Here is a 72,089-nt window from a genome sequence, read left to right on the forward strand (position 1 = left end):
AACTGATGTCACGAGGGCCTGTAAAAACTAGAAAAAAGAAAACTGGATGTTGGCCCTTTAATCTTCTTTTTTTTTCGCTTGTAATAAACGAGCAGCTAACTAGATAGATATCCAGTTGTTTTATCTCGTTAAATAAAGAAGGATCTTTTAAGGCTAAAGGATAAATTAATATTTCGGTATGTTTGACATTCATTGATGTGAGCAGTTTTATTGTAAAAAATGATAAATATATAAATTTGTTGTTTAAATTTTCTATCTGTTAAATATTCTCATCAGGATTCTATCCTCCTAATTTTTTTCCTGAAAAATATGATTCACAAACATCTAACCTAGGAAAGAAAGGAATGTATCTGTTTTTATTTTAAATTTATTTTTGCACTCCATCTTTTTTTCATTTTGTTTATTTGTTTATTCTATTATTTCTTTTCTATTATTTAACATCATTTGATTTTATTTACTTGCTCTATTACTTTTTAAAACTTTTTCTCCTAATAATTTCATTTTTAAATTTAAACCAAATGTTCTGTTTCCCATAATGTTGGATCTGTATGTCCGTTAGAGCATGTCAAATTACCAATCAAAGAATTACTTTGCATGTACTGATAAAAATAACTTTTTAATTAACACCGATTTAAACAAAAATACATTTGATGTACGTTCAGTGAGAGGAAATGTTGCATATTTTGAAACGTTAAAAAATACTTTGTTTAAAACGATGTTTCTGAGATATTTTATAGTTTTTCATCTGAATTTGAATAAATGTATAAATAATTAATTTCACATAATTGAAATGAGTTCATTAAAGTGAAAAATATTTCACTTGACTCTGAGATCCAAAGATATAGCAAAGACTTTGTGAGGACTCATTTCCATCAGTGCTTTGAAAGAAAATTTTACAAAATTTCAAAGAAAAGGTTTTAGTTTAGTGTTTAATTTGATTAATTGTTATCTGATTTGATCAATAAATTATTCAATAATATATGGAGAAGTAGAAAAGATGGGATTAGGATGATGATAATAATAATTGATCCTTTGTTCACAATTTGATTCTTGTAGTAAATTATTTGTCTTTCCATTTATTATAAAATGACCTAATCTTGTATTGTACCTAGTTGGATAAATTTCTATTTTATATAGTTTTGCTATTTTAAAATAATAATGCAAAAATGCCCTCTTGCAGGGGAAGGTGATTCTGATCTTAGAGAAAAATGACTATCTTAATAAAAACTTTTTTTAGAAATATATATATGACAGAACATTAATTAATTAAACAGTGTTAAATACGTTTTTCGGAGTTGCTTGTATTAAAAGGTTATTGCGTCCAAAAGTCCTGTTTAAAAATAAAATAATATGGATAAAAGTCTTTCACCATCAAATATTGAACAGAAATTTTTCTTCAGATTTTGTGTCGCCCTGAATGGTTTTTGAAGGGCCAAAATAGATTTCGCAGCATGCAAGAACTGCACTGCACTTTCTTAGGAAATTTCAGCTCGTTTCATGAGTGTCAGAAAACCAATTCCAATTTCTATTTAAAAAAATTCTTCTTTTTGTTTTTACATCTCGAGTGTCTCACTTTGTTTTGCTTTAAATTTTAGTGTTGTAACTTATGTGTTTCCTTTGAAATTAGCATGCCTTCCAAGACTGAAAATATACCTACAAGGCTATGCTACTTACAGTATAATTTGGAAAAGTCTGTGGATATATTGATCAAAGAATGTGAAAAACCAAATAATAAATGTATTATATAAATGCCAAACAGAAAACTTAAAGAAGCACTTGAGGCAAGAATACGAAGTTATCAACTTACTCCGGTAATTTTTGTTCTGATTGGATTGATTTTTTTGATAAGTTAACAAAGAATAAGATATAAAAAAGTAACTGTGGAAAATATTTTGTCAGAGGTAAACACGTATAAAAAGTAATAAATATATTCTCTGCCAGTCAGCGTTACATATCTTGAAAATTACAACACATTAATAAAAATATATGAACATTATTTAACAAACAATGAAATGAAGGTAGTGGCTTCATTGTGTGATTCTTTTAGTGTCTAGCAGTGTAGAGTGCTAACAGTGTCCGTAAAGTAATGAACTTTGGATTCTTTACTTCTATCTTTCATTCTTTAGCTTCTATCCCTGGTCAATTTGCTTCGATATCCCCTATATAATTCTTTTGCTCTTTTGCATCTATCTAATAACACACAAAGTGTATCGACACATTTCTTTATTCAAACATATTTTCTTGTTCACACAATGAAAAGTTTAGTTATAAAATTTTGCGTTTTTAAGCATGTTTTTGGGATTCTAGAGTATCGAAATTAAAATGCATTGGATAAAGGGAATAATTTATATTTAGCAGTTTTCAGCTGAGTTCTTCAAAATAAAGCGTTGAAAGAAAGTATTTCATTTTAAGGAATTTATCGCAAATTTATCAAAAAGAAATGGAGGGGAAGAAGACAAATGAACCTTAATGATAAAATGGATGATAGAGCAAGGTTTGACTGGAATAAGAACGGTATTTTGCTATCAATACCGGTCGCTTGCATATAAACTAAAAATATTCATTAGAACTATTCCTATTTTAATGGCCTGGATTAAAAAATGATTAATTGAAAGTCAATGCAATCAAATTAAAAAATAAAAATTCTTCAAGTTTTTTCCGAAACTAATCAGTGATTTTGAGCATTAATAAATAAATTTGTTTAATAAATTAAGAAATATACTAAAATTTCGAGTCAAATTGCAGAAATAGATGTCGAATGCTTGTATGTATGGTTGCAATGCGTATTTCGATACTGTACCTCATATCTACTATTTCTGAAATTACTTTAAACCAGACCTATTCGTCTCAACATAAGTTATATAGTTGTTTAATGAATTAAATTTTAATACAGATGATTAGAAATTAATGAATCCAATTTGATATAATTCTGGCAAAATCATGAACGTACTTTCTGCTCTTTAATATAAAAAGATTTGTGAAAAAATAAGAATAATAAGCATTCAATTCACTTAAATTTCGCAACACACTCTGCCGTACAAACCAAATATTTAATTTGATTTTAATCAATGCAGATTTTAACTACATGAATATAGATTAGCCAAAAGTGTCGAAGTTTTTACGCCGATTTTCTTGGAAACTTGCTTCTTAGACTGGAAACAGTAATGATATCAAAGCCTTTACTATATTTAAAAAAATCACAATATTAAGATTCTTGTCTGATTTCCCTTAATAATTATTATTTTTTATTCATTTATTCATTTTATTCATACGCAAGAATTATAACAACAGCAGATAACAAATAATTTTTTAAAATTTTGCTATAACTTTGGGATTTTTAAATATATCTATAATCATCTAGTTATGTATTTTTATACTATCAATCTAATCACTGATTTCTTAAGATTTTTTAATTAAATAATAATTTTGTTGTTTCTTTACTTATATAATTATGACACAATGAAGAATCATGACACAGCGGAACTAAATTTCACTAAATACAGATAGGGGATTTATTTATTAATAGAATTTGATTAATTTTTTTAAAAAAACCATCCATTCACATTGATTTGAAGCTTCTTTTCTTTAGTCACATAGAAAAAAATAAGAAAATCTCGAAAAAATTAAATTATTTTCTTATTTGCATTATTATTAATAAAACTTCTCTTTTCTAGAAAAAAATACTGTACAAAACCAATCACACTGAATATACTTCTTGTCAATAGTATTATCATATATTAATAGCAGATCGTCAGTTTCTGTCAATTTTTTTGCTACAATTAAATTTATTACTATTCACGTTTTACTTGGCGTTTGAAAACAAGCTTGATTCAAAAATGCAAATAAAAGTACATGACTAATATTTTATTTCAGTGCAAGTAATCAAGTTATAAAAATTTGTGTCCTAAAAATTGCCACTCTATATAGCAGGTGAAAATTCCGAACATTCAGTTTCGAAAGGTGCATCTAACATGTGGAATTTTAAATGGGGGAAAACTTATCCAGTATGCTCGATGACAGTTCGCAGCTCTAAGTTATGGACTGGCTTATTGCATAGAATGTGGCGAGTGTTAATTTTGCAGTTGGCGTAATGCAAATTTCGATCACATGATGTCTTCATAAATTAACCCTATAACTAATATTCTAGGCCTGCGCTTTACATGGATTACAATGCTTTTGAATTGCCCGATGCTTAAATTGGTGCTAACCTAACTTCAGCAGGTTGTAATTTGGATGCAAGTTATAACTCGAATTGGCAGAAAAGTGTTAAACTTGTTTTTTTGTTTCATGGATTTAGCATACTATTTTGTTTCTCATTTCCATATGACCGATTAATCTCCTACGAAAGGAGTAGAATTATTTTTCATTAGATTTCAGTACTAGATTGTGATTTTATCGATTAATATTTCGAAACTCTTTTATATTTACCCCGTAAGATTTCATAAAAATATGATAGTTTTTAAATTGAAGAGTTCTTGTCACTTCAAAGAATGATTTCGGTTGCATAAGAAATTTTTAATTCTTTTCATAGATATAGGGAGTATCTTATAGCCTATATAAGTTGTTTCGAATACGTTGTACTTTTATATGATTTGCTTAAGGCTGACAATATTCTAGTACACTTATGGTCCCGATATGATTTATTAATAAGCACTTATCAAGTACTAAATACACTTTTTTACCATTCTCAAAACCATTATAATATGCTGCTGTCTGCGAAATCCCATGTTTTTACTTTCTTGTATGCTAAATATAGAGAAAGCCTTGCCATGGTCAAAAAATTAATGGTTATTAAGACATATTTTTCGACTTGCGCTTTTCTATAACAAAGATAAAGCAAAAAAAGAATTTTTTTTGAGATACACTGATGAAATTTGGTTATATGCTAAATTTCATCTGTTTGTCTTTCTGATCTTTACTCCAAATTTGCATATTTCTATCAAATTTTGAGTGAAATTCGTTCTGCGGAAGTCTGTCTGTCTTTCTGAATATAAGTTAACCCGATAACTACAAAATGAAGATAGCTAGATGAATAAATTTTGCCACACAGATTTAAAATCTAAATTGTAAATTTCTATCAAATTTGAAATAAAATCTGTCAAGAAGTTGATTTCCTGATTAACTTTATTTTCACTAGTATGTAAACGCGATAATTAAAAACTCATTGTTTTAAAAAAATGCATTTTGGCATGTGATTTTGTGACTAGTATTGTAGTCATCTGCCGAATTTTGTTTTTTATGGATTGGAAACGTCTGTAATAACGGAAATTCTTGTTATTAAACGTCAGGTATTAATCGCCAAATAAATTCATTAAAAGTACTGAATTTACTGGAAAAATCAATATTTGGTAACTATTGTGTGTCAATGCCATGTAAGACATTCCCTGATTTTCCCGAGGTCTACAGTTTTATGAACAGGTGGGAAATAACACTTTTATCAGAGAATATATGAGGAAATCTCGAGGTGATCAATCTCCCGATCATAATTTATTATATTCTGAACGACAATATTAAAAATTCTTTTTAACTTTTGAAATAAGTGAATATTATCCTAAAGCAGGATACATGTTAGCTTCGCCAAAACTAGATAAAAGCTTTAAAACAATGCCTTAAAAGCTTTGCAAACTTAATAATCAGATAAACATTTTCAGCTGTTAATTAATCAGAATTTAAAAGTTGTTTATAAATTTAAAGTACCGATTAAATAAGGAAATCAATATGTCAGATTTCTTTGATAAAAGCAACCTCATTTAAATGAAGGAAGATATTAAAACGTTACTTATGTCCAATTATAAAAGGGAAACAACAAACATCCGAGTCAAAATATTTAAGACGCAATGAGTCCAGAGACAGACAATCAATTAAAATGTGTTAGATAGTTATGCCATTGCCACAGCGGCTGCAAGTCGGCGACGGTTGTTTAGAACAGTACATGTTTATAAGCTATTCGGGAAGGTCCATTATGCAAATATATCGATCTCCGAATCACATGGCAAAGGGAGAAAAACCAAGGTTGAATGAAAGGTTTGAAACTGTATAGTTTGTTTTCAGACTCAAGATTCCATTGACCCTACAAGCTCCGGAGAAGTCATTTACGAATTCAAAATAATACATCAATTTTTGGGATGTTCTGCTTGTAGAAATTGTTTACTTCTTTTGCATCAATATCTGCTCTGCCATTTCTATGGATATCCACATGAGAAGGAATCCAACAGAAAAGAATTTCCAAATCATTTTGGAAATAAATGATTATTCGAAAATATATGTATGATCCTGTGACGCCAATTAGGATTTGAAGTAACTCCAAGAACCATTATTGCCTTTTATAAACTTATCCCTTACAATATATTGAAAAAGCCAAATATATAACCATGATATTCGAGGAAAAGACTAAAATATATACGTGCAATTTTTGAATGATAATAGTATTGTCAGAAGCAAACGAACGGACAACACGAGACTCGATCTTGAAACTATCTGTATATATAGGAATGTAGTCAGTGTGTTTTTATAAATATTGTGTTTGAAAGTAATATAAAAAAGAATTCTGAAACAAGGTAATTGTTTTTATGATCATTCACTTTTTTCACTGTGTTTAATGAAATATAAACGAAAAATCAACTAATGTGCAGTAGTAAGTTAAATTTCATATTTTTTTTTAAAGTTCTAGACAGCACCATATACAACAGTTGCTATTGAAGAATTTTGTAATAGTAACAGTTTGGGGTGCCACGTGCATGGCAATAAATGGAATAATATTGTGTAGCGTATCTCCCTAGGCAAATATATATCTTTACTCTATCACTTTAAAAGAATTAAATGTGTAGCTTTTCTCTAGATCTTTCTTTCTTTCATAGCTTTTCTCTCAAATCCATGTGCAAAGTGATTTATCAAAATCCAGTAATTTATCAAAATCCAGTGTAGCCAGTAACTAGGGTGAGGCAAGTAAGCAAGAGTCCTGGACACCACAACAAATGTGTAAAAAATTGAAAAATCAGTTGCATTTAATAAAAAAGTATTGTTTAAAAAAACTGCTATTGGTGATAGTCTTTTACTTTGAACCAAGTAAATTTTTTTAAAATTTTAATTTATTTTTTGATTGTTTGAAGCAGTTAATGCGTTAACCGTATCAAAAATTACATTATTTTAATAACTGCTTGAGATTTCAAATCGAAACTAATGCATCTAATTTGATTAGTGAAACTGTTGAATGTCGATAGTGGATATATCGTATCAGCTATTTCAGTATTATTCTTTAGGTTTAATTTCAATTTAAAGTTTAGGGAACTTTTTATAACTATGTAAAGTGCAGTTTCAAAGAGGGATATAGTTGTATTGATTTCTCCTTACGCGCCGTTTCATGAAAACACACTTCTGGTTGTAACTAGTTTGTGGTTTGTCATTTAGCTACACATAAAAAGTTTATTCACTACTTCAGTATGGACTAAAATTTCTTAGTTGTTTCTAATATCAAATTTTAAAATAGTAGCAGATAATTTCTGAGCAGAGTTTTCAAAATTATTTTTGTTAGCTGGTCCTTCATTTGAAATAGTATTCCCTAAATTTTTAATCTAAATATTTTTGTTAATATTTGTGTTGTTAATAATTTGAAAAGTAAGCCTATAGAATTTTAAATTATTTTCTGTATTTTAATATGACAATCTTGCTTTCAATGATATTTTAAGGGTATTTTAATGTTTCAAAGAATGTGTTTACATTGTATGCTGGGGCAATATATGTTTCTTGCTAATGTTGGTGGACTGATGGTTCCCCCTCCTTCAATTTGCAATAAATACTTATTTCAAATCGAAGATATACAGCTCATTTTCGGGTTGGCTTAAAAACTAAACATTCATATGTTATCGTTTTTGCTGAATTTGATACAAAAGGATTGACCGAGAGAGGTTAATGACTGTATAAATCGAATACAAGTTGATTTTCACTTTCAGAAAATGTTGATTCCTCCCATACTGAAATATTTGCTAAATCATGATTCATTAATATGTACCAGTATAAGTTGAAAAAGTAATAAAGGTTCATTACTTTCGTTAGTGCAGTTTGTCTCTGGTAATATAGAAAAAAAATTTAAAGAACAAGACTATTCGGTATGCAGTGCTCTGAAAAGTTTTTTATTGAAGCCTTAAAAAAATAAGCGGAGAGATTTTCCTTCCATTTGTTCGTTCATTTTTCTCTTTATTTTCGTCTTCCATAAAGTTGTTCCACCATGAAGTCCAGTTTCTCTTGATCTTTTCTCAACAGCAGCGCGTCGACGCACTGCGTGAAGTATTCATTTTTGAAGCAGTTGGATCTGTAAAATAATAGTAATGATGAAAACAACTCAACTATAAAATTTTATTTTCAAATTATATAATGTTAATTTAAAGAAGAAAAAAAGATACAACAATATTGAGATTCAAGGTAATTTGTTAAGATATTTCAAATTTTAATGATAAAAATTAATCAATTTCATTTATAGTAAACTCATTAACTAACACAGTAGAATATTTGTCCTGTCGATACTGCTATGTTCAGTGGTGGCGGGGTGGTTGGCTGTACACAACAACAACAACAGGTGAAGGCAAGTTTTGAACTATAGATAAGAAATTCATCGAATGTGAAATTTGTATTAGAATTGGCTGAAAATTTGATCATGAGACAAAATTCTTTTATATTAATCAAAATTGTGTTAATTGAATAAATAGACTTCAAAATATAAGTATTAAAATTATTTGGCAGAGGGGAGTTTTGTCGTTTTTATTTAAATCAAGATGTAAAAAAGGACGCGAATAAGTGAGTTGAAAATTAAGATGAGTTAAAAATAAAATATGGGGAATTGCTAAACTATTTAAATTTCAAAATTTTAAAAGATGAGATAAAGAAAACTCAGTACTTAATACACAAAGAAATATTTCAGCTCACTGGGATAAAAATAAATAAAATAAAGATAATATTGTAAAAAAAAAAAAATGTGACATTTTCGTACGAAAATTTAATAAGAATTCCCTTTACTTATCATATTGTTTTCCACTTGCTTTTATGTCTTTTAGTTAAATAAATGTAGAATAACTTATAATTTATTATGAAACTATAATTACTTTTAATAAACTCTCGGATTCTATTTTTCATAATAATTATTAAACTATTAATTAATTTTGTAAAATAAATATGAACTGTTCTTCCTATATTATATTAATTTCAAATTGTTTAAACAAGAGATCAACTTAATTTTACATCTAATTTTGTCCACATACTTTTGAACTAGAAAAAAAGTATAAAGCAAAGAACGTTTGGAAAAATTTATAAATTCGAAAAACTAAAATGTTTCTTGTGTATTTAGGAGTTACTTATTTCAAAAGCGTTAATTCACGATTAAACAAATAGTAACTGAAAAGTGCATTTAGAAAAATGAAAGTGAATTTCTTAAATTCACAGATTTTTATAGATACATAAATAAGAAACTAAAAATGTAGAGATATTATGCAAAACAAAATCTTCAAAAAAAGTTTTTTTTCTATGAATTATAACAATGATTTTTATTTGCGAATTTCTAATCTGCAATTTAAATAATAAGAGCGTATTTTAAAATGGATTTAGACATAAATGGTGTTTTTTACTGCATCTTATTATTTTTAGCAACAGAAATTCCTAAACCCAAAAAGGATTCTTATGGATTTGTCAGGTTAGTAACGCTATCCTTACAAAGCAGATGTCATTGGAAACTTTACTTAATACAAGAATATTCGCAGTAAAAGCATGGTCTGGTACAGTAGTAGAAGTTACGGTGCAATGTTTTTGGTGAAGTTTTGTTGCAATTCTTAGAGAAACAAAAGGTTTATTAGATGCTGAAATGTGAAAAATTGAACGAATAAATCCTCGTCTTCCTATTTACATCATAATACCTCTGAAACAGGATATTTCATACAATGATCAATATTCTCATCAAATGCATAGTTTTGATTTTTTTTTTTTTTTTACTTCAATGAGAAATTTGGCGTTCTGTACTTGAAAATTTATCCATTGTGAATAGCTTAATCGATATTATTGCATTCATCTTTTTAACAACTCATAGTTTTTAAGATTTGGCTGATGAAACTTAAGAATGGCTTCTCCACCTTAATGACATCTTCGATGCAACAATGATTAGCATTGTGACATTTATAAAGGTTGTCCCAAAATTAACGCACGATTAGAATTTGCCACCATTCGTTCAGTAAAGTGGTGATAACCGTACTAAAAAACTATTCAGTGTGTTTACTTTAAATTGTTATATTTTTAATGAATCGTAAAGTACCAGGATAGGGTTACGTATGGAATCACACATAGGGCAAATAGCCTCCATGGCTTTGCTGGCACATACGCACTCTTTTGTCGAAATATTCCATGACTACTTTGTATAAATGTGGCTGAATTTCGTTGATGCAGGTTGAATTTTCTTCTTCAATGCATGAGCTTGTTGGCATAGACATTTGACTTAAAATAACTCTATGAGAAGAAATCAATAGTATTAAATTACACGATCTAGGAGGCCAACTCTCAATTTTCGAAGTGTGGCCGACAGCCTTTCATTATTTTTGAAATATTGGTCAACAATGAAAACACGTTGTTCTATCTTGTAATTCTCCATTTTTACTCTAAACTATCAGCTGTCAAATGTTTTTTTAATAGTATTGTCAAAAGTTTACTGCACGAATGGTGGCAAATTCAAATCTTGCGTTAATTGTGGGACTCCTTTTACATTACTCAAGTGTAATGAAGGCTTCTCATAAAGCGGAAGCTGTTCTGCTATAGTGTAATATTCTCTTATTTTTTGCTATATAAATCTAATATGTCTTTCAAATAACCTCTATTAAAATTTCACTATCAAGTTTCCTCTATTTCACACGCTAAACTGAAACATTCAGTAAATATTTATGGTCTTTTCATATGAAAGATTTTGAAGCCGAATTCGAATAAATCCCTTCATTACCTGCAAGTAGTGTGGACGTCCGATTCTCTAAAGAGTTGGTAGCACTCTTCACACACTCTACCCAACCTGGTGAACTTAGCTTTATCATAGACTCCCATGCACCCAAGATCCGAGAAGCTCCTCTTGGATTCTTGATCGGCGACATTGGCATCAACTACCAGCAAAAGTGCAACAATAAAGCATGCCATTGAAGTAAAATTCATTTTTCTGTAAGTAAAATGACGTGGAAACTTTATTTAAAAACTTCTTTTTACAGAGAATGTGTTTATATTTTTTGATTACAGCGATGAGTTTAGTTAAAAACGATTAGATTTGACAAAAAAAAATCGTTAAAACATAAATATCTTAAAAATAATAATTATTATTAATGAAGTAGTAATACTTAGTAATACAGTAATATTTCTGTATATTAATGAATAACAATAAGTTTAAATGAATAGCTATGGATTTATTTTTTCCATAGAAAAACAATAGGAATAAAAATTGTTGAGAAAAACTTAATTTAAATTAAAAGAAAAAGAAACTTATATTATTATTAATTTAAAAGAAAAAATACCATGAAATAATCAGGAAAAAAAACAGATACATACATCTAAATTTTTTAACAACTTAAAATCTGAATCAATATAAAGAAAAAATCTTTATGAATCGTTTTATATATTGAAAAGCAATTTTTCATGCGATGCACTAATTGTTAATATAAATAGATACTTATTATAAATAAAAAAGATAGATGAAGGCCTGAATTAAAATTTAAAAACTGCTTAATTTATTGCTTCTATTTTTTTGAATACGTTTAAAATTAATTCATGCTTAAAATTTAAATAATTTTGTAAATCATCAGATAAATAATTGTATAGATTTTTATCTGAAAATTTCATAGCAAATGTTGTATGTACGATAAACAAATGATTCAGTTGATGAAATTTTATCAAATTTAAATGTCATAAATAAAAAAGCAGCATTTTCATACTCAAAAACCAACACGAATAGCAAAAATAATCCATTTAATGAGATTATAAATTAAGTTTTTATGAATGATTTACGATAACCAATTTCTATCATCCTCTTTAAGCAATTTCACTATATAAGTGGAATAACGTTTGAAATATCATATAGTATATGAAAACATTTAAGAACCATCACTTTCCTAGTTAATAGTGCTGTTAATACAAGTCATACTTCCCACCATATCTATAATTGGCTCCTTAAACTGTGGTCAATTTAGCAAAATTCACGAAATTAAAAAAAATATACAATTATTTCTGTTTTTTTTTTTTTTTTTTTTTTTTTGGTATTCTTTGATGTTTGGAAGTAAAATTCATTCAGAAAACTATTCCGATTTTAGATAATTCTATAAAATTTCAAAAATATTCCTTTTGAGTCCAGTTTTTTTTTTCATTTCGCATTAATTAATTCGACATTTTATCAATTAATTTCCGATTGTTCCAGAAGTAAGCATACTTATGGATAAATGAACAAGTAACTGCAATTGTTTTTAGAAAAAAACTACCTTGTTTTATAAAGATAATTGTCTTCGAAACGTTATGCCGCTGTATTAAGATGGCTGAAACTAAAAGTAATTATTTAAATGCAAAAAATGATAAATTTTATGAAAGACTGAATTTAATGCTATTACTTTTATCACTTGTCAAATAGATTAAAACTCACAGTAACGCCAAAATTCAAATAAAAATAAAAATAATTTCAAAGATGTTCTATTTTATATACTTTATAATCAGTTAAATAAAAGTTGCCTCAAAATAATAGATTTCATAATGTTTATTTGAATTTATATCTTAAATGGAATCTTAAAAAGCTTATCAATCTTATCTTAAAAGCTCATCAGTTTTTTTTCCTTTTATCTTTTATGGAGTTAATCGATTTGGCAAGGGAGTGGTCTACTTATGTAACAGTCAAAATTAATCATTAATATTATCTTAAAAGTCTATTAAAATCTCTTTCAATTTGCCTCTTCGGTCTTAATGAATTTCAAGGATGTAATCTTTACTTGCAATAAAAATGAAGGCGTATGTGTCCGTGCATTGGCGTATAAACCGTTTGACACTTAGGTTAGACCATTTGATCTATAGCTCCCAAAATATGCTTCTGACTATTTTGGAGGGTAGGAATATTTTAAAATTTTAATTAATTAAAAATTAAGCGAAATTTTTGTGTCTTTGGGGGTAGCTTTTCAAGATACCATAACATAAAAATAAATTTTACATCATATTAAAATTTAAAAAAAAATTATCTTTCGAATGATACTATTATGTTTCAATGTAATTTTTTTTTTTGCAGGTTTTGATTAAAACTTATTTTAAGCACATTTTCTAACAATATATTTTACATAAAATAAAAGTAAAACTCCACCTAATCATTTGACATTCAAATTAACATGTTCAATCGAATTTTTGAGTTTCGACAACTGCTTTTTTCAAATTTAGATACAATTTCAAAATTCAGAAGGAATTTCAGTTTATAGTAAATGTATAATTTGATATTCATCAAACGAATAATTTGCTGTCGTCACAGTGACAGAAAACCATTTTAAAATATGCCTATGAAACAATTTAAGAAATTTATAATTTACAGATACAGGCAATAGTATTTAATATAAGAAATCTTATACATATGTTTCATATCTGAATTAATTAATTTTGACATTATATTTAATTCTAAATCTAAACAATAAAGCGGTCACTAACAGGTTTTTTCCCTTTAGTTATAAATAAATTTATTCCTTAAAGTACCAGAAACATCATCTTCCTTTTTCCCTTTCTTTAAAATAATAATCTAGAAAGAGTCAGTTGAGTAATACAAGATTAATTATTTGGCTGAAAAAAGATGTTAATGTGAAATTTATACATGTTTTTGTACATAATATGGTGTATAAGTAAAACAATTTTAACTTAAGGTATCCGAACACGTTGGAAAGGCCGATTTTCGCTAAAAATGACATGTTTAAAAAATTGTTTTATTAGATTGACCAGTCTTTGAATATCCAAAATAGGCTTATTTTTATCTCTACGTTAATTATTAGAAGTCAAGATATTAGTATTTTCGTAGTGATTGGTAAACCGGAAGTGGACATTTAAATAACCGGAAGTACTGATTTAAAAGGCCAAAAATAAGTTAAAAATTTGTTTAAACACAAATTTAGTTTTAAATACGGAAAATGTTTTGCACGGCAAAATGCAAAATGCCAATGAGAGTTTCAACGGTGTTTTTTGGAAATGTGTGCTTAAATATGTTTTTGTTGAGCTCCGAACTCTCAAATTAGGAACATTTATGTTTGTTTTACATTTTAACGAAGCTTTTATAGGATTACTGAATATCCTTAACGTTATTGAAGTGTATTCTAGTGCAAATAAAGTGAGAGCATTTGCTGAGCTCGGCAACGACAGAATATATGAATCTAGGCGGCATTCACTGCCAAATGCAAAAATTGACAGAAAAAAATAAAATGTTTAAAAAAGGGAAATTATTAAATGCTGAGGAGAAAGAAGGTATAACCCATAAATGTGGTGAATTTTAAGTTTGTACATACTTAATTTATTATTAAAACATGTTACTGTATACTTTAAATGCATTTTTCTCAAAATTAATTATTTACTAATTTTTTGCTCACTTCAAATCAAATATGTCAACATATAATCATCATATTGCTATTAAATTTGGTAGACTCTGTCTTTATACTATTTTCTAAGGAATGATCTAAGAGAATTTAGATTTAGTAAATATATTTTTAATTTACAGCTTATTGTTTGAATAATAAAGTCACAAACTTATTAAAAATTTCATGATAAATCTTCAACTGGTTCTAAAATTTTTATTTATTGATATAACCATACGATTTTAGTTCTTTCCCTAGAGAAAACTATGCAGTTTATTTTGGTATGAGTTTTGTTTGGATGAGAGTAATAGTTTTTGGTGTAGACAAGTTGAAGTTAAGAATTTGCTTAAATGTATGCTATTAAATGCCAATTTTCTAAAAGTTTTAATGTTTATTTCAAATATTGATATCCTGTTACTAATTTTGAATAGTCTTAACCCAGAAATATGGTTAAAGCATGTCTACACCATATTTTTCTAAAAAAGTACCACCTTAAATTTTTATTAATTTAATAATACCTTCCATCCTGTTTTCAGTCACGAGGGAATTTCGAACATTTCATATATAATTTTATTTAACTTTGCTTCTTCATTTTTTCAAAAATAAAATATTATAAATGATTTTACATTCATTTCTTGATGTGCTGAAATTTTGAAATTTCATTCAGTTGTATTTAATCGATGACAATATAATATAATAATATTTTTTTTCATTTAAAAATCAATTAATCGATGAAGTCATTTAAATTTTGTAATCGTACAAATGATTCTACTTATCACTGAATTTAAGAAAAAATAATTAAGTAATATTTATAATAATAAATTACAATTTAAGATAAAAAAGAAGAAAATAATTAAAATAATATAAATTTCAACTTTATAGTATATTAATAAAAGTATTTAAAATTTTTTAAACTAGAAATATTTTTTCATTCAAACTAATTTTCATAAGTTAATTACAATCCAAACTTCGATAATTAGTTAGGATAATCAAACAAAAACAAAATGGAGACTTCAGTTATTTAGTCAAGATTTACTGAAGTTTATAGAAATAATTCTTTGAGAATAGGGTTAATTAGTCGATGTATATTATGATGGTAGGATCGTTTACCATTCAGAGACTGTTAATTAGATTAAATGTTTGTTCAGCTGCATTTACTTTAGATGAATTATGAATATAGAGATGCATAGATGTCGCTTATTTGACCAAGTAATTGAAAACAAGAGACTCTTTAGAAGATAAATTAAATTATTTTCCAAAGAGTTCATATTTTGTTTTTTAACTCTGCTTGGAAAACTATAAAAATTATTATATAAGATGCGTTTTGACTTTTCATTTGGGATAAGTTCGTCCGAGAGCAGTTTCGAATAGCCGTTCAGCTGCGATAGAGTTTGCTTCCATTATTATCTGCAGAAAAGTAAGATTTATTACAACTTTGTTAAAAAAATTTCTCTTTTTGGGGGGAATAAATGTTAATATTAAAAACATTCTAACTCATTATGAAAATAAAAAATTTTATGTTTGATATTTTATTTGCAAATAATTAAGAAAATGCATTTTAATGTTTGGAAAAATCGCATTTTTTTCAAATGCAAATATGTATTCCAAATGCAAAATATTTTTTTTATCCAATAAAATTGAATGATGTTAAAAAAATGCTGCAATATCAGATTCAAAGGAAAAATATGAGCTTCAGAATTTCGGAATCAAAAAATTATTTCTATAAAAGTAAAGAATTTTTTATTCGCTTTTTGTTGGCTTGTTAAGCCTTAAATTCTAATAATAATTCCAAAAACAAAAAATATACCCATATCGTAAAATATTGGATTTAAATGCAAACAAAAATACAAATTCTAATCTTACAAAACTATTGTAGAGATGTGATTAAATTCAAGAAAATAAATTATAATAAAATAATGTTATAAGTATACAAAAAGAATAAACTTATGCAGAATAACAATTGGTTGATAATATATTAATACTGAATAATATTTGAATAATCAGTAATTATATTGACTATATTACTTGAAAAATATTTGAAGTGTTGAAAAATTTCCGCCCTGTAAAACGTTATTAAAAATAATATTATTTGATAAAAAAATCCAAAATATTTATTTGAAAGATTACAAAACATCCTTTTTTAAAAAATAAGAAATTAAAAAACTTAAAATTTGGACAAGATGTTACTTACCTTCCGAAGTAGCTCTTTAGCGTTTTGTGTTCCTGAATGCCTTTTCCGCAATATTTATACTCTCTAAATCCTTCCTTTCTCAAGTAATTTATCATGAAAATCACGTATTTATTAAGCTAAATTGGTAACTGTTCCCAAAGGGTTTTGTATCAAGTTATATCCAATTGAGAATAAGAAAAAACTAGTTCTTGGTCTCTAAATGAGTTACTTGTACAAGTACATCCTACATAAAATACTTTCATAGGTTAAAAGGGACACTTACAAAAGTTTTAGAGACGTTTTATGATGAAAGACATGAGGCCTTACAGGATAAAAGAATTTATCCTTTGTTCCCACTAATAGAATATATGATAAAAATCTGCGTGAAAAACACAAATTATAGCATGACATAGTTAATTTTTATAAATCTGTAAGCCGCCTATGACGACCGTCTTGAGTGTTCGGAATAATGACTTTCCTCCGGTAAATATTAAAATTAAATGCATTAACATAGAATATCCCTTTCTCATTTGATAAGACTGAAAAAAAAAGAGTTTAAAGAAAAGATTACTAAAACATTCCAATAAAAAATGCATATACTACGAGAGAAAAACAGAGCAAGATTTAATATCAAAATAAATATTATTTTTATATTAATTTTAACACTGGCAAAACACGCGAGTGAATGGATTCATGGAATAATGAAGTAGTTTTGAATTTCAACATAGTATTTTGAATTCAATTAAAATTCTTAAATTTAAATTTAAATTCTTAAAAAATTAGCAAATTTAGAAAAATAAAAGAAGGGAAATTAATTTTTTTATAAAGGTAATTTTTTGGGGTTTTAAGAATAATATAAAAAGTAATTTTGATAGGTAATATATTGGGAAAATATACCTGAATAGTTTTCAAAACTTGCTTAATTTTTAATTCTTGTATTTTAATTAACTTTTAATCTGATTGCAAAGCAAAAGTATTTAATATATCTTGAGAAGTAGTATGAATGTTCTGTTGAAAATTTACGGAGATGATTTAGTAAAATAAATTTTCAAATTAGAATTATTTACTCTCTAACACAAGAAAATTCGTGAAAACGAAAGTTAGAAAATTAGTCAAGATTTGTGATAATAATGAATTCTTTCTATGAAGGATTGGATATTCGTGGTTAATTTAATATTTATCAAAAAGATAATGAAATATTTGTTTTTTAATTATTTTACCTTAATGGTTTTAAAACTTTTTCATAGAACAAAATAATGATTTTGGTACAATTGTTTTATTTTTTATATTAGTTTGTAAATAAATATACTTTTCTAACTTTTTTATTAATATTTTAATTGTATTAAAATAAAGTTTTTATCGTTTAAATTTAAATTTATTAATAAGTCGAATATTTTTAACGAGTTTTAAAGGCTGATCATTTAATGGCCCTATTACTCTCGTTGTGAATCGAGCTAATTAAACCTGGAATAGTTTGTTTAAAATTAAAGTTTACAAAAAATACATGTAATAAAAAACTTTTTACTAAGAACATCCATACGCATAAAAAAAATCTAGAATACAGAAAAATGTTTATTTAATTATTTTATTTATTTATCATTTTCACAAAACTCCCACATTAGTTTTTCATTTTGTTCATTCAATTATCAACGTTATTTCAAATATTCTGCTTTCTCTGTCTAACATTTCTAAACGAATATAATTTGGAGTTTTCTTTATGATCTGGATTTTTTTTTATTTATAATTAAAAACCCGTGTTTACAACATTAATGTTATTAAATATTTCAAAATATATTTTTTTAAATTTACCTATAAAACCTAGAATCAAAATTAATACGTTTAGTCTTTGGAGAATTCTTAAACACATTAACAGATTCAAGGGATCCCGGTTACGTGTTTGGCAATCGTTATTGGTGTTGCTGCTTCATCGATTATCATATTACTTCATCGATCTTCCGAAGTATTTCAAACTTGTGTTACCTCCTGGGAAATTAACACCAATAAAGATTCAGTTGTTGGATTACTTGCCCCTTAAATGATCACTGATCCATGATTATGATTTCCTCATTATTGCCAACATCATTAAGAATTATCTATATGGAATCATTGAGTGGTCCCTGAAGTAATATGGACATTTTCTGACCTTCTATCTTCTTTTTGCTACGTGCTATTCCAAACATAATGCTATTTGGGCATCAAGATGGGTATAAAAACCGTCTTCAACAGATGATAGTCAGAAGCAGCAATTGCCAAGAACAGGTCATCGAGAACTGTAAGTATCAAATAGTTATAGACTTTCTTAGATGGTATATTGAATCTAATTTGAGTGAAACCTAATTGCTGGATGTTTGATAATGTTTGATATCACACAATGTCTTACAATATGAATATTTTATAATATTATTCTATAATGAACAGTATTTTAATAATACTAATAATTAGATCTCTGATTCGAATTAAAATGAACGATGATTTAACGAGTTAATATTGTTGTCATGGGTTAAACATGCATATTGCATGATATTGCATAAAAATTTAAAGAATACTCTGATGTTGTCCACATAATCTGACCATTCCTAAGACATTCCTAAAATAATTTTCGCTTAGGCTAAACATAGAATTTTAATTTAATTATTAACTCAAGTCAATTTGAACATATAAATTGATAAATGTAAACTATAATCGATTGTTATGTTATTTAAATCTTTTGTGATTTTAGCTCTTTTTTAATTATAATCACGGCTCATAAAAGTTAAATACTGCATCAGGAACTTCTAACCAATAGATCTTATTCAAAATAGTAAACTTTTTAATGAATTTTAAAGCTCTTTCCGTAAACATAATTAATCTGGTTAAATTTGTTGAAAATTTTTAGATATTTCTTTAAAACTTTAATGATTAAATTCGTAAAATTATCAACAAATCTTTAGCAGATTAATGAATCAGGTCGTATTTACTATTCTTCTTTCTTGATGAGTAACAAAGAGGTCTTTAACTAACAAATGTCTATTTTTAATGATGTTCTTTTTTTTTAAAAAAAATATGCAAGGAAAATAGTAATGTTGTTACATTATTCCTTGCAGATATTAGTATATCATCAGTTTGCTTAGCAAATTAATTTGATAAAAAGTGATTTGCTTTATTTTTATGATATTAATATACATAAACTATAATGCCAAATGAATTTCTAATATCTAATAGAAACAACTCATACGTTTTAACAAATATAAAATATCTATTACTAATAAAAGAGAAAATGTATGTGTTCGTTTTCTGCAGGCTAGACCGTTTTGATTTAGACTGTTATATTTGGCACAAATATAGTTTGGGGGCTGAGAATGTGCACTCGAAAGGAATTTTGGGAAATTTTAATTAAAATTTCAATTAAAAAACTAAACTTTTCCGTGAAAATTCTTAAAAATACAGAAGTGTTTTTATGCTATTTATAGTTCAAAAATATTTGTTTTCCATGATGATTAATTGTTGTAAAATTTTTCAGACTGGATTTAATTTAATTTTTAAAGGTATTTAATTATTTATTAAGTTTATTTTGAAACACTATTTTCAATTTTGTAAATGAGACCTACATCGTTTTCTTTGTTGTTACTAATATTTTATCCAATTTTCTTTTTATCCATTATTGACAATAAGGCTAAAAAATCTCAGCTTATTTTTCCATACAGAATGAGTTTCTGCTTTAAATATGCTTTTAATATAAATGCCTTTTTGTGTATAAATATTAAAATTACATGAATATTAAAATTTGAAATTTAAAAATGATTTGATGAAGAGGCCATTAAAATGAAATTACCCACAAATGATTCAATTGGAATTTTACGTAATCAGTTATTCCGGGGAAACAGTTGGTTAAGACTTCTAATTGGTAATGAAAGTTGTTGTTGTTGCTTATCCCTCTTGGATTGAACACTAATTCAAACCAAGACAAGAGATCGGGGTAAGAGGGATGCAGTAGCTTCTGAGGGTAAAGACGTCTGAGCCCCCGAGAGCAGAAGTCTGACTTTATCTCATATGAAGGTGACACTCACTTGCACAACCTCTTTTTACATGGGCGCTTTTTCATACCCCTCACAGATAGAACACGGGATAGAGAACAACCATGCCCGAACCAGGACTCGAATCCGGGATGCCAGATCGCGGGGAAGGCGCGCTTCCCCTAGGCCAGGACGCCGGTGATAATAAATGTAAAAACACTTTATAATCGCAAATATTTTTCTTTAACGTTAGTGGATGATTTTGCTTTTGAAGTAAATTATATAATTAATCTATAAAATATTTTAGTGCAAAAATACTTATTTAATTATATATATAACAATTAAATTATTCAGTTTTTTATGATCTACCAATAGTAAATAGGAATAATGTTTTAAATTTTCATGATTTCAGTTTGTTCTCGAACTTAAAATCTGCACTTCAAGGATAAACTACGAAAATCAACTCCTTAAACAAGCAAGCGTGAATATTGTTAAAGATAACCTAACTTCGGAGTTTGATAAAAATTATTTCTCTTTTTATAGCATATATAACACATCCAAGTTCTGAAAATTCAAATCGAACAAAAATTTCACTGCAGAACATATGCTTTTTTTAATAATATCAGGATTTTTAAATTTATCAGAGTGGGAGTCATCATAAGATGTGATAAACTTTAGAATTTCTAAAATAATGAATGATCTAAGATTTAATGGAATCTAAGATCTAATGATCTATTTTATTTGATGGAATGATCTAAGTTCAAATGTCTTTTCCACGGAAGATACATTAAGAACATACCTAAAGAATAGTTTGTCCTTAAGGTAAAATGTATTCTTTCAATAAATCATAACTAAAAGCGAATTCTACCATCCTTGTAGTCTAATGTAACTTTAAGACTGGATATTTATTAAATATATAAAATGAAATAATTTTAAATGATGAAAAACATAATCTTATTTTTCTTTTTAGGTTTAGAGAAGGCACGTTTCATCAAGATATCTTCCAAAATGAATTCAACAGCTAATATCTGTCTGATGATCCTTGGAGTTCTGGTGGTCATTGCCAACTGCGACCAAGACCTTTTGAAGAGAAGCTTCTCCGGACTTGGCTGCATGGGCGTCTACGACAAAGCTAAGTTCGCCAGGTTGGACCGAGTATGCGAAGAGTGCTACCAACTCTTTAGGGAGCCTGAAGTTCATACCGAATGCAGGTAAGTAGCTTGTTGAATAACTTTTCCAATGAAATACATTGTCTAAAAGTATTAAAATGGAAGAGAACAGAGATTTTAATAACTGTATATATTATGTGCATAGAAAATAGAATATTCGCAGCTCTCTGTTGAATACTGTGTGTAATAAAAGAGAAAGCATACGTTACTGAAAAGTACTGGAAGTAAATTTGGGTGAGGTGAATAAGTTTTTCTAACTCTTTAAAATAATAATGATTTTTAAATTGTCCCGTGATGTTGAATATATTATTGATAATGCATTTATTTAATAGAGAATTAATTCTCTCGCATATTAACCTTTAAAAAAACGAAAGAATTTTCTTGCTATTAAATAGTTCACTTTCAATTACATTGTTTTAAGTATTCACGAATAACAAAATTCCCGCTAAAAGTAATAATAATTTGAAGTAAGAATAAATAGACATTAAATTCACTTATTTCCTTTTGTGTATGATGTTTATTTGTCTATAATCATTGTGGTCGTTGAAATGTGAAGATCACATTTCCTATGCACTTTGAAACAATATAATTTTCATTAATAATTTTACAGTAACCCTTTTATTTTGAATTAGCCTCCTTTGGAGAATAGCTGATTCATAGAAAATATTGCTTGCGTTCGATTTTAATTAAATATCTTGAACAAAACTTGATATTCATGATTTCCTTAACAATGCCTTTTAAAACAAAATCATGATATATGTTAAAGCTAAGGTATTTCAATTGCCCTACAATTGTTCTGTTCATTATTTACATAAACCATTCTCGTAAGATAAAATTATCTGATATCACAATGTTATTAAAGACTTAACGGTCCAGTTCATCTATTATTTAACTATTTCGGTATTATAATTTCACCTTCCTATTCCTCATGGAAACTAAATGAATTTTTTATTGAATATTTCCCTCCTTCTTTTAAAAATGTAAGAAAACCACATGATAAAATGCGTGATGGAGAAATGAAAATGGTTGAATTTCAATAAAACAATGAAATGTGTTTTTGAAAATTATGCAGAATTATATTTTAAAAGCATATTTAAATAAAGGAAAGCATCACGACAAAAATTAATATTTTCTAAAGAGCAATTTTTAATTTTAAATTGATGTAAAAATTATTTTTGTGCAATAATATTTTTTAAATAATATTGAAAAAAAATCATTCCGAGATTTATATCTAATCAGAAGTACGTTTGTGACAGATTTGATCGGTCAAACAATTTAGCCTTTAAAAGAACAACAACAACAGCACACATACACACGCATGCACGGACATGTACTAACGAATGCTCGCACATACACACATGTATGCACGCATACACACACGCGCGCGCGCGCACGCATACGCATACATACGCTTTCCTTCTTTATTAATTCAGATTTCCATGTCTACTTAATGTATCTGATGCCTTATTATTTAAATGTTTTAGGCTTTGAAATATATTTCATGAAATGAATCATCTGAGCCTATTTTTAAATTTTTGGAAGCTGTTATTTTAATATCATCTATTATACTTAAATGAGAGTATCAAAACTTTATTGTTAGCAACAGAAGAGAATATGCAGGCACTTTGAAATTTTTACTGTTTGCAATCAGAGAAATTTAAATTGCTTTCAAGTCATCCAGTTAGTTTGTTAAGTTATAATTTTTATACTTTGAGTTGTTACTTTTTCTAAATATAAATGTCAAGTCATTTTTTCAAATTTATTTCAAAATTTTTCTTTTTTAATATTATGGAATCGTTGTTGAAATGATTGTTTATGTGAAACAAGAAGAAGATCTTGACCTTGAATGACCTTGAGTCAGATTTTTCTGATCTTTTTTTCTATATTTCTCCACAGGTCAAACTGTTTTAAAAACACCTTCTTCGCCAGATGCGTTGATGCTTTACTACTTGAAAAAGATCAACAACGACTGGACTCCATGGTAGAAGAACTTTATGGAAAGAGGCGATAAAATTTCCAATACAGAAATGACATATAAAAGGCTCCAATTGTTAAAAAATTCTCGTTTTTTTATGTAATGCGTCAAAATTAAATAAATGTTTTAAAGGAAATATTCTTTTCTGTCACATTTTTTCATAATTTTCTTCATGAAATATGCACATCAATTTCTCGTAAAATTTTAGTATGATTTAGTATGATGAATGAGTACGATAATTTTGAATGTATGTCTTTGGACGAGGCGAAGATGAATTGAATTTACATATTATTCAAATGCTTTTTGAATTCTACATCTAAACTCATTTGCATGACCTACCGAATTTTTCCACTCTAAAACAAATTTTTTTATGTAGCTACTTGTTTATTAATAATCTCATACAGGAAGAATGATGTTAGCGTCGATAAAAACAGAGTAATCTTCTCTATATTTTTCGGATACCTCTTGGAAAAGAATTTTCTTTTAATTTAAAACCATCAAATAATATAGAATCTTATTTGTACATTTTAGAAATTCTCTCATATTCAAGCATGAGATAAAATATAAATACTGCATGTCAAATACATTAATAAGTAAATAAAAAAATCGAAAACCAATTTATAAAATCTATTATTTTTATTCAATAAAAACTCAGTCTGCTTTACAAATTACTAATTTATTCACAGTCTAATGCGTTCGTTTCCATTCTTTCACGCCAAGAGATTATACTGGGACTGCTCTTTTAAGTAGTAAATTGAGTTATTTATGCCTAATTGAAAGAGAACGAGCCGATGAAAAATATTTCAGTTATATTAATGTCCAGCTTTAAAGCAACACTAAGGCTATTTTGGACGGACTTCGTAATTTTAAACCACGGTCAGATATCGAGGTCGACACCTGAGCTGGCACCGCGTTTAACGTTCACCAGACCCGCTTACACGAGGGTTCTTCGGTGGAATAAGGTCTCGAAACTGAAACCCTCCGATCCCGAAGCCGAGATCTTACCACCAGGCCACCGCGGCCTCAGCCGATGATGATAATAATAATAATAATACAACAGCAACAATAATTATAATATAATAATAAATTTATTTTTATAATAATAATAATAATAATAATAAAAACGGCTCACTAATGATGGAACATGAAGCCTCCGTTAAACGTAAATAATATCTCAAATTGCATTTTTTTTTTTTTTTTTTTTTTTTTTGCGTTTTCTGTTAATATCAGTTATTAGCAGTTTCGTGTCCGTTTAACTATTTTTAAGACCTTCTAGGTACAAATATTAACAAAGTCACTGCTTCAATCAACTGGTGAAAACAATGATCGTTCAGATCACCGAATACCATTTCATAAGTTTTTAAAAATCAGGTTTTATTGCATATGAATTTGATATGGTTAAACATAGTTCCTTGAAAATTTGGAATGATTTTTAAAAAATGGCGTAACTAATGGTAACTTTTTTAAAAACTAAAAGCACTTTTTTTTTCTCTCTCTCTAATCTCTTAAGAATATCCTATTTCCTTCTCAGTTAAAGTGATAAAATTCCTCTTAAACTCAACTACTTACTAAGTAGTGTATTGTCAAGTTACTACCTTATTCATTGGCTATATCCGGAAGTTAAGAACTTAGTGTTCAAGTATTCCCTGACTTCTTGCTTAAATCGGCAAATCAAAAGCTGAAATAAAAATCATGTTTTGTATTTAATATTCAATGAAAACGGTATTTCATAATAACCATAACAGTATCAAAATCTTGTGGATGAAGATTATAATGAAATAGTAAAAAAGGATTTTATTTTTATTATAACAATAAAGAATATTTTATAAATTGCGTTTAAAATTAACACAAAATAAAAAATGAAAACATTTATACCATATAAAAAAGCATCATTAAAAAGACATTTGTTTGCGCTTTAAGAAGGAATTAAATCAATTTTTGTGCAATTATTATTCTCAGAAGTCGTTTGTGTAAATTTGAGCAAAAACGACAATATTTTGACTTTCTTTTTTCTTTTTTTTATTATCTTGAGAATGAATTATTTTTTATAAAATAAAGAAGCTCGGCTAATCTAGCTATGTATACGTTTCATCTCACATTAGTTCATTAATTAAAAGGAGTTCTCTGTCAGAGAGTCGGAGAAATAGATTTTCAGATTTTCTACTTTATACAACATATGTACAGTCCAACTCTTCTTCAGTTTTCTTATCCATTCCCCATCACCCATTCATCTAACCCATTTTCTTATCCATTATGTTTTCATCTCCCATTCATCTCAATATTATTGATGGCATTGCAAAACAGTCAATAACATTTGAATTCTTAAAGAAAAAAAATATGCATTTCGGTTTTGTATATTTAATCTGTCATTCTTTTGTGAATCAACTTCATCTTCCAGACCATTTCTGCAGAAATTTCGTCTTAACCTTCAATAGAAAATTCAAGGATGCGGGGGAAATAAAAACAGGCGTATGAAGCTTTTGAAGTTATTTTAAATCAAAACTTGAAATCGTTAATTCAATATTCTTTGGAATTTATTCTGAAAAATATGTTTGTTCTCTTTTCTTTTTATCTTGAATATTAAGAAAATTGTATTCCGCTTTCCATTTTTGAAAATGTTTTTTTCTTATTAGCCGTTAAATTAAAAAAAAAATCTGTTTTGATTATTTATTTTCGACGACAACTGTTACAATTAATGACGACAAGAATATTTAATGTATTTTGAATATTTAATGAGAAAAATTGAAACTAATTCAAATTACGCTTTCGTTTATTAATAAGTGAAGTTTCTTTTTAAGTTAAACATTCGATATACCCACGAAAATGGGAAAAACTGAGCTTTTATATAAAAGTTGTAGAAATTAAACAAATGCATATGATGGGATGCAAATGAATATGACAGAAGAATATCTGTTTGAAAGTTAGTATCATTTTATATTTCGATTTGTACAGTATTGTAATTTTACATAAGTATTATGTTGAAATGAATATTTATGTCTTTAATATTAAAATTTATTTAATATTAAAAAAATTAATGTCTTTAATATTCAAAAAAATTCAAATAAACTATAAACACAAAAGCCTTATTTTGCGGAAAGACAAATCTTTTTCTGAACGTCTAACATTTTTTGAACAGTGTTCCCCTTTAATAATTTATTTTTTATTTCTCTATCATTATGTTACAAAATTATATATAAAATTTTCTGTTAAGTTTGGAAAGAAAACTTTTAATTTAAATGGAACTGCTCTTACGGAACAGAAATCCCAACTTAGAAGAAATTTTCCCCCTGCTTTCTTATTAACTTATATAAATAAGTAAAAGTAATATAAAATAACATCATTTCCAATTTCATGTGAATGGATGTATTCTTATCCGCTAAAGACATGTCATATTGTTAAGATGACATTTTGGCATATGATATAAAAGATACTTGATATTTCAATACTCCAGACTCTTACAAAAACATTTCTGAAACCATGCATTTCAAATCAGAAATACATCTGTTCTTCTTGAAGATTTCATATTAAATCCTCAATAAATAAAACTGTAATCTGTATAGAGACCAAAAAAGTATTTCTGCAGATATTTTTTTTCCTTAGTTACGAAACGTACAAAAAACGTGCAAATATCGTGAAAAATTATAACTCGAGATTTTGATGAATCTTATTATTATGAATAGTATTTATTTATACATTTACAAACACCGAATGCACTGCAGAACAAGATATTACAAATTCATCTTTATATTTAAAATATTTGGCAAAATCAAAAGACCAGCCCTCCAGCTTAAACAACTGTTTCGAGTTTTATTTTATACTAAAAATCATGATTTCTATATTACATCTTTTAAAAATATATGATAACAAATAGTTTTTCTTCAATACCACTCATTTGTAAGGGAAATCGCAAAACAACTATTTCGATTAACACTCTCTATGAAGAAAATCATCTCTAGAATCACCCAGTTATAATCATGGTATCGATTTCACCCAGCTTTATTTAATAGGAACGTTCATCGCCTTTAGTCATGTCATAATGGTTGCCTACTTAGTACCGCCAATCATATTCGAAAAAATAATTTTTTAAAAATTCATCCTGTAATCTGTAATCGGAAAAGCATAAAACATTTACAGAGCCCCGTAGTCTTACCCATTGAACCGATGTCGCCAATTTTTATTTCACATGAAAGATTTTTACTCTTTAGTATGTCATCAGCGTCTATCTGCTCTCCGCCAAATTTATCGCCATCTAGCAAAACAAAATTTTGACTAAGTCCACAGCCTCAGAAGATAGGCCAATATATATATATAAATATACCAAATATATGATTTTTATGCCCGTGTTACATGAATTTTATTTTTTATATTATTTTTATTTTATACGTACTGTCAACCCATTCACTTAAATCTAGTTGGCATCTCTATTAAATATTGAAGAATGATTGGTTACTCAAAAAAATACATTTCTTCTCTGCGCAAATCATTTTCCCTCCAACACACTTGTTCTTTTGTATCGCAGCTGCATTTCGAAGAACATTCCAACAAAAACTTTGACTTTACCTTCAATAGAATATTCAAGGATGTAAAATAAATACAAGCCGTAGCTGATGAAGTATTTGAAGTAAATTAATATAAAGTACTTGCGTTAACATCTCAATATCTCCGGCAATATATCCAGAAAAGTATGTTTGATCTTTTTTTTATTTTAATTTTTGTAATAAAACTTTAATTTCTTGTTAGCCTTTGGGAATATGTACCGATTGTCCCTTTTTTATCTGCTGATCGACTCTAAAGTAAATTTTTTATTTGCTTATTAATTTCAGATGTTATCACTTGTAATTTAAAATAATAAATACATAGTGGGTTATGATCGATCAGCTAACAGGATAATGTATTAAGAAGTAAAGTTTCTCCTTTTGGAAACTACAACATATCAAGTAAATAGTAAAAAAAAAAAATAATAAATAAAAAAAAATTCTAGAAAGCATGGACGATTACTATTAGGGTGTACCATAAGTTTCTTTCTATTTCTAATATGAAATGAATACACAATATTTACTGTTTAAGATATCATTTATTTTGTTATATAAGAACCCTTTTGCTCTATTAACTTCTCCACTTCTCAGGAAGCCTCATTCTGCTTTCTTTCCAAAATTGTTGTGTTTTGGACAAGAAATAATCCTTGAGGTGCGCTTTTATTTCTCCGATGGATTTAAAGCGCTTATCGAGAAGAGAATTTTTTAAGGACAGAAAGAGGAGATCTGGAGAGTATGTAAGATGCCGTAAAACATCCCAATCAAACTGTAAGATCTTTTCTCTTACCGCTAATGCAATATGTGGTTTCGCGTTATCATGAGGAAAAACAACGCCTCGTCGGTTCATTAATTCTGGTCGTACTTTTGCTATGGTAGTTTCAATTGATCTTGTTGATGACAGTATTTCGTAGAATTTATCGTTTCACCTTGAGGAATTTGCTTGTAGAAAATTACGCCCTTCCAAGAACTTTTTTGAGGTGTAATCCCGACTTGGGGTGTAGTAGAACTCTGATACGACTGAAACCGATGACATAGACGGTTAATATATAAACCTGCATGCTTGCACAAGCAGAGCCGGATAAAATCATTCATAGCGCGTTGAGAAAGAAACTTTTGGGACACCCTAATTTATGATACGATTGGAAACACAGACAAAAAAATTCGAAATAAAATACCTATCTTAAAGTTTATGCCCTTTTCTATTCCCCAAACATTTTTGGCACGAGAAAATTGTTTGATTTTAATGCTTGTACCGAAAATAACAAAAAAAAAATTCCTAAATACTTTAAACATCATTTTAATTCTATTGTCAGTCTCAGTTTTCTGTCTAGGTACATTTCATTTTTGTAAGAACTTCAGCGCTATAATTCCTTTTTCAGTTATTATCAATAATTAAAATATTTTAGTAATTTCAAATGGGAAATTATCATTTACATAAAAGGACAAAGTTTATTCAATTTGAATACAAAACTCTGAAATGAATTGAGAAATACGTTAAGTAATTGAGAATCATTACTGAATTGCATGAAAATTTGCTTCTTTTATTTATATCACAGTTTTTTATAAATTTTCTACAAAATTTAATGAAAAGTTTAACATAATTTTGTGCTATTTCTAGTTTCAGTGATAATTAAAATATATTATGATTTCTTATCTATTTTGTATATAATTTAAGCAGTTAAATGAAGTATTTTGTCTAAAAGAACGATGATGACCATTGCTAAATGCGTTATCAAAATTACTTTAAATAACTGCCTTGTTTAATAAAAATACTAAACATAGAATTTCATCGAAATCATCTTTTTAGCATTTGATTTTAATAGAAATATCCCAAATAAAATTTAAAAAAAAATTAGAATCAATAAACTATTTTATGCATATTACATATATCTTTGATAAAAGTATAGCATTATTTGCTGAAAGCTGCTTAAACATAAAATTGCATAATCATTCAGCATATTATAGGACTACAAAGTTTTATAAGTGTGCCTCATAATTTATATATTTAAAAAAATACTTATCTTATAAAGTATATAAAATAATACAAATAAAAATATATTCTTCTTTTTTTTTATCTCAACTTAATCAGATAAAATGATGAAATTGCTGGGACTTGCGACATTCGCCATCATAGTTACTGTGATCTTCGCAGATTTGCAGGGAGATTTCGCAGAACTGGGATGCAAAGGAACATTTGATGAATCCAAACTGAGGACAGTCATCAGAGTTTGCGATGATTGTTACGATCTTTTCCGAGAAGACACCATGCTGAAATTGTGCCGGTAAATAAAAAAAATTATAGATTCTTTAATGTCATGTTTTAACTCTAAAAATTTTATGGGAAAACTGAAAATTAAAAATTATTTGGGAAGAGCTATGAAGGTGACATTATCGGAATTAATAATGTTATTTTTATTAATGGACTCATTTCCATATGAAAATGTTTATAAGATGGAAACTACAATGCAAAAATCATTCAGAACGCTCAATAGGAGAACCTTTTAGATCAATTTCCAAAATTGGCAAATATTTATTTTTTGAGTATTTGATGCTATTGAGAAAGGAGTTTTTAGAATTTTGACCAGAGTTTGGTTTTAAGTATAGAAAAACTTGAGCCTCCCTTTTCAATATATTAAGAACATATCATTGAATAATATATATATAACAATTATTTTGTTTGCAGCAGAAGGCAGGTTTGAAGACTTCGATGAGACTTGGTATTTTTAATTTCGTTTTATTCTATTCCGAGTGGCAGGCATTTTAATTTACAAGAAGACGCAGTACGGCACAAAAGCAGAAGTAAAGAAGAGCAAATTAAAAGAAGGGGCGAAACAAATGATCACTAGTCTTATATAACATAGGATTTCCGGCCACGCGCCGATGGAATACATGTTTTGACCTCTGACAAGGGCTACGGAAGTATCACTTTCATTTGATACGTAGTACTGATGGCGCATTATTTTTACAAAGGAATTAGATCACGAAATAAGATAATATTTTAGAATGAAGTTACTATGGGGAAAATTAAGATGAAATCTTGGAAATTAATTAAACTGAAATTAGAATTAATATATATAAATATATATAATGGTGTGACATTCGCACAGCTCCAGTAACCTTCTACAGCGATTTCCAGCTAATATCATCAGAGCAATTACCAATTTCAACACTAATACGTGATCTTTTAAATTGTTATCAAAGACTTATATAAAATTGTTAAACTTCCGGTATTACAAAAATGAATTTTTGAGAATAATATAGAGACAACCAATCCAGGTTGAAATATTATCATGCTGTGAGGCAAAATAGGGATATGAATTTCTTTAATAATTTTTATTCTTTGTTTTTGCAAATCATTGTGTTTTCTTTAACCTCATATTTCGAATGGTAAAATTTTGAGTCGAGTCCCGATTAAATCAAAATTTCGCATTTGAAGATATTAAACCGAATATCGTCCATCCTACTGTATGAAAATTTGGAGGAAAGTTGCCGTTTTTCTTCATCTTGGAACCATAGATCTAATTTATAAAACTTTCTTTCATTTTTTAAAATCTGAATATCACAATTTTTGTATGGGGTTCAAACCATCCAACAGCAGTTTCAAAATAATTGCATAGTGATTTAAAATAATAATATAATCCATAGAAGCAAAATGTAGGGAGCTTATCGATCACAATTTCAATTACACCATCAGTATTAAAAACAATTAAATAATATTTTTGGGCCTCATTAAGTTTAGTAATAATAATTTAAGCATAAATATTTTTTTTTAAAATTTTTAGCAAATCTTTGAATTAGACAAAAAAGAAACAGATTATTTTTTAGCAGAAATAGTATAAAATAATATTTTTTAAAAATTACGTTGCATAAATAAAAATTCAGCCGATTTCCTTTATACATTTTCAGCTGAAATATAGATACTTTCACATTTTAAATTGTTAAATTTATGTTAAACGTTGCCATTATTAAACACAGTTTTAATTATGTTAAATTTTGTCATATTTGTCATTTTAAGAATTTTTATTTTCTAAGCTTGTAGCCATTTTTAAGAAAAGCCAAAATCATTGGCAAAATCATTGTCAACATAAATTTGGTTTAAAAAATATTTATGATGTGATGACTAGGCCAAATGGAAATATATAATAGCACCAAATTTTGTAACTATTCGACCAGAGATTTTCAAGGTTCCCATGAATACGATTAATCAAATTGTCTAAGAAGGAGCTTAAAAGCAATTAATTAAAAAAAAATTAAACATTTAAAATTATTATCAACATTTTTTATGTAATATAAAATGCAAAAAAAAAAAAAGACATTAGTATTTCAATATAATCTTATCACATTCTAATGAACATTAAACACTTGATTGAATTTAATGCTGTAACCATATCCTACAAATGCAGAAAGAAGTCTTTTATACAATAACTTCACTTATTTAGAAATGCTTTGCTCCTAATACATTTTCTCTCAAATATTATGGCAAAATAAATGCCAGAACTTTCTGCATGAAGCATTACTTTTTTATGTTTTACGGTTAGTATTATCATTTGTTTTTATTTTGAAGATCATTTTATGATATAAAAGCGTCTCAATTAATTTAAATATTGATAATACTAAAAATATTTGAAAATCATAAAATGGTTATTTGAAATTATAAGAGAAATTAAATAATAGTTTGGATTGTGTAATGTAAGTTTATAAATGGCAAGGAAAAATTGTAAATTAGATTGAGAATTTTAGAATAAAATACCTTATGTAAACACATTTTGATTGTTTGTTTTCAGGCAAAAATGCTTCACTACTAGTTATTTCAGTGGATGCTTGGACAGTACAGAACCCAGTGCAGACAAGGCATACTTTGAGAAGATAGTCAAAGATCTCAGTGGTTAAAGGACACAATTTTAAAAATAACAATTTTTAATGATAAGAATTAGGAAAGAAAGAGAAGAATTGTAGGCGATTGCTTTAATACCACAATGTCCATATTTTGTTATGAAATCACAGTGAATTTTGACATAATTAATTCATAAAATAATTCCTAGTGGCCTTTTTGAGCTTTTATTCAGTTGAAATCAAACTGTTAGTTTGTAGAGAAAATTTCAGTCAATAAATTTATTTTGGAACTAGCGATTTTTATTGGTCATTTTATGTGGACTAACGTTTTTTTTTTATCAATTTTAATGGATTATGGGAAATTGTATGTAAAAAGAAGTTTTTACATGTAACCAAATTACCTGCATTTAAAGAATTTTCTTTGTGACACATTATTAAAATAAAAAAAGCATTATTTTTTACATTGATAAATTTTGCTCAAAAACACTCATAGATTTTATTCAAAATTTGGATGTTTTTTTAGTTAAAATTGCTAAAGTTTCGTTATTTCCCAGAAAAACAGAGTAAGAAAATATTTCAGCCACAATGTTAACTAACCATTATGAAGTCACTGCACTGTTTAATTAATTAGCATCGTTTTAAGCATGTAGTCAAAGTTGCTTTTTCAACTAACCAAACTTCTAGTTATGTAGCTTTTTTGGCAAATTATTTATAAAGATTTTCAAAACGATATAACTCGATGTAAGATGCAGAGATCGGTGTACAATTTCACACGAAACATTATTTTAAATTTAGCAAAACCAATTCAAAATCAAATCAAAGAGCATAAAAACTTTCATATTTTGTTAAAAAAATGCTATAAATATATTTCGAATATCATTTCTATTGTTCAAGAAAATCTTAATTTATAATTACAAATAAATATCGTAAATAAAAAGCATCTTTAACTTTTCTTGTTGACTTTTTCATTATTTCTAATAGTTTGATTTTATAAAAAATAAACAAACAAGGCATTATCAGAAATTAATCAAATAATATAAAAAATTTCGATTCATAATAAATTCTAAAAGTGCAATCAAAATACTATTCATGTATTGCAATAAATCTTATTTGTAAACATTAGAGCGCAATTCAATAGAAGGTACATTTTTACTTTTTGTTTTTTAAAACGTAATTTATCATTTATACTATTTATTTCAAATCATTTTTATAGCTTTTCAGTTAAATTTAAACGAAATCTGACTTAAATCGAAAATCTCTAAAACTAATAAAAGTACATTTGGGACTTAACAAGTAGGTCTAGAGTTAACAAAACTCACTAAAATATAATTTTCAAAGTATAAATGAGGCAATATTTTTTGAAATTTTTATTAGAATTTCTGTCAACTAAAAATTAAGTGAGGATTTCGTGCTTCTCCACAATAATATCAGAAATTACTAGCGCCCCAAAGTGATAATTTTCAAATTCATAAGATAATAATTTTAGTGACATCAATTTACTGTCGCACATTTACTTTAAATTTAAAAAAAAATTTCAGAGTTTCCAACAACAGTTTTAAATAATGTAATGAAATTTAAATGTTTTTATTGTCCAATAAAATATTTAAAAGCTTTATTTTTTCTATTGGTGCAAATTAAGAAAGAATGATCTTGCTTATTATCTGTTCAATTTGCATAAAAAAATTTAAAAAAAAATAATAATACCGTGAAAGTAAATATGCAGTCAAAAATTAAATTACCCGCATATTTATGCTTTTAATAATTGGTTAATATCAATCAAACTATGATGCCATGGATTTTGATTCCATCAGAAAATTTCATGTGGACAATAAATAGAAAAGGTTTAAAATTATTAAAATATTTTAGGTTTCTGTCTCTTAATAGATTTTTAAAAATACTTGTCGAAAAGAACTATGATAAATATTACCAATATTCTCGAAGAATCAGCACTTTTTCAAAGTTGGCTACTTAAAAATAGAAACGAATCATTTGTGAAATATTTTTCCTTATGGATCATTTTGTGGTGAATCCACACAGAAAAACACATACACCGTTCTTATTTGTAGATGACAAAAAGCACAAAATCCGAATACTACTCAAACTGTGTATATTGTGACAAATACAACAATTTTCTACTAATTATACTTAGCATCGTAAAAGTTCACTTTTTCTTGTTTGGGTAAATTTATTCACAGGATTTGTATTTGCGTTTGAAATTATATTCACAAATACATCTCCATAAAAAATTCTACATGAAGGTACTATAAATTCTGCTTCATATTATATATATATATATATATATATATATATATATATATATATATATATATATATATATATATATATATATATATATATATATATATATATATATATATATATTATTTTGTAGAAGTAACTTTATTAGTCCTAAAGTTCATGTTTTCCTTTTATCTGCCTTAAGTTTTCATATTTGAGAATTCATTTGAAAAGAAATTAATCGTTAATGGATACTTGTGAAAAATTATTTTTATTTTTACTAATACATTGGAAAAGTTATTTCTTATTAATTTTTGACAATAATAATAAAGAGTAGATTTATATGTTTTCTAGGCATTATTTTAATTGTCTCTTAATTCATATGGACCTAGGAACAAAATTACATTGCAGTGTTATTAATGTTATTGTGTAAAGATACAGATTTTCTAGACAGCAAATGAAAGTGTAATTAAAGATTCAAGCTTAATCTACTTTAAATTTATTTTTATTCTCAAGTAAAAGAACTTATGCTTTTGAAAAAACATTATTTTTAATTTTGGCAAAGTTAGCCACATTTGGGAGCTCTTCAAAATGGAGACAACAAATGATCATCAAATCAATTTGAATGCATATAAAATCTCGCGCTTAAGAATTCTGTTGAGAATATTAAACAGTATAGGATAATATGAGACTGTATTATCAACAAAAAAAAAACTTTTATTTTTTATTATTTTTTCTCTATAAGACAACTTTTTCAGATAGATAAATATTGTACGGAAGTATATAAAGTGATCAATGAAATCTTTTTAAGTTCTTTAAATTCAAAATGACAAAAATAGAGAAGTCAAGTGTATCTAATTTATATGACACATTATTGAGGCGGGTTATAGTACCCCTAGCAGAGAAATAAGAAAATTGCAAAAATAACGCAAAAAACAAAAAAGATCGTTCAGACAGTCTAGCTATAAAAATGTGCACTATATTATAAAATAAATCACAGAAAAAAGTTTCCTGGAGTTATCTTTAAAATTGGCGAATATATTTGGGATTAAAATTAGAGCTTTTCGTGGCCCATCCTAAAAAGGAAAATTTATTCTCAGATTCCTACTACACACCCGATAGAATTTTCAGATTCTTTATTATTATTATATTTATTTGCTTTCTCCCTGGCTTCAATTTCGCTGTTGCTTAGCTCAGCAAAACTACAAGATAATGCCGAGAATATATTTTTCATTTTATGGACGAACCCTTTTTCAAATCACTGAAAATTCACAAGTTTGATCGCAAATATCTCCACAAATTTCACTCCATGAAACATTTTCCTGTTTTATTATGGTTACAGGGGGAATTTTACAACTGGCGCTTTGGCTTATATCCTTTATTTTTTATTTATTTTTATAACTTCCTTCTTTCGCCGTTATAGGCACTATAAATTGTCTCAATAAATTCAGCATAGTCAATTCCATTTTGAACTTAGAGGATTTAAAAGGACCTTACCGATCATCCTTTATCGAAACATTAAAAGAACATGATCTCGACAGCGAAAATCGATACAACTTTAGTTGTTAATGAAAGATATTTTTTTAGTAAATATTATATATCAGAGTTAATACTTATATGGAAGATTACAATATATAGTATCATGAATTATTTTCATTACAAAAAAGCCGAAAATATTTATCAATTATATTACTTAAAATGTTTGCTTTTAATAAGAAATTTATTTTATTACAATTTTATTCAAGCTCATAAATCGGTACTCACGGGAACATAAAATATATTTTTATATATATTCTGCATAAAATCATTCTAAAATCCGCATAATTTATGAGTTTAGTAATATAATAAGGAAAAAATATTGAAATTATAGGTTCAATGATTGTAGAAAACTTATTTTCAATTAAATAATAGCAAAATAAAAAAAAGAATTAAAAGAACATTGCCATACAAAAATAAATAATATTTAAAAAAACCTCCTAAAAGTGTATTGTTTTTCAGAAATAATTAAAAACTGGTTTAATAAATCTACGAAGGCGCATCCTTAAATAATACAAATAATGTCAAACACAATTATAAATTTTTTTTTCAAAGCTGAACAATATGAAAGAAAGTATTGCTAATTTACTACTTTTCGACATAACTGCCTTTTGTGTTGAGGCATTCACCCCAGCGCTGTATGAGTTTGAAAATCCAAATCTCATAGAATGCCATCGACTGTGAGTAGACTCGTTTGAGGTCGTTGTCAGATTCAAGCTTCTTATTACTAACAAACCTCTTCATGAATCCAAACGGAAGAAAACATGAGGATTTCATGTGCGGGCTGTATGATGGGTGCTCCAAAATTCCCTGTCCGAATATTTGCAGTTATTTTGCGAACGGGAGAAAATTGCTCCCAGAATATGTCGGAAACCATCATGGAACTCTGTTTGAACCCATGAAGAAGTTCATCGATTGTCAGAAGTTAGACTTTGAAAACGGTTTCAAACAAGTCGTAAGATAGCAGCCTACTCGCAGGTGTTGTTCTATGAAACCTGGATTTGCAAACTGATCCAATTATGGGGCAACTGCATCTACATGATTGGTAGTTATATCGAAAAGAAGTAAACTGGCAATACTTTTATTTCTGTTCCATATTATCATCCATTGAATTTTTAAATACTACGTTCTAAATCATGTGTGTTATTTATTGATTTTCCCCTATATGAAGCTAGTAAATAATAGAAAATAAATGCAATAGAAAAGACATCAAACTATAAATAAAAAATACACATAAAATATTTTAAAAAACATGAACTATAGTTTTATCCACAGAGATTACCTTTAATTACATTTATAAAGACTATAATATGGACTTTTGAATTTTCAAACCTATGTACGGAGTTGTCGAACTTTAATTTATCCAATTCAAGGGACAGTGCAGGTCCTTTTATAAATTATAATAACATAACATTTAGAAGACAAGTTGAATAAGCAGTCTTTCAAAAGTGACAATGCAGTGGGTAGTTTTCGGTAGACCTCATTCTTTGTGAATGCCCATAAACAGAAGTCACACAAGGTAAGATTCGGTGTTCGAGGAGGCCAAATTGTTGGAGAAGCGTGACAGATAACCGGTTCGGTGGTGAAAATTCGGTAACGCTTGTTTAACGCCACGATAAATGTGGAGAGGTGCACCATCATGCATTAAAATTACATCCTGAAGGCGTTGCTTTACCATAGCTCTAAGATTTCTGTGGAACAGTTTCTGTGTACCATAATATCATTTTCATTGATGGAGTCGTTTGCAATTCTGTAATACTTGTTCATAAAATAAAGCCTAATAACGGACCTTGCAGTGAATCCACCCCATAACGTAACTTTTGCAGAAAACATTGTATAACCACGGAGAACCACAGAACTCATATAGTAATTATGTTGAATATTTTATCTCACTGCAACGTCACTTGTCGGCGACTTCTAATAATGTTTTTTCAATTAATCTTCAGCGCATGATCTGAAGAATCTCTCATAAGAATTTCATATCATTGTGATCCATATAACTCCTTGAACGACAATCCGAATTGGGAAAATTTAATTTCTACAATCCTGTAATTATTCATTTTTATGTTTATATTTATGAGCAAAATGTATCCTTGTTTTTTAGGAGAAATACAGCGCCCTTGTTTATTTAAAATAAAATGATTATAAATCATTTAATATATTGAAAACCTTACAAATAAGAACAAAATGTTGCTAACTGGGAACTGACTTTTTTTACCTTAGTGGTAATGTATCCTTACTTCATTTATCGTAGTAAGCGGTAATTTTTTCTGTGATTTATTATATTCTTAAAAAAAGTATAACATTTTATACATAATTATTTAAGAAGAACCCCTATTCAGATGGGAAAAAATACAGAGATATAACATTTTATTTCCGTGAATATCACGATGAACTTGACGACATACAGTGGATTCAAACGATGGATTATTTTCCTTTCTTAAAAATATCTGGAATGGTTAAGTATACCTCATCAATTCCCTTCTCATTCATTCGATGGAAAAAAGCATTAACAATCTTTCTCCGCCATAGATGGGGTTCGATAATCAAATTGTTACATAAAACTGCTGTATTGTTTTGAGAAACTTTGATCAAATTCATTCAAATGCTGTACAAGGGACTATATACTAAAGTATACTATAGGGCAATATATAAGGTCTCATGCTTGATCAGTCTCATCTTAATCTTTAAGAATTTAGGCGAACAGAAAAAAGTGCTTTTATCTTAAAATATACGAATTTTTAATTAAAATTTCATGAATGGTGATAATGACGTCCAGTCGTGCCTAATGTCGCCTTGAAGTTTGCCCAATTACGAATTTGCATTCAAAACTTTCCGAAGAGAAGTATCTAAATTGGCAGGAATTCAAATTTTCTAGTTAAAGATCATCAAATTCAATAGAATGTTACAAAGTAGGACTGACTTTGGAAGAAAATTATAATTAAATTTTCAGTGATCATAAATTACACAATAAAATTAAATAGCTTGAAATGTATGATTAATATCTAAAATGTGCAGGGCTTTAGCAAAATGCAACAATTTTTCTTAATATCTAAATTTGATTTTTCGTTGGAAACTGTCTTTCTTGCTTGACAGTAAAATCGATAATTTAAAAAAAAATAAAATTTGAAAATGTTTAAATCGACAATGCTGACAGTGATGAAATTCTAAGTTTCAAAACTACCACTATATTTTCATCACAAACATCTGTCTGTGACGATAGATTTAAAAAAAGATTTACTTCCTTTTATTTGTAATTCGATTATTTACAATATATAAGATATCACTGTTAGCAAAAGTTATAGATTAATAAGTTGAAAGAAAATCTCTACTGAAATCTTGAGTAAGTAGGACAGAATAGAGTTGATTACTTTTTCTATTCACGCTTGATCTCTTTCGAGTCCAATCTAATATCTATTTAATTTTATAATAATAATCACGTACATAGAATATTTTAAAACATTTTTAACATTTGCAGAGAGTGCTGACTGTGTTGCAACTTCTTTCGAACATATATAAGATAAATGTTTATGTAATCTGCATTATTTATGAAAGAAAAAAAAATTCCAGTCGCAAATTCTCCGGTTTTTATAATAAGATGTTGCAATACTATAAAAAGATTTTGTATTTGAATTATTAAAATTACAACAGCGGGAATCTTGCTATTTGTATTTAATAATTATGTTGCCAAAACGATTTCCCTTAAATTAAAGCCTGATCAAATTGTTGATTATAAACAAATATACCTACCATATTTTAAAAGAAGCTGTTAGCTACAGACGATTGTAGAAACTACTTTTGTTGTCAAAAATAGCGCAAAGGTCAAAGAATAAAATTTAGTTATCTTTTCGTTTCCGGAGATTAAAAAAAATTCTATTGGCAAGGCAAATATAATATTTTAATACAAGTAGAAGACAGAAAAAGAAAATAAGAACATAACATTTGCATTAAATCTCTCATTCGCTTCCTACTTAAAAAATTGCTTCAACTCATATTAAATAAAAAGTTATATTTGCATTGCTGTATATAAGTGTAATTTAAATTGTTAAGTTAAGGTTGTATTCTGACGTGTTCTCCCTTATCTCGTTTTCCTCTTTATTGGCGAATTTTGGTGCCGTTGGAATTTTTAAACTCCCTTCATCTATGTGAAATTTAAATAAAATAAGCTGAACTGATTTATCAAAGAAATTGTCACGCCAGAACAAAACTGCGATTTAATTCTATAATGGTAAATTTTGTCTTATCGCTATAACACCGATAATTAGGCAAGAACGTTGTTAAAATATTTCTCAGTTTTATTGTTGTTTGCAAAACATTAGAGACCATGCCGTAAACAGTGTTTAAGACGAACACGCGAAAAATGAATGCAATGGCTAATGAACAAAATGAACAGTTTATTATTAGTTTAATTTTCCATTTGAAACTCGCCTTCCTAAAATTTGGATTAAATGTTATGTAATAACTTTTAAATATTTCGTACTTAAATTCAAATTACAGAAATAAAAATATTAAAAAATTGATTAGCATAAATCGAATCGATTTCAAGTAATTCAATATTTCTGGAATTTTTTCAAAAGCTATTATTTGACGGAGAGAAGTTTAACTTACTCCGCATCTAACAAGCATTAAGTATGTTGGAAATCTACTTCTATTATAATTGGATAATTTTCAACTCTTATATTTTCTGTGACTTTTTATATTCATATGACATCAAGAGATCCAAGAAAAATCGTAATTCTTCTTTACTTTAGTTTCCTAATTTTAAACGCATTTTTTTACTTACAGTTCAGAAATAATAATAATAAAAAATGATGTTAAAATGTCTGGCATTTCTGCTTTTGCTCGCCGTCGTCGGTGCCGCTAGTAGTGATTCTATGGAGAATTTCCTCAGTTTGTTCACTCAAGTGGCGTGTGGGGACGGATTTTATTCGGAATTTAACCAAGCAATTCAGGCCTGTGGCAAATGTATCAGACTGACATGTTCTACACAGAAAGTGGACCCCTTACAATGTGGAAGTAAGCATTTTGTGTGTGTTTTATATTACATAACTTATTTCTTTGAAGATGGTAATGATTAAACACAGCTCTAAAAGGAAAACAAAATAGCTTAAATGAAGTAGGATATTTAATGCAAGCAAACGCAACACTTATTGCTGAATTGATCCTATTTTTCTTCTGTAATGGATACAAACTTACATAAGATTTTTTCTGCTATGCGCTATTTTTTGTTATAAGCAAAACGAATGCACTAAAAAAAACGTTTGCGTATAGTGTGATTATGAATGAATATTCCAAATTTGTAGGATTATTAAAATAAAACAAAACAAATTACTAATAACAGATGAAAGTTTAAATTCAGCACAGTTATAAATGGTCACTGTATATTCCTCTTCCAAAAATACGAAAGGTATCAAGGCGATAAGGTAGCTAATGCACTAACTTTTTCAGAATCTTTGATGTGACATTTTGAAAGCTTGCAGATGCATATGTCTTCAGCACATCGACGTCAGTTGGTAGCCATGAATCCAACAGGTGCAGTTTGATGCGTTTTTATTGTCCCAATAAAAATAAATTAAATATTGCCATCTCCACGTATATCTGCATTCTTTCAAAGCTTTCCACCGAGCGTGCAGATAAAATTGTGAGATGAACATCATACCGCTTCGGTTTCTGGGGGGGAGGGGGCTTACAAATACATTTATAATTGTAATAAATTTAAACTTTCAATTGTTATTTTTGCTTTCCAGTGAACTATAAAGCTGTATTTTGTTTTAATTCCTTTTAACAGACCTACAAAGTTGGGATATTCGTTTATAATTACACATTATAATGATTCTCAGCTACTTAAAATGGAAGAAGGCAGTTGTTTCTAGAACACAAAAGCATTATTTGAGATTACTTTAAAGAAAATCGCATTAAAAGACTAGGGAAGATTTTTTCTTAAAAATAAAACCTATTAATATGGTTAGTTTGATTTAGAAAGTTAATGTCGAAAGGACATATTGAGACATGTTGCTTTAAACACATGATATTAAATTATCCTGCGTATATGTAAACTAAAATCAAATGGAACAAGAAAAGGATATTAAAATATAGAAAAAAATCATATTACGCATAGCACCATAAAATAAAGATTAATAACGTACACTGTACAGAAATATCGTTTAAAACTTAGTAGTTTATTTACATATTTGTGGAATGCTAAGGCCTAAAAATAACAGACTAAATTTAATTATATTAATTCCAGTTGTAACAGTTTTAGAAAAGTAAGAAATGACTTCTAATTACAAAGAATATCCAGAAATGCACATTAATTGGTTTGTATTTTGGCAGCTATCTGTTGTATTTAATGTAGCCATACTTTTTACTTTCTAATTTATAAATTTTCTTTAAACAGTTAGATCGTAATAAAGAAGACCCGAAATTCCGAATGGAAAGGAAGGCAATTTGGAAATAAGACAACTTTTGGAAAGAAAGCCATACTTAAAAAGATAGCTGCTCATTGAAGAAAATAAGAATGAAAGAAAGAAAATTATTGCTTGATGTCTTTGTAAAATTGTTTTTAATAATTTCAATTCATTAAAATATTCATAAAATTTTGACGTTTTTTTTGAGAAATAATATGTTTTCTTTTGGTTAAAATTTTGTATATGGATGTTATGAAAATTAATAGTATATTTTGTATAAAGACAAGTATTTTATTATATTAGCAAATACTATTGCATATTTTTTACACTGTTTGCTCACTGTTTGGAAAAAAAATATTTCTAATTATTTAATAAACTATATTATTTTGATATTTCTGTAACTTGATATAAGTCAAAAGAGCTTTTAACGTGTAATTAATACTTAAAATATTGAATTAATTAACACTAAAACATTAAAAATATTTCTTACAATGTAATGGAAAATGTTCTTATTCAGTCACTATTTAATACTGTGTGAAAATTTCCTAACTCATTAAAATAATACTGTTTGCATAGAAAAGCTAATAATTTCAAAATAGAATAAATGTCAACTAGTCATTATAGTAACACTATTGGATATTTGTATTAGCTGAATGGAGAAATTCGATAAGGCGATTTATTAGAAAAAGAAAAAAAACTAAAAAAATGAGTTATAAATTTTTTTAATCATATTCATAATCATGCACATTTGTGTTTTGTTAATAAAATAACTTTAATTATATTTTTAATATTAATATTATTTTCATCTTATAAAGTTATTGTAAATATCAGAAAATATGAATGATTTAATTTTATTAAAATTGCTATTATCAATATCAAATATAATTTAAATTGGTAATACTTGTACATATTCTATGATTAATATTATGATTTTTCCCCTTTCAACAAAGCACTTTCAATTAAAAATCGCAGAACATTAAAATACATTTTGAAGATATAACGTTTTGCTCTTTTAATGTGATTTAAAAATATTATGAAATTGTGATTAAATGTTTTATATTAGCAGATTAAAAAAAGACATATCTAAATTAAACTACATTTCAACTGATTACATGAATGTTTAAAGTATATGAATTACAAAGTGAACAATTATAATTTATTCATAATCATATAATATAGTTTTCTGAGAAACTATTACACTTTCAATGGAATATTTGAAAAAACACTGAACAGTCATTGTGGCTTGTTCTGAAAACCTTAACAATTCTAAAGTGTATACTTTTGGAAAAGCAATTCATTTAAATCTGCGACATCTGTAATGAAATTTGAATCAATTTTAACCCAACAAATTTTCTAATTTCTAGAGAAAATTAAATAATTAACTTAATAAATAAGCAGAATTTTCTAACGAAATCATATAATCCATATTAAAATATCAATTCTATTTTGATTTATTCATTAAAAATAAGGCTTAGGTTTAAAATTACCGAAAACACGCAGCAGAAAAATAAATTTAATTTTAAGAATTCTGATGAAATTTAATATTGCATGCAACAAATAAAGAATTTTTTTTTATTATATTGGACAAGAAAAAGATTTTTTTTACTATTACCTTTGAAATGATATCAAACCAAAATCTATTATTCATTACAGTAACAAAAAATGAATGATTATGAGATAAACATATGCCATTAAATGCTTTTTAATTTAGTCTATAGGTACTGAAATGAAATTAAATAAAGATTAATATCAGAAACCACTTTGAACCGAAACTAGAAGAAATGAATATTTCTAACAAGAAACAACTTCTACAAAGTTATACCAAATTTCAAAATCTTAAGCATAAAAGCTGCAAAGTGGATCATTCAAGAATTTTAACTTTTAATGTACTTACATAACACAGATATCAACACTTAAATACTTTTTTTTGAATGAAAGAACAAGAAGATAGCAACAGCACTTGAAAATGTCGTTTAAAATAAGATGAGAATCACTAGAAATGAAATAATGCTTTACTCTAAAAAAATATGGTGATGATGAAGATTGTATTTTCTTAGTTAATCAATATCTCTAATCACTGCTAATTAAAATTATTAGACTACACAAATGACAACAAAAAGTTCTAAGATTGAGTAGGAAAACAACACAATTTTAGTTTTTAAATAAGAAATGTAACAAAAAGGTCAATCTAATTTCATCATTTTATTAGATAAAAATGCGGGATACGCTTAGAGAACGAAAAATTTACGGTATGGAATTTCTGATTTTCTTCTCATTGAAAAAAATTGGGATGTAAACTTCGAAATATTTAACTGAAAGAAATGTTTAAATAAGCTCTAAATAGCAAGAGATACTCTATAATATTTCAGTGACAGTAAAATGTACCGTAAATACTTCACACATTGTTTTTGGTATTATAATATTATAAAATGGATTTATATTACTAGAGAAAAGATGATATACTTTGTAGCTTTTCAACAATTTCTTTGAGAAAATAATCCATAATTTTATTTTCTCTGCAGAAATGCATGTCACTTGACAATGATCAGAATTCATAAATAAAAATGCAAAATATAATACTTATAACTTTTATAACTTATCGATAAAATCTAAATTTTTATTACATTTTCGCAATATTAGATTTTAAAAATGAATAATAAAATTTTCAATGACATCACTTATATTTACAACATTTTATGTAAAAACATGATAAATTTTATGTTTCAGTAAGTTAATATTTTTGACATTATTTTTAATGCATTAATATTTATTTTAATGAAATGAAATGAATGGATTACACTTTTTCAAAAATGAATAAGCAAGAAATATAAAAAAAATTCATTGAAAGCTCAAATTTTCAAAGGCAGAATTTATAAAAAGGTATTGATTAATCTGGAAATATATATTTTACAATATTTTTTTCTTCAACAGAATAAGTCGTATATTGTTCTCATTCTTGAGCCCAGACTAAAATAAATATTTCCTTTGTTTTTGTGATGAAGTAAAATATCAAAATGTATTTTCAAAATTTTTAGAAAGAATATTTCCTTTTTTAGAAATTTAGTGTTTTTTAGAAGAGATCTTGCGCTGTAGTTAAGTAATACAATTTAATTTAATTTAATTTAATTGGTATATATTATTTTAAAATGTAAATGCATTCCAATTATGTATAGGAAATGAAAATGTTTTTATATATATCTACCATTGCTGAACTAATAATAAAGAGATTAAAAATAATCTTATTTTGTGCTTTATATGGATAAACAATTCTACAATTCGAGCATCTTGAAATATTTAAAATATCTCTAAATAATTAATGCTGTTAAAAGTTTTCACAAATTCGTATCAATGAACAAAATAGTTTAAAAGCTTTAATTTTTTAAATGAAAATTTTTTATTCGTCAACAAATTATTAAAGATAAAAATCTATAAAATCTAGTTTTTTAATCAATGCATAGGATTCAACATAGTACACAATTCCATAATTATACTCGGAAAAGTTAAACTTTTGTTACAAAATTCAAAAGATTAGATTCTTAAAATAAAGGATAAAATTATCACAGACTAATTACCTCTGTATGAAAATTTGGAGAACATCTTATTCATAGAAAAACTAATAATGTTTCATTTCAGTTAAACCTCTTATGTATAACTTATTCATGATTCTGCTTGAAAAAAATGTATGGAATTGTAATAGGCATAAATCTACGTTATTTTAATAGTCTCATACTTACCCATTTTTATTGTGGGCATAAACATTCCTTGTCAAATCAAATCCCATGGCAAAAACGTACCAGTAAAAGCATAACTGGTCGAATAATTTATTTGATTCCGCGATTCTTTTCGTAGTACTCTAAATATCTTTTCTTTTTTTTCTTATTATCAATTGAATAGGTAATAAATAGGATTTATTTAGTTATCTACAATGGAAGAAGATTATACTATATTTTATGAATAAAATGAAAATGAATAAAATTTCTGGATTGAAATAAAAACAATCATTAGAAATAATTCGTAAAAAGATGTTAACTTTTAAGAAAAAAAAGATTCTTTTCTAATTAAATTGGAAATCAATAAAAAATATATTTTGAATTTTAAAACTGCATCAAAATCACTTTAGTAGTATTTTCAGAATTTACTGAGGGGAAATTCCATTATGTCATTTAATTTTTTTGTTAACTAAAATTGTAATAGAAATTCAAAATCATCACTCATACTGGCAAATTCTCTCTCTCCAAAGCATATACGTGCAAAATTCAATAACTTTAAATTAAATGATGTGATATCCAATGCTTCAGCACGCGCGAAACGCACGTTAAACAAGAGATTTTCCTATTCTTCCCCTTACTAGCATTGATAGTTGATGAGATAATAGGTTTTAAATTTTGTAAAGCCTTGTTGTTCTTTTCCAATAATCCGTGAAGGGATGAATAATTTAGTTGTTTCTTTTTTACAATCATATAGAAAATTATATTGGACAATAATTATTAATTTATTTTAATAATTATTATATTATTATATTTCTGTGTGTTTTTAGATGTACGCTTCAATTATCTTTCTGTATGTATTTAATCAATACCTTAAGAAAATTGTTGAAGGGATTAATGAAAGGAGAAGTTAAAAATTCACATTCTTAAAAAGGTTTATTAAAATGTGAATTATTATATTATTTCACCAATTATAAAAGTTTGAAAAGGAGTAAAGTAGATATTAAAAGGAGTAATATTTGTAGGGAATTGAAAAGTGTTTAATTTTCAAGTAAAATACGATTTAAAAAAAATGGAAGAGAATTTGAGAAACTCTTGAAAAATTGATACTCTTGAAAACTGTTGTGTTCCACTGTTTAATGTCTGCTTATTAAAATCTGTTTATTTACTGGAAAAGAATTCCAGTTATCTTTTTACAAAAAAAGTGATTTCAAGTTAGTATATGATAATAAATGCAAAACTAAGAACTCTACGTTGTTTTGAAACAAAGGGCTTACACCTCACTAGTCTTTCGATATTTAGAATTAATTAAAGCTTTAATGATTTCACCCCTTTAAATTTTCAACAATTTTCATCACAATTGTACTTTGCACATGGATTAGTCGAAAATATAATTATTATTCAATATTTACTCCTCTACAGGTTTTTCGATTGTATTATTATAAACATTTCAGACTGAAAAAATAATTAGAGTATTATTTTACGATTATACATGTTAGAGCCTCGGGCATCTTTTGAAGAGAGAGGGATTTTTAAACCAACCTTTTTTTTATTCGTTCTTCATAAATACAATTATTAGCATGCAGTCAAAGAATTTTATTAGATACCCATTTTATTTGTTTCATTTAGAGAGTTGGATTATATTCTCAATTTATTATTTTGTAGCCAAAGTATTAGATAGAGTATGTGCAGTTTTAAGCTCAAAAATTATATTGGATGTTTGATTCCGCAAAAGGACCATAAATATCACATTATGGAAAAGATTCTTTGTTTGTTTTGTCAAAATAGTTTGTTTTCATCTTATTGTTTGTAAATTTAATTAACAGTCTGAGAATGCTTTGAATTAGAAGAACGACAAATTTTGGAAAAGACCAGGATGTTTCATTGCCATAGTCTCTTGAATAAAATTAACCGATGCCTACCCATAATCACAGTTTCAGTTGTTGGATCATCGGATTTGATAAAAATCTGACGATGCTTTAATTTAAAAGGAAGTTTGGTTTGGAAAAAGCATCCAATATAATTTTCTAAGGATCATTATTCACAAATATAGTATTAATAATTGGATCATCATCTATAAAACTAATTATTTAAAAATATATAATAAATTGCAGGAAGTGCAGTGACTCCTTTATATATAATGGAGTTTTTCCTGATATTTAAATTTGATTTTACTTAAAAAAATGTCATTATAATGTCATAATGAAATAAATAAAATTTGAAATGTTTAAACATGCAGAACCTGATATCGATGCAAACAAATTTCAACATCTGAAAAACAACTGACATGTTTTCTTCACGGCCATCTGTCGATGCCAAGGCATTTTTAAAGAGTTCTTTTATTTATTATTCGATTCTATGAAATATATATAAAAGCTCACTATTAGCAATATGTTCCAAGAATTGCAGAAGAACAGCTCTATTGAAAGTATTGGTAAGTACGATAAAATAAAATTGGATATTTTTTCTTTTTATATTTGATTTCACTCGAATAGAACAATGTGCTGTTTTATATTATTATATAGTAACGTATATCTAACATCGAAATCCATTTGCAAGTGAAAATCGATAAATACTGAGATATTAAACTTTTTTTATATATAACATAAATTATCTATTTAAAAATCCTTCACCCTCCATTTGTAAATGCAAAATTCCGAAAATTTTCTACATAAATAATCAAAGAACTTATTTATGACTAATCTTCTTTCATTAACCTCTTCGTCGGCCGTAACGCGTCTGGCGCGTTCAAGTGAAACTTCTGCAGGGCGGACGTAACGCGCTTCAAGAGTTCTTCTACATTTTAAAATTTTTAAACGTTTAAAATGCTTTGTAAATGTTTATTTGTTTGAGTTTTTATTTTTGTTGGTTCTAATGCGGTGAAAAATTGTGGATCACTGGAGAGAAATTTTCGCAGACTGGGGAGAAGGGCTCTCCTGTCTGCGAAAGGGTTAATAATGCATATATTTTTTTCCCTCCTATATTTGAAATCTAATTAACTATCCATTTCAACCGAATACAACAATATTTTAGGGGAGTAGCTGTAGAAAATGACGCCTTGTACAGTTCCAACATTTGAATCTCTTTTCCCTTTTCTAAACTTTTTTCTAATTATAAATATCAAAGCCAATAGAGATTCATGCACTAGGACAATTTAGTAGAGACTTAGTTATAGACGCACACAGACTGCCATGAAAATTCTGTATCCTACCATGTAAAATATTGCTTCAGTATAGGTGAAATAAAAAGTTATAATTGCATTATTGCATTTAGACATTTTATTTACGTTTTGCTTGAGATTTTTCTTATCCAGTCATTTCTTATAGACTGTTTCTTTCATCACTCTTTGACTCCTTTGTGCGACTTTTAGCGAAATTATTTGGATTATTAAATTCGTTAGATTGTCCATCTCTTTCTCTTTCCAATACAATTTATTGATTGAATGGTTTACCGGGCCGTTTCAAAGTTTCGATTTAACCCAACAACTGAAAATTTCCATTTCACCCAACATCACTGCTAAAAGTAGTTAAATGTTTTTAAGTATATTTATATCAACAAGTCGCTAATATTAGTTTAATACTTTTACTTGCGTGATTATGAAGCCAATATGTACATTAGTGGAGTCAAGAACTGTAAAGTGAACTGTTACTGTTAAGTAAAGAATAGCTGTTTTTAATTGATATCATCTGATATGCTGAATTATTTAATTAAATTCCGATTAAGTTATGATTGTAATTAATGGCAACAGTATTAGATTTTACAAGAAAAATCGATGGCATCTTAAAAATAGTGTGATGCTTTTGTACTGCCTGATGTCCCACGAAAATAAAAGAAATAGTTTATAAAGCTCATAATCTAGCACACTGTATTACAACTTATTATCATACCTAATTGTGTAATATAATATAATATAACAGTTGACAACCTGTTAAAAAACTTTGATAATTAATTGCTTTTCAACACTTCTTAGATTCTAATTACAGTGGATTATAAATATTATAGATAAGAGTCTGATCGATGTCAGAGAATTCATTTTTTTGCCGTATTTTGTAACATTATTTTGGATGCAGTTAAGATTAGCATGTCTCTTATTTAATTGACGCTCTGACATAATTCTGAGATTTTTTATATGCATATAAGGCCTAAATAATAAAGAAAAAATTGCAATATTCCTAATTTTATGCTCATTTTTTTCTTAGAGCCAGAATATAAAGCAAAATGTTGAAGTACGTGACGGTTTTATTTTTCCTTGCCTTTGTTGCTGTTGTCTATGCTGACTCTATGGAAAATTTCATCCGTTTGTTCACTGAAGTGGCGTGTGAAAACGGATTTTATTCGGCGTTTAACCAAGCTATTAAGGCCTGTGGCAAATGTATCAGTCTGACATGCTCAACCAAGCAAGTCGATCCTTTGCAATGCGGAAGTAAGTATTTGTTTGCTATTTGTATTTCGTAAACTATCATATTAAAAATCGAAAAAACATGATAATTTAATTTAAAAAAATTAAAGTCTAGATGAAGTTAGAAATTACATAGACAGATATCGTCAGCACTGTGATGATGTTGTTGTTTCTTATGGCACTTGCCATGGACAAACCCGCTGTTACGAAGGCAGCGATTTAAGCCGGTGGAAGAGCGTCTCTTGTTTTTATAAGAGCGCCAACTAGGGCCAAGAGTACGACTTTGCTACTCACGCATCACTCATTCGCTTGCACAACCCCTTTTTACTGGAGGACACAATCACACATCTCTCACAGATAGAACAACGGAAGAACAACTATGCCCAAACCGGGACTCGAACCCATGATCACGGAGAAGACGCGCTACCCCTATGCCAGGACGCCGGCCAGCACTGTGATACTTGTTGAAACTGAATCACTATAAACGAAGCCTCAGTTCGCCGATTGGATTCGGTTACTTCACAAATTAAATACTTTTTAAAGTGTAATTATTTATTAAGAACATACAGAATAAACTAACAACATAAAGAACATAAAGAATAAAGGTGTTGAAGCTTTCTGTTAGCAATTACGGGAGCATACAAGACCACGCCTACTGCAGCACTTCAGGTTATCCTTGGCTTGCCACCACTACATCTGAAGCTTCAAATGATGGCAAGAATGACTGAACTGTACAGACTCCGTGGAATCGTACATGATATGCCACATATCAGCCCACACGAGTATGAATACAGAGCTACGGGCTGGACGTCACATCCTTCCAAACATCTCCAAGCACATCAAATTTCGTTGGAAGACGGTGGGTCTCAGAATGTAGTACTCGGGATCTATACAGATGGATCAAAATCCTCAGCAGGAGTTGGGGCTGCATTTTGTGTCATGCAGGATGCAGTGACTATACACCAATGGTCAACCAGCCTATTGAAAGAAAACACGGTCTTCCAAGCTGAATTACTAGCACTCAACAGAGCAGTCAAATACGCAACCTCTCTTCCTACATCAGATCCAGTTACTATTTACGTCGACAATAAAGCAAGTATACAAGCCTCAAGTTCTCCAAAATCCAATAGCCAATTAGCAAGAGATACATTTACCCTTCTTCTTGCAAACCCTCACATTAAAATCTCATGGATCAAGGCACATGTAGGCTATGAAGGGAATGAAGCGGCTGACAAACTAGCCAAAACAGCGGCTAATGCTAATCAAGATCGGAATATAATGAAGCTCCCAAGATGCCACCTGAAGAACATCCTCCAAACCGATATGATGACAATATGGCAAAAGGAATGGGAAGAAGGCGAAACAGGCCGCTCCACATTCAATATAATACCGAAAGTTTCTCTATACGCTGCCAACTGGAACAGAACGGATGTCCTTTTCTTCACTGGACACGGTCCATTCCCGACATACCTACACAGATTCCATCTGGCCAACTCTCCTTACTGTAGCTGTGGGGAGATAGGATCCCCAATTCACTATGCCACCGAATGCCTACTGACTCTGTCATGGCACATGAGAAAGCCAGAAACAAGTCTCGAAGAAGAATGGTACAGGAGAGTTGCATTGAATACCCTTTCACGTGGCAAGATCCACTCCATAGTAAACCATATTCACAAATACCAATACCTATTCAAGACTACACATTAGCTGAGACCAAAATGCCACATGCCAAAATCAGCCGAAATTATAACTTCAAAAGTCCCTCAAAAGTGCAGTTCTCGAGAAGGAAATCAAAACCACAGGATTCAGACGGACGCCACAGATTTCTGACTCTTTAGTGATTACTTATATGCTAATATATGTCATACAGATATTCTCAATGTAAATTATCAATTTTTCAGTTAGTAATCTCATTTCCCTGTAAGTTCAACTCAAAGTCACCATTTGTTTAAGTATTCTTTTCCCCTCTATCCAGTTATTACATCACCAAAAAATTGAATATAGTCATGTAGGATTTGACACCAATGTGATTCTCTCTGGAGAACCCTGGATGGTCTGTCATCTCTTTCTTTTTATCTTCTTTCTTTCTTTTTTTCCCCTTCCATCTTGTGCTCATCCAACTGGTTAGATAACTTAGTGTTATAGGCACCGGGGGCACAGGATGGCGTTATGTTATGTAGAGCAGTTTTCAGATAATCAAGTTTTTATTAATAACGAAGAAGTAAATAATTATTTCGAGAAGACAATGCAGTCTTTAAAGGCAGACAGAATTGGATAAAAAAATAATATTGACAAGAGCTTTTATTAGCTTCAAGACTTGTTAGGATATACTGCTGCAAATTTTTGGTATTAGATAATAAAATTATATATTTAAAAATAAAGCGGAACTGTACAAAAAGGCAGAACCAATTTGTAAAGACTAATTCCCAAATATAGAAACAGCAATATCAAAATGTCAGAAAATTAATATCATATATTTTATGAAATTATCATTTAAAGATGGGTAATTCATTTCTAAATTTATTTACTGTCAAGGCTTAATTTCATCCACATAGTAAATCATATTGCCAGAAAAAAAATCAAATGATACTATAATGAATGTATTTTCAAATAGTAATCGAAATAATTACTATTTGAATTCAGATTCAGCAATAAAATTTGAGTTTAGTTCAGAGTAGTTTGGTTTGAAAAAACATAGTCATTAATTTGTGATAACCCGACGTATATTTTAGCTTTAGCAGATGAATAGAATGGTATTTGAGTAGGCACTCCCCCGTATTTTGTCCACATCTGTGAGAGGTCATTTAACCATGGATGCTAGATATAACAAACACCAACCCCATATAACACAGTGGATATTTAATGGATTGCCGTTAAGATTTTTTCCTTATGTTGCTTATTGTGGCGTATTTTCTAATAATATTTATAAATACCTTATGTATTTATAATTTTGCTATTATCTCTTGTACTTTTAATAATAATGATCCAGTACTAATAATGATAGTACTTTCCCTCATTCTTAAGAAAATAATGAAATTTTAGAAATTTAATTTTCTTATTTTTTATTCATTTGTTTTTAATATATTATAAAGTCTCATAATAAATTTTATAAATTAGTTAGTCAATTTTCATCAATAATTAAAAGAATTATCTAATATGAATTCAAAATAAAACGAACTTCTTCATAAATCAAAATTGTAGCACATCTTCAAAAAACTGAAATATTGAGATTTAACTTGCATCTTTATAAAAATGTAAAAAAATAAAAACAAAGAGAGAGGACGTGAGAAAAAGGAATTGTTTTAATATCAATGGCTTTAATTTCCCATAAATATTTAACCAGATTTCTTATATCCTGAAAGCCCACCTGGTCTAATCTTTTTGCAACTATCCGGTAGATTTATTGCGACTTTATTTAATTTGAAATAATGATAAATATTTAGTAATTACAATTGTATTTATTTTAAAATGTAAATGTTAATAAGATTTAAATTCTCTTTCAACAGTTAGACCTCAATAAAGATCAAGCAATATTACAGAGGGAAAGAAGAAAACTTTGATACAGCATCACTATTGGAAGAAAACAATATGTCAGTAAAATATCAGCTTTATGTATTTACATGAAAATAAATATTAACGAATCTTATAGTTATTTTCAGTAATTCTTTGCTCATTTAAATGTTTTCCAATAATTGGCGCTCCTTTTAAGAAAAAATAAATATTGCATACCAGTTTTTTTTAAAATTTTTATACAAATGTTTAGAGAATTAAGGAAAAAAAAAATGGGCTGCATGCGTTTTTTATTAATGTGTAACATAATAAATTAGAGCACATTTGCTTTGATATTTTTTTAATTTAAAAAAAAATTCCTCACGACAACCTGGAAGGCAAAGACTCCGTTTCATCTAAGTTACTATCTGGAAACATTAATTATTGATGTTAGAAACAGTTAAAATTTGGGTTTGGAAATCACTTTTCAACCTTTAACTTCTAGGATATTACAATTATTGAATTGAAAATCGTTAAATACAAAAGTTGTTCGTCTTAATGAGGAGTTAATTGGATAACTGGATTTATTTTTCTATCTTCAATATTACGAAGATTATAGCGAAATGAAAATTTCAACTCCCCACCATTTACACTCTCTTTGAGCTAGATTGGCCATTTAAGAACTCGTCCTAGATTTTTACATTTCTAACAACACATTCCAGGCTATTTAAAACCAAAATATTATATATAATTTTGAACGAAGGGTGGTTTGGTATTCTAGGGACCATGATCGGCAAAGAACTGGGGAAATATTCCCGAAGTTTTGTCATGAGAACCATTGCAATAGGTAGTTTTCCTATAAGAATTTATCTAAAAATGTTTATTCAATCATATAATGGTCTATATTAATTTGCTAATTGTGCAGTCTTATATGAGTCAAAATAAATTTTTTCAGTTAATTACTTGCACATTGAATTAACAAAAACAGGAATTTTAAAAGTAGTCAGTATAAAAAAATGTCCTGACCTCAGCAATAATTCGTTATTTCATTAAATTTTTCGACTTCATCAAATTACACAGCTTGTTTTGATGCTGAAAAACTAATTATTTAAGAAAAGATTCCTCACAACAATGATTAACACAATGGATTGTTAGAATTTTTTTGATAGATAAATTCATAAAAAGCAACTAACTTAATATTAGAAAATGAAACTGGAAGATAATTTTTTATTATTTTTAAATTTATATAATTTGAAGCATTGTTAATATATTAATTTCAATTTTAGTTTTAATATGAATACAACTGCCATACTTAAATACATAGCTGAGGCGATTTAAACTTCATAAAATATGTTATGCTCAAATTTTGCTAAAACTCTTATAACCTATATCAAATGAAATTTAAACAATTATTAATTAGCCACGTGTTATAGAAAGTCTGTTATTTTCTGTTTCTTCCAAAAGGGATATTAAAATTAGAATTTATATCACATTAAATTATGTAAAAATATGCTCTTAAATTCTTTGAACGCAAGTTTTATTCTTTGAAAATATTTTGTAATTACGACTTAAAAACTTATAAGTGCTTCAGATAAGAAACTCCTCCAACTTTAATTATAAAGAAACGACAAATGTTATTTAAATAATTACAAAGAGAGGAACTCTAGTCCAAAGGATCGAAGTATGATAATGTTTTTATCTTGTTTAATTTGTCATTGTATCAATTTTAAGCTTTACCCTTAATTTTATAGCAACTTTAAGGTGTACACAAAAATGTATTTAATATGGGTGTTAAGGGATGTAAAGTATGTAATTTTTAAAATGTGTGTTAGTTGATGTAAAGTATGTAATTTTTAAAATTCACAATTATAAATTTTCAAGGACAATCTGTGACATCATATGGGACTAGGAGAAATTATTTTATACTTTTCAGTCCGTTTTAAGTATATGGAATATTAAAAAAATATTTAAATAATTCTTAATTCTGATAATTTATTTTTCTTCTTATTTCACCTCCCTATATCATCCACGGCCTCCCTATATCATTTCAAGATCCACAGTCAAAGGGAGCAAAAATATAATAATGATTTATTATTATATTTTTGTAATAAATGTAATAATTGAAAAAAATAAGAAAAATATTGAAATCATCCAACTAATTTATTATTTTGGCTTTCTAAGAGTTGATGAAAATAAATATTTATATTATGTTTATTTTCACTTTACACGCTTCAAATCATTTCTTCAAGAAACATGAATAAATGAAATGGGATAAAAATCAACTTCTTTCAACGGCAGAAAAGTATTGATAACTATCACGTCCTATAAAAACATTAAGTTATTTTATGGAAAAAAAGAAATCAAAACCATGATTTTTTTATAACTTTTTTCGAGATCCCTTTCACTTATTAAACAGATTAATTCGACTTGTCTAACAACTTATATGCTTTAAACAGAATGGTGATACTTTCACAAACATTAGTTAATGCTTGAAATGTAACGTATCACCGAAGAAAATCTTTTAAATTCGAACATAAAAGTTTTAAAATTATCTTGAGAGCTGATCTCAGTCAGCTTAACATCTCGAAAACTTTGAGAAGGAAAAAATATTTCAGAACATCCAATAGATTTTTTTACATGGTCTTAAATTGAAAAATTATCTGAAAGTCAAAGAATTGTATCAGATAACTGATCCATTAACCTGAACATAAAACACTAGGTTCAACACCTGATTTTTGGTCTGCTTGTAACATCAATAAAAAGCTTTCTTTATCAATAATTCTGTTTCCGTCTTACAATTATGAAATTGATTTATCTAAAATTGCGTTTGAATTACATAATAAAAAAATTTAGAAAATACTATAATTTTTATTCGGAATATTTTTAAGAAAAGTATCCCTCATCTTCTTAAAAGTATCCCTTCTTCCGTTGTGGGAGACTTCAGATATGAACCTTCCATGTTGGTGGTTGGTTCTCGCCAGCCTGGTTGGTACAGAAATAATGTGAGTTCAACTACCTCCCTACTTCCTAAGGGAGAAATTGTACCGTGGCCGATGATGGTTCTTAGGATAACCGTAGAACCCTCCTTCATTTTCGGGGCTTCCGATCATTCAGATTTATCCGTGTGCATTCGGGATAGTCATATTATATCACTGACTCTCCGAAGGCATACGGATAAATAATACTGAATGACTGAACCGCCGCAACAGCAACACTAGCGGGAACTGTGGTTGAGTCCTAAGCGCCATTACCGGCAACGGTACAACCCTTCCCTAAGGAAGTACGTCCCGTCATCGATGGGTGGAGCCATCCCTTCCCTTTTCGTGCACCTTCTAGGTGGCAAGAACCAACCACCATGTTGGAAGCTTCTCATCCTCATTTATAGGTGCCCCCCCACGGGAGTTGTGCATTCGGGGTAGTCGCAGTAGCTGCTTATGCTATTATTGTTTGATATTGCTATATGTTTATGTCTACTATGCTGATATATCTATTATGTCCTCCACCCTTTGGGCATTGTGATTTTTTTTTGTGCTTTTGTATATTACTGCTTTCTATGTGTACTCTTCAACTTAATCTCATAAACCCAGAATTGGCCTGCTAATTAATTAATTTGAATATTTTATTTTAATCAAATGAACTATAATGTATATCCTTATTTACCGCCCATACTCTGGAGATGACTGTAAGCCTTTTAATAAAAAAATAATGGTTCTCTCCCCCACGACCTTTAAGATCTTACACCCTTTCGGGTAGGCGGGTCGTTGTGAGGTAGACCAAGACCAAGACCAAGTAGCTTCTTATGGTTATCCTCTTAGTAAATCGCAACAAATAGATCAAAATTGTCAAATGTGTCACAGAATTTCCACTGCGATAGTCTTGTAACACAGGTAAATAATTTGCCATGGATTATAAATTCCAAAAAGAGCGAAAGAAATTATAAACATCTGTGGACATTTGATTCATTTCAGAAAGGGCAATGACGTAAACGTAACGTTGGAATCTCTGACATTTAAAGTTTTTCTTTGAAAAAGAATGCTATTATGTCACAATGAAACTGGTTCAACGTCATTTAAATTTGATACGGTGGAATGTTTAATGCTCTACGTGTTAGTTAAGATAAAAATGAAATTCAATGCCTGCGAAACATCTGATATGTCTTCTACCCAACCACCTGTTTGTGTCAAGATATTTTTGAAGAATATCTATCCTTTCTTCAAATATATATAATATATAAGATCTAACTGTTAGCAGTAATCTATTGGGCATCATAAGGAGAACAGTTTTGCTGAGCTATCGAGTAAGTATAGTTGAATATATTTGAATATTTCTAAATATTTTCGTAAGTGATTAATTCCTTTAATGTTATAATAAATACCATCTGCACAAAAATCAATTTATTTTAACGCTTACTGCTGGAAAAATAATCAGATAGTATCTATTACATAAAAATTTAATTACAAAGATTCCAATTAATGATATTCCAACTTTTATTGAAAGTATAACATTTGATAGAAGGACATTTACATAAATGGTTAAATGCAAAACAATGAATTTGTTAAATGTCTTTCTTACTTTCAAAAATTAATATTTCTTAGAGATATATACAGGACCTCCCAGATAAAAATTTACAAACTTTCAGAAAAGAAAGCGAATACCTAAACGATCTGTAATCATATAAAAAGGTAAACGTTTAAAAAATGACAAAAGCATGCGGTAGAATACAAAGAAATCACAAGAATTGAGCAGACAATAAAATATGCGTTTTATCAATGCGACAAAAACTATGCTCTCATCAATATCAAAGATTAAAGATATATAATGAATGAATTTGCTCGAATCGTGGTCCAATGGTTGGGATATAGCTCTCATCTTCTGGGCCCTGATATTCTCTAAGATTCTGCGCGTGATTCGCATGTTCTCTGTAACTGTTGCGATGTATGCAACTTTCTTTCTATTAACGAATTGTCTTACGCAAATGACTTCAACTGATATCTGAAGGAATAATGAAGGGGGACAGCGCAGACGTTCGAGAAGGCCATTACGTAGAATCACTATACTTGATTTAATTTCAGTTAAATGCGGCATCTAAAGTATTACAAGCAAACAGTTGAAATAGATGGGGGTCGCATTTTACAAATACTGCGATATAACAATTTCGATGTCTAGTTATTTGCTGTGGGACTTTGTACAGGAAGATCTAATAATAGTCAAACAAAAGGCCAGCAATTTCGGTTTAATGAAATGACTCAAAATATAGAATCTAAAGCATGAACCATAAAGCCTCTTTGTGCTATATTATTTCCTATTGCAATTTTTTTCGCCATACATATGCGTGTAATCAGGATTGAAAATTTCCTCTACCATGAAGAAACAAACTGAAAAAAGGATTTATCGAGCACTACTGGTAGTGCCTTTCTTCAAAATGCTTGGAATTCACACTTCCGTGGGAGCATATCCACCGTCTATTAAGCATATCCAACATATTATCATGTCATTCCAAACAGTCAAAGTATTCCGAACTCCTCCTAGATATTTGAAAACTTTAGCTTTGCAACCTTGACACCCAGATCACGGGGAAGACGCGCTAGCCCTAGGCCAGGGCGCATGCGTACTGAAACTTACTTTCCAATATCAATATTAAATTTATTCAACATTGTTTAAATTTGCCCGACGTCCTGGCATAGGGGTAACGCGTCTTCCCCGTGATCTCAGCATCCTGGGTTCGAGTCCCGGTTCGGGCATGGTTGTTCTTCATCTGTGTTCTATCTGTGAGTGTGTGAATTCCCCCCCCTCTAAAAAGGGGTTGTGCAAACGAATGTGTAAGTTTCATCTTCATATGAGCTAGAAGTCAGACTTCTGCCCTCGGGTGCTTAGGGGTCTTTACCCACAGAAGCCACTGCACCCCCTTTCTGTGGTAACGCGGACACGACATCAGCATCATCGTCATTGTTTTTAACTTTGATTGCTATTAAGCAGAAGTAAATGCTGTATACTTTCAAGAATAAAAGAGCTTGATTAGTTTCTAATGATTCATTGAAAGCAATTTTTAAAAAGTTGTTCTTGAATGTCAATATATTTAGCCCTTTCTTAAAAAAGCCTTTAATGCAATGAGTAATTAATTCCTCCACCCCCTAATTTTTGAATCTTATTATATTTCATGAACATTTGATATCAAAATACTGATATAATAATTTTCTAATTCTACATAAATCTTTTATTATAGCCAATAAATAGCATTAAACATGTCGAAACACGTGACGTTTTTATTTTTGCTCACCATTGCTGCTCTTGCCTTTGCTCAGGACTCTATGGAAAATTTCATCTCTTTATTTACCCAAACTGCGTGTGGAAATGTACGTTATTCGGCATTTAACCAAGCGATCAAGGCCTGCGGGAAATGTATTAGTTTGACATGCTCTACAGAACAAGTCAATCCCTTGCAATGTGGAAGTAAGTATATATTTCCTCTCAATGTTTTTTTCAACTTAATAGATTTAAAGATGATGGAAATAAACAATGTAATTAAAAATAAATAAGGTAGATTACAAAGTAATAATAAGGTACTTATTCAGATTTTAAACCGTTTAAATTAACTATATCTCATTGAAACGGAAGTACTTCACCTCTTTGGCCAAATAGTCACAGAAGTTCTATACGTTTTTTCATTGCATATCTACACTATAGTCTAGTACTATATTAGATTTTGGACTATCTCGATGTTTTCTTAGCCGCAACAATATATGTGGCATATTACACATCTGCCGGCGTCCTGGCATAGGGGTAGCGCATCTTCACCATGATCTGGGCTTCCCGGGTTCGAATCCCGGTTCGGGCATGATTGTTCTTCATCTGTGTTCTATCTGTGAGGTGTGTGAATGTGCCCCCTTTAAAAAGGGGTTGTGCAAGCGAATGTGTGATTTTCATCTTCATATGAGCTAGAAGTCAGACTTCTGCCCTCGGGTGCTCAGGAGTCTTTACCCTCAGAAGCTACTGCACCCTCTTTCCGTGATAACACGGACACATCATCAATCGGCGATCTTTATCAAATAATTAAATTTCCATTTCGCAAATCAAAATGCCATGATCTTTTGTTCCATATTCCCTTTGGAATCTTCCCTTACTGAAACAACGTTGAAGATTTCAAAGACATTTTGTTCGTTAGAAGTGGTTTTGACATGCGAGAAGTGAAAAATAAATCTGTTTGCTTTTTATTATTTTACGCTCCATTTGGTGGCTTAAATAGAAAAAGAAAAGCATGGAAATAAAATTTTAATATCCTTTTCCAATTTACATTTATAAAATTATATAATCTCACAGATTGATGATACTTTGAAATTACTCTAATCATAACTCTTGCGCCATTTGATGGTGATGCCGATGCAGTTTGATCCATATCAGCAGATATTTGACACCAGCACACTTGATAAACACTTAAGAACTATTTATATTATGATATTTCTTATGCAGAATGAGTTTCAAAAAGGCATTGGAAATATTTACAGACGAGTTTTTCTTAAACTTCTATAGTAAGGCTCTTTTAGGGATCAAATACGTCATGTAATGAAGTTAATCCAAAAAGCATTTAGAGGCAGTATCCTTTTCATCGATAGCCTCAGAAATTCGATACATTTACGATATACATGGAAGGAATCTGGAAACGACATAAATCCTTGACATTTGATAATATCGATATGACATTAATTAATGAAGTAGGCAAGTACGTAATTCTGAACTTTGATAAAAAAAGCGATGAAAAATTTACAGTATATATCTATCTATATTGAAAATTATCGATATCGAATTTTTCCCATGAATCTTCAACTTCCATATATCGAGGCTCTATTGCATATTATATGCACTACAAATTGAGGTATTAATTTATAATATAACTATTATTAGTACGTCACTAAATTATTATTACTAATGCGCAAACAGAGTACTTTTTAGAAAGTTCGAAGTATATAAAGTATATAAGTATATGAAGGAGTATAGTTTATTTCTGATATTCTTAGACTCAAAAACATTATTTAGTTCACAAAAAATTATATTATATATATATATATATATATATATTAATTTGTCGCCTAAGGAATATTAATGATATTAGATTTCTATCCTGACGAATAAAAATTAAATGCACTATGAATACTATTTCGTAGATGAAAATCTCAGAACACAATATTAAAATAACTGAACAGTAATATCCTAACATATATTAGTATCACGTACGTAAATTAGTATTAAATAAGTTACATAAGTATTTTCCATAAGTAAAACATTTAAATAATTTCTCTAATTTCAGGAACTGTAGTTTTAACAAAGAGCGGTCTGATTTTTGATGACAAGATATTTTGAAATGCATGATAATTAACATATTATATATATATATATATATATATACGTTTAGCATATTTAATTTAACTCTGTTTATAATAATAATTATTTCTAACTTTTAATTTCTTTCTCAATAGTTAAACCTGAATAGATATGCATGCCTAAATCCCAAGAATATTCGATTCAAGATTCAAAGCAACAAGGATTTGAACTAAAAGAAGAATTGAGTTGAAATACAATTTCGCTTTGAAAGAAATAAATTTCTTGTGAATACTTAAATTTTAATGTAGCTTGAATATATTTACAAGAAAATAAAGAATTTTATTATTGGTTGTCGCATCTATATACAAACACTATACATATAAAGTTTTAGTTCATCACCAATCTCGCCTAAATTCGCAATTCTTTTAAAAATAATAAACTTATTAATTTTCTTAATTAAATTTGAAAGTGAATAAAATACTGCATACATTATTAATGCATATATTATAAAAGAAATTAATAAATTAGAATATTTTTTTACTCTATTTTCAAGCATAAAACAAACATTGTACCATGTTATTCGTATTTTTAAATAAAGTATAAATTTGTCTACCGGACTATTTGTTCTTCTGATACATGGCTTTAAGAAAAAATTAATGGTTCGATTATTGAATTAATTAACATAGGAATTTCAATAACAATTCATTTAATGCATGAAAAATTTCCAAAACTCATTCATTCATTCATTTCAAGGAGATATTATAATTTTTCTAATTAAAAATTAGGAGCCATTCATCATTTTAAAAATTAAAGAAATTTGACACGAATTTTTAATAATATGTGGATTATAATATATTTATAAAACACTGCATATTTACATAATAGCATTCTTTTGTTTGCAAATATTGAATTATTAGAAAAAAAATGATAAAATAATACATTGAATTTCCTCATTTTTATCTTCTTATATATTTATACATTGTTAATCATTTAATTAGAATTTTAATTTTTAATATGAACCTGATTTTCTATCGTAAATGTTTAATTGAAACATTGCATGTATTAGAAAACTTTCTTATCAATATTTTTGATTAAATAGATACAAATTAATTTAAAAACTAATTTAACTAACAAACTTTCCCATTGTCACTTAAATGATCCTAATCAGTCTTCAGTTACAAATTACAATACATGAAGATATATTTATAACATCTAATTTATTACTTTTTAAATGTACCTTTCTCCTTAATTATAATCTCTTAACAATTCTGTCAATCTATCTACCCATAGCCTTCGCAATTAAACTTCTTTGTAAAAATAATCTGTAATTTTATGATATAAATTTTTAAATCATCAGATAAGAAACATTTTAAATTATATTTCAGATCACAAATACTAAAGAAAATAATTTTGCTTGAATGAGATGTTTTAGATCTTTAAATATACAAATAAATGTGTGTTATTATTTATTTTCATTTAATTATTTCCAAGCCCTTAAATTAATTTCGGAAATATATATAAAAAAAACCTGTAAGCTCTTGAAATATTTTCTTCCTCAAAAAACATTGAAACTTCATGAATTAAATAATTTTAAAATATTCTATAAGTATTTTATTATTTATTATTTTGTATTGGTTAATTATCTTTTAATTCATTTTCATTAATGTGTTTTTAAATTAGAAACAAGTCTATTGTGCCATTAAGATTAGCGCTATTTAAAATAACTCTACTTTCTGTTTATCATTACTTTCATAGATTTAAGAATGAATTTTGAAAAAATTATTTATGTATGCTTGTTGCATTTCTTCCATTAGAATATCTTATTTTAGTTTATTTGATTTCCACCTGCTTTTTATTGTATTATCTATATGTAAAGATTCATTGAACAGGTATTCCCAATAGATGGTAATGACTCAATAATCAATAGATACACACATTAGTATAAAAACCATTTTGAATGAAATTATCGAATTGCTTGCGATCAAATAACGAACAATTTTCCGATTACTTGCCAATATTTAAGTGCGTTATGCAAAGTAACCAGGATAGCATATTGATTATTGAATACGCACAGCTGGAGCAATTTAGAATAAATATTTCTTTACATTTTACATAGAATTTTGCGAGTTATATTTCCAAATATGAGTTTATCATATCACATTCTATTAAGCAGATTCCATTATATATCCAATTATGGGTTCATATTTAGAGATGCTTCAAGACTCGTCAAATTTTCTCTTAGAAAGGTAAAAGATTGAGGAATTTAATTTCTAATAATTATTTCTTGGGTCCATTTGGCTAATACCCGAATTCCTTTGCACATAATTAGTGTGTCATCAAACATTTATGGTCTTCCACAATTTATCGCATTTCAAAAGCTAATTTAAAATATTGATCACCATAGGAATTCTCTGAATGGATATATTGCACCTTTTTATCTTTTAATGCTTAGCTATTAACAAAAATTACCACTATTAGTGATCTTCTTCAGTCAGAAGGCAAGAAATATTTGCAAATGTTTATCGATTTCGCTTAATCTATTGATTTTGCTTCACCTGAATCATTACAATAAGTGATATTAGGATCTATGAATCTATACGTTTCCACAATGGCTTCTGGCTTACACTAATTGTATTCTGCAATAAGACTTCCGCAAATCAAAATTCACCCTCGTGCGAAGTCGACATTGAACTATACCTGTATTCAGAGGTAAGAATATTTAATCTAGTTGCATAACAAAACGTACTTTTTAAAATCTCGTATTTGTTCATCATATGGCTTCTTTTTTTTTCATTAGTTTTTCTAACGTCACATCTTACGATGTTGTAAGTTCAGTTTGTTATTTCTGCAAGTATGCCTTTGAAACTCTTACTATATTATTGAACCATCCGTTTAAATTCCGTTCTTTTTTTTCTGGTATAAATCGAGATCTTTTGTGCTTTGAAGATTTGATATAAGGCGAAATATAACAAGGATACCTTGTAGAAATAATTTGTAAAACAAGATTTTTTTCTTTCCCATATATTTATTTATATTGGGAAACCTATATATGTATACCTATATGATATTTTTCTTGTCAAGGAAATTTTTTTTAAATAATATTCTATATATTCATAAATTATTCATAAACAGCAGTTTCATATTACAGAAAAAAAATGTGTTAAATCTGGAATAAGAATATGAAATTAAAATAGGAATTCTAATTTTACAATAACATTAACTCAGCGAAATTCCGATGTACGTTACATCGTATGTATACAGGGTGGGTAAAAAGTCAGTAAAAACCCAGAAAATTAAGCAGAATTAAAAACAGTTTGCAGGTTTAGCGTCAATAAGTCACGGGTTGTTTGAAAGTAAGAAAAAAATAATTAAAAAAAAACCGTCGATAGGTGGAGGTAGGTTAAAGAAAAGACAGGCATATGAAAAAAACAGCTACAAATCATTTATTATAGCAATGTGTGTTCTACATTTAGACGACATTTCCACATTTAGATTCTCACGCTAATGCTTCTATTTCGGCTTCAACGCGCGCTGAACGTATCTGCCTTAGACTTGGTTGTCTGTCTTACATGATTCTCTAGCGATCCAGTTTCCTCAAATCGCTGGACAATCTTTATGAGGCATGTCACTGTTAAAGGTCCTTTGCCAGTCTTCACATTTTTCTGAAATCGGAATTTAGGCACTTCAACAGTCGCTGATTCCGGGTTCATGTAAAACAGCTTCACCAGCAAAGCTTTATCTTTTCCACTCAGTATCCATGTTCATATACAGGATGGCATGGAACTGGTTCTGAATCGAAAGCGTAAGTATTTATAATCGCCTGTCTCATTTGCATTCATCCAACTAAATCGTTCGTACCAGTGCCATCTGGCGGTTGTTTATTATTTATTTTCTTATCTTAAAAAAATCCCTTGAACTATCAATGCTAAATCTGCTAACTATTTTTAATTTTGGTTATTTTTTCGGGTTTTAGGATTTTTTAAAGTTTTTACGGACTTTCTGCTCACACTGTACTTTAAGACTAATGTAAAAAAATAATTTCATTTCAAATACACAAAATTATATATTATTTTTTCATCTTCACTAGTTAACATTATATAAATAACCTGTCACAGTAAAATAATATATTACAATAGTATATAAATTACAAATAATTCTTGTATTTAATATTATTATAAAATCAATATTAGTATACCTCTAAAAGTTTGAACTACTTATGCAAGAAGATACCTCTGTAATTGAAAATGAAAATATTATAGCAGAAATCAGCTAATATGAACACATAGTTTTAAATTTCTAAGAAAAAAATCATTGTAAATTAGTTATGTATTGTTAGCTATAAAAACGTTAAAATCATGGAAGTATAATATGTATTAAAGTATGGAAGTATAATATGTATTAAAAACTTATAGATGTTGAAACCACTTATTAAGAATCAGTAAAAATACCTTTGAAAATATGTTTAGAATAAAAGAACCAGCTGCATTTAATTCATTTACAAATGAATGAATGTCTGATTAATTTGTTATGATATTTTATTGATTCTTTTTCCAAATAAAATATGTTTCAGAATAGCAATTTTAATTTTTTCCCTAATAGTGTGCTTAAAAATAGAAATTCTTTTACTTTTTAGTTTGTTCTTCTTTCCAATCTTAAATTTATAATCCTTTATTAAAGATTTTATGGAATCTTGAAACCATTTTTCTTTAACATACCAGATGGTGCCATCTAGTAATGAGTAGTTATTAATTAATCGTAATTTAATCGATAAATCAATTATTAATTAGTCGATTTAATTACGATTTAAATACTGAGAATATTGAAATAATGTCTGTTATCAAGAATACACAAATATGGAAGATTTAAAAAGAAAATGAATACAAAACCCATTTTTATAAACACGAAATAAATCATTAAATAAAATTATTTAGAAACTAAGTAGAATCTAAAATGATCTATTCTGAACATTATATATTATGTTCATAATAAAAATTATTATTACGAGTAATTAGATATTAAATATCAACTTTGAAATAAAGTTTTTTTGTTGGAATAAGATTTACTTCATAAATTGATCAGTCAATGCATTGGCTAACTGGACACCAAATGATGACGTAATTAAATTTAAAAAGTACAATGAATCAGAAATAAAATAATTTACTTATAAAATAAATTACAAATGCAAGTTTTAAATATTTCAAATCTTTCTGAATATCTGTTATAATTCATCTTATATTTCTTTAATCCATCTTTTTTTTTTTTTAGAAATATTTTTTATATATACTTTACATTTCTCTTAAACATTCATCAGACATCAAAAGAAACACTTCATTTTTGTATTCATTATCAGTAGGAAAAAAAATCGATGTTTATACATTTAGAATTTAACTTTGATTCTAGAAAATATAATCATAAGATATCTAACATTTTTTACCATAGTTTACAACACATAAAATTCAATGGAAAAATCTAATTTTTAATACACAAAACAAAGTAATAGACTACATAAACAGCAGAGAAAAGATAAAGAATAGCAGAAGCTAAGATTTTAACGAATAAACTCTGTAGCTCCAGCGCCTCATCATTTAGACAAAGGAGAGGTAGACACAAACATTAACCTATTATTGTTATAAGTAATTAGCCAAAAAAATATTAAGGCCTCATCTAAAATTTTAAAATAGTATTCCTGATCTTTATGTGAACATCAAAGCAACTATTATTAAAATATAACTATAAACAAATACTTATTATGTGCCATAATTTGACTGATAAAGGCAAATTACATTTAATAATATGAATTCTCTTATGAATTTTAATAATAATTGTTTATTAATTATACTTTTCATTTAACATTGTAATTTGATGATTTTGTATAGAGTTTATGCCACTCAAAACTGCATGTTATTGTGTAAATCCTTATTTCAAGTAAATCAGAGAAAGCGTTCTCTTTTATATGAATCATCTTAATTTTACGATTGCAAATACCTTTTTTAAAGTAAAATGTTTGCAAACGGATATGTTCAATAAGAAGATATATTACGTTTTGATTTCATTATATTTCACTCTATTTAACATAACAATATATATATATATTTTGATAGAGAACAGATTTATCAAAATATGCTTTAGGACATGTCACATTAAATTTAATTTCGGAGATACAACGTATTCGAAAATGGAATTTGCACACTAATCTAGATAATTCTTCTAAATGCACTGAAAAATTTTTCCCGGTGCATTCAGATTTATTAGTGATTCATATATGGAGTGCAAGTGGTTTATAGCAAACAAAAACACAAATATTTTATCATGATTTCATAGCAATTTAGTTTCTATGATATTAGGTAAACAAAATCAAGTTGGATAAAAAAGATTGATGAAAATGAAGAGAGCTCACCTGCACTTAAAGGATCGCTAACTTTTCCACATTAAGAATCATCCTGACACATTGACCACACAATAACATGGGCTCAATGACAGCCATGGAAGTGTCAATCTTTGCACGTCCAACCTTGGCGAACATCTGGTACCGCTGAATTTCTCCCTGTGAAAACTGTAGCAATTAAAGAGAGTAATATTAGAAATAGCAAACATTTTGCTTCTTATCTAGAATATAAAGTTTAAAAAAAGTATAGGAAATCAAATAGAAAATATTTCTAAAGTTAGAAATTAAAATGCACTTTACATAAACAATGTGGAAACAAATTGTAGTATTTCTCATAGCTAATGCATAAAATAACAAATGGTTGAATATTTTATTTTACTTTCGAAATGATGGTCGTATGTATTTAGTATATTTATTCATATGATTAAATTCTCCTGTGATATAAGTGTATTCTGAAACATTCGCTTCCTTTTATTTCAATTCGATTCAAGTACAGAATTACTTAATTAGAGAACCAGGCTCAAGGCTAATTCTATATCTTTTTTAAAGACTTCACTTTATAGATATAATTAGGATGTAAAAAAAAATTAGATGCAAGAATATCCACAGTCTCATGGCTTTTTCCGTAGATTTTAAAACTGTTCAAATAATTCGATTTCTCTATTATTACATAAATTTGCCATCAACTTACATTTTAATGAAATTATTTTCGTTTAACAATCGCTTAAAATCTGATAATTAGTGTAACATCAAACAAGCTGAAAATCTTATCGAAGTACTCATTTTCAAACAAACATTAAAATATTCTGTAAAATTCATTTTAGATACTATTTTATTTATTATTCTATAATTCGCATCAATAGATGCATTACTTGATCTAATTTTCATAGATCGATCAGTCAAAATAAACCTTTCTTTGAAAACATTGAATAGCAGCAAACATTTGTGTTTAAAATAAGAAAACATGGAGCATCATAAAGTTAATTATTTTTATCAAATTTACCAGATAACAATGACAGTAAGATTGTTGAATCCCTTCTGAGCTACACAGAAATAAACTATATATCCTCCAATAAATGCAAGTCTCAAATAAAAGGACAGATATTTTTCCAGGCTGTGATATTAATTCTAACAGAACATTAACCTACTGACATACAACAGCCTTTTCATTTCATTCAGTTTCATTATGTTAAAATGGTGTATAAATAAATCCATCTAATCAAGACAGATTCACGTATCAATCATATTAAGCTTTTTGAACTGAGGTAATTGCTTCAAAAAAGACCATTCTTGTGTCAAAAATTGTGTTTTTTAAAATTACTTATTCATACAGTTTGGCTACTAAATAGCCATCTTCAAATTTTCATCATTCGTCACTTCTGTAGCTTGGAAGTACCAAAATAGTTTAAACCCAAATTAGAAGGGACCGTTGTTTAACTTATGCTTATAAGAAGGGTTTAAACTTATGCTTATAAGAATGATTTAGTACTAGAGAAATATCGACAATAATATAATTAAAGGAAATAAAATAGAAATCAATAGAAAAATAGAAAATGAAAGCAGGTTTGAAAGCCATAATTGAAGTTATCTTATTTAGTGCTGGAAAACAAAAAAAGTATTTTTCGCAGAATCAAAATTCTAATTCAATACATCAAATAAATTAGCAGAAGTGCCTCTCAAAGCTTTTCATACCGCCTCTCTCTCATGCATACGTGTTGTTTGTATTTGCAGCCCCGAATCTATCAAGTCAAAAATATCCGAGTTACTCGAGAATTTAAAAAAAAAGACAAAATTATCTTTAAGCATACATTTCTTGTGCTCTCTAAAAATTATCTATTTCTGTTTAGTTATAAATATCACTGCCCCCATCCACTTTGCGATTGTTGCCTCTGTTTGTTCTGCTTGACTCACTTTTAAAAATTGCCCATTACGTTTTTAAAAGCTATTATTAGAATCATTGCATTGCAAATTAGCTTCACCTAATAACTCGTGTACTAGCTGAGTATGGTAGATCTGTTGAACTATCAATCCAGATTTTGGAATCCCCGTTACTGAAAACTGTATCCGAGCAAAATTGAATACTTTCCTTCAGTACTTATAGTGTGCTTATTCTTTGTTCAAAATTACTGCAGTGTAACACTAAAATTTTCGCCCAAAACGTTTGAGAATCATGCTTTATAAAATGTTAAATTATGTATTTTTTTAAACTGCATGAGTTCATCTAATTTTCCCACAATGCTGGAATAAATTATAGCTTATCGATCAATAATAAATGAAGCACAAAAATACTCTAAGTATGTGAATTGTTTTTTTTTAGTGAAAAGTATATTGCATCGAGACTCAAATATGGCTTACA

At 28.0% G+C, this 72,089-nt stretch overlaps 2 protein-coding genes and 1 long non-coding RNA gene across 3 annotated transcripts; all 3 read left to right on the forward strand.

The window, feature by feature from the left end:
- Window positions 1-18,933: 18,933 nt before the first annotated feature.
- LOC129973448 (ion transport peptide-like) lies at window positions 18,934-23,991 on the forward strand. Its single transcript, XM_056087500.1, has 3 exons — window positions 18,934-19,024; window positions 21,715-21,955; window positions 23,810-23,991. The coding sequence occupies exons 1-3, from the start codon at window positions 18,934-18,936 to the stop codon at window positions 23,922-23,924; spliced, it is 447 nt and encodes a 148-aa protein (XP_055943475.1). The 3' UTR covers window positions 23,925-23,991.
- A 4,400-nt stretch (window positions 23,992-28,391) lies between these two features.
- LOC129963060 (CHH-like protein) lies at window positions 28,392-33,447 on the forward strand. The gene is made up of 3 exons (XM_056077090.1): window positions 28,392-28,570; window positions 30,513-30,705; window positions 33,208-33,447. Exons 2-3 carry the CDS (start codon window positions 30,518-30,520, stop codon window positions 33,311-33,313), a joined length of 294 nt encoding a protein of 97 aa, XP_055933065.1. The 5' UTR covers window positions 28,392-28,570; window positions 30,513-30,517; the 3' UTR covers window positions 33,314-33,447.
- A 6,772-nt stretch (window positions 33,448-40,219) lies between these two features.
- On the forward strand, window positions 40,220-43,630 carry LOC129963067 (uncharacterized). Its single transcript, XR_008783950.1, has 3 exons — window positions 40,220-40,373; window positions 41,816-42,046; window positions 43,428-43,630. It is a non-coding gene; the product is annotated as an uncharacterized LOC129963067 (long non-coding RNA).
- Window positions 43,631-72,089: the final 28,459 nt, after the last annotated feature.

This window comes from Argiope bruennichi, chromosome 1 (assembly GCF_947563725.1).
Source record: "Argiope bruennichi chromosome 1, qqArgBrue1.1, whole genome shotgun sequence".
In the NCBI taxonomy this organism is placed as follows: domain Eukaryota; kingdom Metazoa; phylum Arthropoda; class Arachnida; order Araneae; family Araneidae; genus Argiope; species Argiope bruennichi.

Excerpts from the sequence above, each read along its gene's own strand:
- LOC129963060 (XM_056077090.1), top strand. The coding sequence starts at position 30,518 with ATGATGAAATTGCTGGGACTTGCGACATTCGCCATCATAGTTACTGTG. Across the intron at positions 30,706-33,207 it reads ACCATGCTGAAATTGTGCCG|GCAAAAATGCTTCACTACTA; the intron begins GTAAATAAAAAA and ends GTTTGTTTTCAG.
- LOC129973448 (XM_056087500.1), top strand. The coding sequence starts at position 18,934 with ATGCTATTTGGGCATCAAGATGGGTATAAAAACCGTCTTCAACAGATG. Across the intron at positions 19,025-21,714 it reads AGAACAGGTCATCGAGAACT|GTTTAGAGAAGGCACGTTTC; the intron begins GTAAGTATCAAA and ends TTTTCTTTTTAG. Across the intron at positions 21,956-23,809 it reads GAAGTTCATACCGAATGCAG|GTCAAACTGTTTTAAAAACA; the intron begins GTAAGTAGCTTG and ends ATTTCTCCACAG.